This window comes from Lagenorhynchus albirostris, chromosome X (genome assembly GCF_949774975.1).
Source record: "Lagenorhynchus albirostris chromosome X, mLagAlb1.1, whole genome shotgun sequence".
Lineage (NCBI taxonomy): Eukaryota > Metazoa > Chordata > Mammalia > Artiodactyla > Delphinidae > Lagenorhynchus > Lagenorhynchus albirostris.
The window spans coordinates 132,027,025-132,099,113 of NC_083116.1; positions in this window are offsets into that span (position 1 = coordinate 132,027,025).

Sequence of the window (72,089 nt, forward strand, 5' to 3'; positions counted from 1 at the left end):
AAGCTTTTCAGACAAGCAAAAGTTAAGAGGATTCAGCACCACCAAACCAGCTTTATAACAAATGCTAAAGAAATTTCTCTAGGCGGGAAACACAAGAGAAGAAGAAGACCTACAAAAACGAACCCAAAACAATTAAGAAAATGGTAATAGGAACATACATATCAATAATAAGCTTGAATGTAAATGGATTAAATGCCCCAACCAAAAGACACAGATTGGCTGAATGGATAAAAAACAAGACCCATATATATGCTGTCTACAAGAGACCCACTTCAGACCTAGGGACACATACAGACTGAAAATGAAGGGATGGAAAAAGATATGCCATGCAAATGGAAATCAAAAGAAAGCTGGAGTAGCAATACTCGTATCAGATAAAATAGACTTTAAAATAAAGACTCTTACAAGAGATAAGGAAGGACACTACATAATGATCAAGGGATCAATCCAAGAAGATATAACAATTATAAATATTTATGCACCCAACATAGGAACGCCTCAATACATAAGGCAAATGCTAACAGCCATGAAAGGGGAAATCAACAGTAACACAAGAGTAGTAGGGGATTTTAACAACCCACTTACACCAATGGACAGATCATCCAAATAGAAAATAAATAAGGAAACACAAGCTTTAAATGACACAGTAGACCAGATAGATTTAACTGATATTTATAGAACATTCCACCTGAAAGTGGCAGAATACACTTTCTTCTCAAGTGCATATGGAACATTCTCCAGGTTAGATCACATCTTGGGTCACAAATCAAACCTCAGAAAATTTAAGAAAATTAAAATCGTATCAAACATCTTTTCTGACCACAACACTATGAGATTGGAAATCAATTACAGGAAAAAAAAATGTAAAAACCACAAATACATGGAGGCTAAGCAGTACACTACTAAATAACCAAAAGATCACTGAAGAAATCAAAGAAGAAACAAGTGACAATGAAAACACAAAGACCCAAAACCTATGGGATGCAGCAAAAGCAGTTCTAAGAGGGAAGTTTATATCAATTCAATCTCACCTCAAGAAACAAGAAAAATCTCAAATAAACAATCTAACCCTACACCTAAAGCAACTAGAGAAAGAAGAACAAAGAGAACCCAAAGTCAGTAGAAGGAAGGAAATCATAAAGATCAGAGCAGAAATAAGTGAAATAGAAACAAAGAAAACAATAGCAAAGATCAATAAAACTAAAAGCTGTTTCTTTGAGAAGATAAACAAAATTGATATACCATTAGCCAAACTCATCAAGAAAAACAGGGAGAGGATGCAAATCAGTAAAATTAGAAATGAAAAAGGAGAAATCACAACTGACACCACAGAAATACAGAGGATTATAAGAGATGACTACAAACAACTATATGCCAATAAAATGGACTACCACGAAGAAATGGACAAATTCTTGGAAAGATACAATTTTCTAAGACTGAACCAGGAAGAATTAGGAATTACAAACAGATGAATCACAAGTAATGAAATTGAAACTGTAATTAAAAATCTTCCAGCAAATAAAAGTCCAGGGCCAGATGGCTTTACAGGCTAATTCTATCAAATATTTAGAGAAGAGCTAACACCTATCCTTCCCAAACTCTTCCAAAAAATTGCAGAGGGAGGAACACTCCCAAATTCATTCTATGAAGCTACCATCACCCTGACACCAAAGCCAGAAAAAGATATCACAAAAAAAAGAAAATTATAGACCAATATCACTGATGAACATAGATGCAAAAATCCTGAACAAAATACTAGCAAGCAGAATCCAACAGCACATTAAAAGGATCATACACCATGATCAAGTGGGGTTTATCCCAGGGATGCAAGGATTCTTCAATATACGCAAATCCATCAATGTGATGCACCATATCAACAAATTAAGGAATAAAAACCATATGATCATCTCAATAGATGCAGGAAAAGCTTTTGACAAAATTCAACACTGATTTATGATAAAAACTCTCCAGAAAATGGGCATAGAGGGAACCTACCTCAACATAATAAAGGCCATATATGACAAACCCACAGCAAACATCATTCTCAATGGTGAAAAACTGAAAGCATTTCCTTTAAGATCAGGAATAAGACAAGGATGTCCACTCTCGCCACTCTTATTCACCATAGTTTTGGAAGTCCTAGCCACAGCAATCAGAGAAGAAAAGAAATAAAAGGAATACACATTGGAAGAGAAGAAGTAAAACAGTCACTCTTTGCAGATGACATGATACTATACATAGAATCCTAAAGATGCCACCAGAAAACTACTAGAAATAATCAATGAATTTGGTAAGGTTGCAGGATACAAAATTAATAAACAGAAATCTCTGGCATTTCTGTACACTAATGAAAAATCAGAAAGAGAAATTAAGGAAAAAATCCCATTTACCATCACAACAAAAAGAATAAAATACCCAGGAATAAACCTACCTAAGGAGGCAAAAGACTTGTACTCAGAAAACTATAAGACACTGATGAAAGAAATCAAAGATGACACAAACAGATGGAGAGATGTACCATGTTCTTGGACTGGAAGAATCAATAATGTGAAAATGACTATACTACCCAAAGCAATCTGCAGATTCAATGCAATCCCTATCAAACTACCAATGGCATCCTTCACAGAATTAGAAGAAAAAATATTACAGCTCGTGTGGAAACACAAAAGACCCCGAACAGCCAAAGCAATCTTGAGAAAGAAAAATGGAGCTAGTGGAATCATGCTCCCTGACTTCAGACTATACTACAAAGCTACAGTCATCAAGACAGTATGGTACTGGCACAAAAACAGAAAGATAGATCAATGGTACAGGATAGAAACCCCAGAGGTAAACCCACGCACATATGATCACCTTATCTTTGATAAAGGAGGCAACAGTATACGATGGAGAAAAGACAGCCTCTTCAATAAGTGATACTGGGAAAACTGGACAGCTATATGTAAATGAATGAAATTACAACACTCCTTAACACCGTATACAAAAATAAACTCAAAATGGATTAGAGACCTAAATGCAAGACCAGACACTATAAAACTCTTAGAGGAAAACATAGGAAAAACACTGTTTGACATAAATCACAGCAAGATCTTTTTTGAACCACCTCCTAGAGTAATGGAAATAAAAACAAAGATAAACAAATGGGACCTAATTAAACTTCAAAGGTTTTGCACAACAAAGGAAACCATAAACAAGACGAAAAGAAAACCCTCAGGATAGGGGAAAATATTTGCAAATGAAACAACGGACAAAGGATTAATCTCCAAAATATACAAGCAGCACATGGAGCTCAATATCAAAAAAGCAAACAATCCAGTTAAGAAATGGGCAGAAGACCTAAATAGACATTTCACCAAAGAAGACATACAGGTGGCCAAGAGACACATGAAAAGATGCTCAACATCACTAATTATTAGAGAAATGCAAATCAAAACTACAATGAGGCATCACCTCACACCGGTCAGAATGGCCATCATCAAAAAATCTAGAAACAATAAATGCTGGAGAGCATGTGGAGAAAAGGGAACCCTGTTGCACTGTTGGTGAGAATGTAAATTGGTGCAGCCAGTATGGAAAACAGTATGGAGGTTCCTTAAAAAACTAAAAATAGAACTACCATACAACCCAGGAATCCCACTACTGGGCATATACCCTGAGAAAACCATAATTCAAAAAGAGCCATGTACGACGATGTTCACTGCAGCTCTATTTACAATAACCAGGATGAGGAAGCAACCTAAATGTCCATCGACAGATGAATGGATAAAGAAGGTGTGGCACATGTATACAATGGAATGTTATCAGCCGTAATAGGAAACGAAATTGAGTTACCTGTAGTGAGCTGGATGGACCTAGAGTCTGTCACACAGAATGAAGTCAGAAAGAGAAAAACAAATACCGTATGCTAACACATATATATGGAATCTAAGAAAAGAAGAAAATGGTTCTGAAGAACCTAGGGGCAGGACAGGAATAAAGACGCAGACATAGAGAATGGACTTGAGGACACAGGGAGGGGGAAGGGTAATCTGGGACGAAGTGAGAGAGTGGCATGGACATAGATACACTACCAAATGTAAAACCGATAGCTAGTGGGAAGCAGCCACGTAGCACAGGGAGATCAGCTCGGTGCTCTGTGACCACCTAGATGGGAGGGATAGGGAGGGTGGGAGGGAGACGCAAGAGGGAGGGGATATGGGGACATATGTGTGCATATGACTGATTCACTTTGTTGTACATCAGAAACTAACACAGTCTTGTGAAGCAATTATACTCCAATAAAGATCTATTAAAAAAAACAGACACATCAGTTTGGAAATCTGAATTTCCTAGATGGCCATAACACGTTGCCAAGTGGTCAGGTTCAAACAACACAAATTCGTTCCGTCAAGGTTCTGGGTCTCCGAAGTCTGGAACAGCCCAGAGGCCTGCGTTCCTCCTGGAAGATCTGGGGGAGAATCCGTGTCCTGGTCTTTTCCAGCTCCTAAGGGCACCCACATTCCTGGGCTCGTGGCCTCTTCCTAAAACATCTCTCCTGCTCTCTTGGAATTTACCAGGTGACTGCAGGCAAATTTGTCCCCTGGGCTTCTCCTGCTTCCCCAGCTCTAACCATCTGGGGGATGGCTCTGTCTGTGGGGTGTGCCCTGTGACTTCTGTCAGCACCCGGGGAGGTAAGGTCCTGCCCCCCACACCTCCCGGGCCCCAGAGCCCAACCCAGGTAACAGCCATCACCGTTCTCTGTCGCCCAGCTTCCTGGAAGACCCACCCAGGGACGCTGCCTCCACAGAGGAGCTGGGTTTCTGTGTGTCTACCACACAGCAGAAGCCGTCGGCACCCAGGCCTGAAGGTACGTGCTCGGGGAGCGGCCTTGGGGACCCCCAACACCGGTGGCCGATGGTCGCCGGACAGGACTTGCGGCTCCTAGGTAAGGACGGGTTTCTCAGCTGCTTATCCTGGTGGATTCACTGCATTCACAATCTGTGGGTATAAAAGATGTTAATGTCTGAGGAAGTAGATGAGGCAAGATGGTCCCACACCCACGAGCCCACCCGGGCAATGAGCCATCACCTCAACTGTCTATTTCATCCGTTGGAAAAGCTGTGATTTAGGTACCGCCAAACGTTAACACTTTTTAATGTACCTGCACTCAGTGGTGCTTTCACGTGAGGCCAGTTCCCAGGCCTGACACACACACACCCCCCCCACAGAATTTATAACTGCGGGGCAATGACGATGCAGGGACAGAGGCTTGAAGTAACAGCACGTCTAAGACGGAAAGGACGTGCCTCCTTCCTCCACAAGAGCCCATGGAGGAATCGACATCTTTCTTCCAAATATTTTTCACCCTCGTGTTTTCTGGATGTTTTTGAGATGTGCTGGTGTAGCCATCACGGCATAAATAACAGAGGCTGATGGACGTTTGGCCAACAGAATGCATCAGGACTGACCGAGATCAAAGACCCCATCTTTCCACCTTTATCCCTATGACCCCTGACCCCCATAACTGCCCTCCCACGTGGGCGATTTTGAGACCAGCTCCGGGCAGACTTCTGCTCAGCGCCCCTCCCCATTTTGGGTTTTGTTGTTTGGTTTTGTTTTTAGCTTTGGTGAGGTATCATGGACAAATGAAAATTGTATGTATTTAAGAAAGGTGTGTGACTTGATGGTGTGCTATGTGTCCACGCTAGGAAAGCACCACCCAAACCCAGCTAATTAACACACCCATCTCCTCCCATCGTGACCTTGTGTGAGTGTGTGTGTGTAGTGCAGAGACTTGGGAGGTATTCAAACATGCAATACAGCATTATTCAGTCTGTTTCCCATGCTGCACATTCTATCTATAGAATCGATTCATCCCACAGCTGGAAGTTTGTGCCTTAGACCAACACCTCCCCATGTCCATCTCTCCCAGTCACTGGCAACCATCCTTCTCTGCTTCTGTGAGTCTGACTGTCGTAGACTCCACCTAGACGTGAAATCATGCTGGATTTGCCTTTCTCTGTCTGACTTGTTTCACTCAGCATGAAGCCCTCCCAGTTCACCCATATTGTCACAAATGCCGAGATTTCCTTCTTTTTAAGGCTGAATAATAGTCTCTTGTGTGTGTTTGGACACACACAGGGGACTGTTATATCAATACTTTTTCTTACCCATTCGTCTGTCAACAGGCACGTAGGTTGTTTCCGCATCTTGGCTCTTGTGAAGCATTATTCCAATTATTGAGACACTGTTCTTGAACCACTAGCCCTCCCCCCACAAAAAAACCCAGAATTTGCACTTCCAAAAAATTATTGCTTTGCCTGAGTCCTAGCTCAGACCCCAAAAAATGGGCGAATTCACTCAATCTGCTTATAATGTCTCAGAGGGAGAAATGAAACCGTTTTCTTCTCTGATCTGAGAGGCCAGACCCATCATTTCTTGCCTAGGTTGGCAGAGACCATCAGAGCCATATGGCCGATGCTCAGAGAACAGGAAACTCTGGCCAGGGCCCAGGAGACCCCCACCCCAAAAGATGGGAAGGAAGGACAATGGCTTCCTACGTGCATTTGCCCAAAATGCACAAACTGGGCACCCAAATGAAACCACCTTGGCATTTTGCCAGACAAGAGGAGGGCAGACAGCATCACCAGATTTTGAGTTGAGACGCCCCTTCAGGAGCTCTTGGTGCAAAATCCCCGTGGGTAGAGCTGGCACTGTGACTAGCAGAGCTGCAGAGGGGTGAGGCTTCTGGGGTCCTGCGCAGACATGCTGGACGCAGGGGCTGTCCATCAGGACCCAGTTAGACACAGAGATTACCATCCACGCGTACGCACACCCAGCAGAGCGTGAAGACCTATCTTTCTCCATCACTGTTTCCCCCGAAGCCAGTCCTCAGAAATGAATTATGTAAAAAAAAACAGATCGTGTGCATTTAAACCCCTGAGCGTTGTCTGAATCCTGAGGAGCGGTGAGGAAGGGAGCGTGTAGGTCTGAAAACTCCAGGGAGAAAAGAACAGACGGGGTGCCAACATTCTGACCCCAAGTATCAAATGCTCTCAGAACCCTGAACAGGGCCAAGTCCACCCTCCTCTGACTGTTGGATCCTGTCCCCTCACAAACCTGTAAAAGTCCTATCTCCCTGCATCTCAGATATCTGTGAAGTCGGTCCTGGGAGTGACTCGGTCTTTTATCCAGAGGACGTTGGAAGTTAACTGGATTCAGATGGCACGGAGAACAGGGTGATGACTCCATAGAAAGTGGACGGAGACCCAGCCCCTCTGTGGGGAGAGAGAATGAACACCTCTGGGTTCACTTAGGTGGGATCTTCGACATACCCCGCTAGCTGTTATTCGAATAATGTACATGCCACCCAAGTTCGAATGCTAAGCGTGGCTCCACGGGCTGTCCTGCGGGCAGACCTTCTGGACAGACGCCCGGCCACGCCGCGTCCTCCTCCGTGTACCTGGCGGGGAGGGAACCACCCGACAGAGGGAGAGGCCGCGTGTACGATGGGCAAGCACCGAAGTGCTCTTTATTATCTCAGCAAGGATAATACGCCACCCGTCTCCGAGGAATAAACCAGCGTCTGTCACGTGGATTTCCTTCACCGCCGGCGGAGCGGCAATTACGAAGTCAATCTCGTTTTTCACTTTGGAGGAACTTTGAACGTCAGGGCGCCCTCACCTCTGGACAGACACGCAGAGGACAGACAGGGTGCTGCCCTTTGCCTGTCCTGCTGTCTGGCTGACCACCGGCCACAGCTGACCCACAGACGCAGAAGATTAGCCGCTGCGCTCTGTCTCAGAAAATTGGTTTTGCTCACTGGGAGCGCCAGGCCTCGGCTCCGGGCCCATCTCTGGAAGGAGATCTTTTAATTACCCCTTCCCTCCAAAGACGGCCTCACCACTGGAGTTGTGGTTCAAGACATTAGCAACTGAATGGGAAGCCTTCTTACTGTATATCATTTTAATCTTTCATGTCCTGAGGAAGCCAGATGGCTTATTATTACAAGCTCTGCCTCGGAAGAAAAAAAAAAAAAAACCCAAACTTTCTATCCGAGGATTTGTGAGATGATGGGAAAAGAAAAAAAAAAAATCGGGGGGAAGGGTAGGAGGAGGGGGTGGCCTCCTGTCCCACCAAACGGCCTGAATTTTAATGACATGTCTTCCGTGGGCAGTAATTTCCACTTAATTACCATTCCTGGTAAATGAATAGGTAGATTAGATGGATAACTAAAATGGCACTGAAAGCTCCCAGGCATGAGATTGGTTTCTAAAATATGGACTCGCTAAGCAAAGTTGTCATTGCCTTGTGTGGAAATCTCAGGGCGTCCGAGCTCGGGGCCACCCCACAGCTGAAATTTTGAAGGTTCTCGCTGTCTGGCTGTTACAACTCGGCAATTCCAGGGTTTACGTATCAGACCACATGGCCATAAAAGTCTTCCCAATGAAAAAAATTACTTTGGTCATCATTAAAAGAATAACTACAGGGTTTTTATTTTAAGATTTTTTTTTTTTGGACGTGGACCATTTTTAAGGTCTTTATTGAATTTGTTACAATATTGCTTCTGTTTTATGTTTTTTGGCCTCAAGGCATGTGGGATCTCAGCTCCCCGACCAGGGATGGAACCCCCAGCCCCTGCATTGGAAGGCAAAGTCTTAACCACTGGACCACCAGGGAAATCCCACTACAGGGTTCTTAAGGTGCCCCGGGGTGGCAGGACTCGGCGAAAAGGCACTGTTTCCACGTGTGAGATATGGCAAAGCATTTTTCAAATACCCAGCGTGATCTAGAAAATGTCGGACCTGGAAAAGCTTCCCCTCCTTTTAATTCCAGAGTGTCTTTCTACATTCCTTTTTTAAAATGTGTACATTTATCCTTGAAAACCAAATTAAAATGAATATAGGACTTAAAGAGGAATTCATTAAAGGACCGTGACTCAAATCTCCCACCGTGGGACAGAGATGGACTCAACTGATGCCTGGAAATAACACGACCGCTAAACGTCTGCCCCAGGCAGAGAAGACATCCGTTGAGGGTGTAACTGTGCAGGCAATGCTCGGTTGTCCTCATGTGTATCCTGTGTCCCCAGCTTGCATCCTAGGAAGAAACAGTCAGTAAGAGGTACAACACCTTTAAACGTGGTGTAGCATTTATTTAAAGAAAAAAAAGAAAACAAAAAGGATATTTCCTTCCATGTGTTAGGAGGGTGGACGGCAAGACAGGAAGTTCCGGAAGGCGGATGGGGGCAACAGCAGCTAAGGCTGAGGGTCCTCCAGCACTGAAGTTTCCAGGATGGGGGAAGGGGGGACAGCAGTTATTTCATGATTGCCCTTTTCTTCATCAACTCTGTGCCCACCGGCAGGGTTGACTCCAAGTGGTGCTCTGCTGCATGGAAAACCCCCATACCCATGGCGCGCTCCTCAAACCCATCCCAATCGTTGATTGCAATTTTCCTACAAGCAACGCACTCTTTTCCTGGTGATAAGTCTGTGCATGACAGCATGTTGTAAAACTATTTCTGTTCATCTGTGAAGCATGACTAGCTGTAACTGGGCCCCCAGGAGCCCCCTATTCACCCTCCTGGGGCACACCCCCCGAGCCCAGAGTCCATACCCACACCCCATCATTCCTATTGTCTTGAGCCTGAGCTCCGGGCAAGCAGGTCCAAACTCTGGTCCTCTGAGCCCTGCTGGGCTGTGCTCTGGGACCCACGGGGATGGCGAGGGTGGCCCTGTGTGGGCTCCTCAAGCATAAGAGGAGGGTTCTGACCCAAGACCTCGCAGTGGGTGAGGTGGGACTCGTCTGCAGGCCCTGGGAGCCCCCTGCACACTGGCTTCTGTGTGGATCGGATGGGCAGCAGGACCACGTGTGCAGGTGAGGGGTTTTCTCCTGTGGCCTCGTGGGACACACGGCCCCACCCTGTGGGCAACACACACACACCCCCGCCCCGTGAGCTCCGGGCCCCTCTGTCCCAGGAGTCCTTCGCCTCTATGGATGCCCCTCCCGGGCCCCGGCCACACCCACCATCCCCTGGGCGGGCCCTTCTCTTCCTGGACCAACACCCTCTGCACTCAGGTGCGTCCCAGCACCGTCTGCAGCCCAGGTCTGGACACACGTCTCTGTGGACATACGTCCCTGAGCCAGAGTTCATCCAGGCCTCCCCTTCCTGTTCTCCTACAGCCCAATCAGGGCCCTCAGCCCTGGCTTCCCTGCGGACCCCTGCATCTCCACCCGGCCACCTGGTCTCCGTGCTGGAGTCTCTCCCCTGTGCCCACCTGTGCAGGGGTTGAGTGACAGGCTGAGCTGTGTGTGTGTGTGCACGGGGGTATGTGTGTGTGCACAGGTGTACATGCATAGATAAGTGCACGCATGTTCATTAGATGCAGCTGTGAGTGACCGTGCAGATGTCTGCACGCACACGTGTATGTGTGTAACCGTGTGAGGCTGGGTGCAGGCACATGGCTGTGTGTGCATGTTCACTGTGTGCGGCTATGGACATTTGCACGTGTGTGTGATGATGTGTGTGCATGCCCGGGGTACTTGCGTGCATGTTTATTATATGTGGTCTGAGCACGTGTGTGCATGCCTGCATTTTTGCAGGTATGTGTCGACGCGAGTGTGCGTGTGCGTGGGTGCGTGACTGCCTACACACGGTGAGTGTGTGCATGTTTATTACACGTGACTGTGAGAGAGACCATGCATACCCCTGTGCGTGCGTGTGTGCATGTGTGTGGCAGTCTGAGTGCACACGTGTGCGTGTCTGTGCACGAGTGCGTGCCCTCAGATGAGCCCTCCCACCGCTGCCCCCACTGAGCCTCTGCTGCACGTCTCCTGCGGGTCCCGTATCCTCTCCTCTCAGAACCACCGGCTTTCAGGACGAGGAGCCCACGGTCAGAGGTCACTCCCGGCCTGCAGCTGGGAAGCAAAGGAGCAGGGTCACACCCCTTTCAGTCTGGCCCCAGAGGATGTGGGACATCTGGCTCGTGAGTAATTACGGTGGGAAGACAGTTCCTGTGCCACCCGGTCCCTACGAGCCAATAGGGAGACGCATGTTCAGTTTTCCCTTCTTCTCTTTCTGGCAGTAAAGACGCTGAAATCCTCCTGTGACTTACAACTTGCCACCCCAAAGATAACCTTAAGAACTAAGTGAACTTGGTGAACGGTCACACTCACAGCCGTTGCTGTCTGCACCGGAGGGGCCCCCATCTGAGAGCTGGGCAGGGAGAGCGTGTGCTCGTCTGTGTGTGCATCTTGGTACGTGTGTGTGAGCACCTGTGTGCAGCTATGTGCACCTCTGAGTGTATGCACACGGTGCATGTTTGTGCCTCATGGGTGTGCACACGTGTGTGTCTGCAGGCACATAGGAGCCTGTGCATGTTACCATGTTTGTGCATGTGTGTGTGGATGTGCAGTGTGCACGTTTGCGTTTGAGGTGGTACGGGTATGTGTATGGAGTTCACGCCCGCGTGTGCACATGTGTGTATGCAAGTGTATCCCTGTGGATGTGCATGTGTGTGTGAACATATGTGGTTCCCTGGGTGCAGGTGGGAGAACGTGGGTGCGTGTTTACATGGGGTTGTTTGTAGGTGCGTGTGAGAGGCTCTGTGTGTGCGTGGTTGCCTGCATGTCCATGCAGTGGCGTGTATGCATGCGTGAACACGCATGTGTGTGACTGTGCCTTGTGTGGGCGTGTCTGAATATGTGCTTATACCTGCATTTGCATGTGTGTACGTGTGACCATGGGTGTGTGTCTGTGCGTGCATGTGAGAGTGTGTGTGTGTGTGTGTGTGAGTGTGAAGGGTGGCACCGTGCTGTGCCCATCTTCCTCGCCTTCTATCACCTTCTCTCCATCTCGTGCCCTAACGGGCCGAGCCCACTCTCCTGAGTCCCCGCTGAAACCCCACCTCGCTCACTTGCTCCAACCCCTGCCTCAGGGTTAGGGGACAGCGTCTTGATTACTGTTAACAGTGTGAAATGCCAAGTTGCTGTCGTTCTCCTGAAGCCCTCAAAGGGGGCCAATTGCTGATTGGAATCAGGAATCAGCCCACCGGATTCCTTCGTTTGGTGACGAGGATTCTAGCTGAGACGTACCCCCGTCGAGAGCACCCGCCCAGTGTCCGATTTCTGCAAGTGGGCACTGACCCCAGACCTGGGGAGGCCTGTCCCCAGCAGGGCAGCTGCCCACACTCCCTCCTTCCCGGCCCCGTTGCTCCTTCTCTCCCGGCTGCACTGTCAGAAACTCCCTCCCAAAGACTCACCGCCCACCTGTCAGGTGCTGCACACACAGGAGCTGGCGGGAGCGAGTTCCCTCCGGAGGGTTCAGGTCTCGTTGGCGTCCGGCTCCGAAAAGACGTCTGTTTCCCTCCTCCCGGCTCCATTCTCCCACTTCCATCCGCTGATGCCCTGGGACTCGCCTGATTCTTCTTTAAAAACATCTCGCAAATCACGTTGTCCATTTAAAGAAATTTCTGAACAGTCGTTGACGAGCGTCCAGGTCCCTGGGTCCCGTGGGCTCAGTTAGTGCCTGCGTTCGGCATGGGCCGTCAACACCAATACCGGCCGCTGCCCTCATGCCCAGGCCAGCTCAGGCCGGATAAGGTGCCTGCCACTCAGACGTCCAAAGTATCAGACTGGTAGCTCGAGGGCGCTTAGGGCAGCCCCATCTCGGCGTCCCTGACGCACAGAGATGTCACGGAACTTCCTTCTAAGAATGTTTTAGCAAATGTTGAACTAATGTTTGTTGAGTGCCTGGGCCCTGGGTGTTTAACAGGTGTATTTCTCTAAATCAAAGGTCCCAAACTCAGATGCCAGCAGGAGTAGGCAGGTAGTATAAGGATGTGAGGCCAAGGCACTGGGGAGAGGTGGGGATGGGCGAGATGGAGCTCCTGCGTTCTCTGTAAAACCACAGCCCATGTCCAGGCCGCCGTTGTCAGCAGGAACCCAGACACGGGATCGCCGCCCTTTCCAAATTAGTCTGGGAACCTCGGCACTGGGTTTTCATCAGACACGGGCCAATTTTTAAAATATTAGCAACTAATTCGAGATTTCAAATGCATTGTCTGGCCAAAAAAAAAGTGATGCGCCATCAGTTTATAACATTTTCTCTGGATCTTTGCACCCGTCCTAGGAGTCAGGAAGTATCAGACAAAAATCTAATTTTAGGTAAATTTCATAAAGTGTAAGGACTGGGCTGGGGAGGGTGGGACTTGGAATTTGAACTCAGAGGCTGGATGCGAGAAAGCTGGTTGCTCGTGAACACAGGTGTGTGTATGTGTGTGTGGTATGGGATTAATAGATACAAACTACTATACATAAAATAGATAAGCAACAAGGATTTACTGTATAACTCATGGAACTCTATTCAATATCTTATAATACCCTATCATGGAAATAATCTGAAAAATATATATATATATATTTTTTACATATATATATGTATATATATACATATATATATGCACAACTGAATCATTTGCTATACACCTGAAACTAACACAATATTGTAAATCAACTGTATTTCAATTTTTAAAAAGCCAGTGTCTCCTTCATGTACCACCCAACCCTCAAGAAACGCTCTCCATCTGAGGATCGAATTGCTTTCAAAGCTTTTGTGCTTAAGGAAGCAAGCTGAGGTCCCTGGATAATTAAGTCACGTGAAGACGTCCTCCTAAGATACAGGGCAAATGAGGCGTTACCGTGCTTTGAAAGAACAGGATCCCCCTCCACTTACGCTGCATCCAGTCCCTCACTTGCACCCATCACAGAATCAGGCCTGGGCATCTCTCCCACCAGGCTGTAAAGTTTGTTTTCTGACCCCTTGGTCCCGGGTGGCGCTGTGTGACACATCTGGACAGTGCGGCAGTCCTGAGCTAGGACTCAAGAAGCCCTGAGTTCATCTTCTGTATTTCTTCTGCTCACCCACCATGTGAGCAAGTTCTGGTGGGTCTTCTTTGGACAAAAGGCCACATGGAGCAGAGAGGAGTCACCCCAGCTGAGGCTATCCCAGGTAGGCCAACCCCTAGCCCGCCGGGTATCCCATATATGGGGAAATATCCCCTTTCAACCCACATGTCTTGTGCTGCTTATGGGGAAAATAATAATGTTGATAGGAACCCACACTTTGTAGGATCTCTCTTAGTAGGTCAACCTGCTTTACGCCAAAATCAAACCATCCACGGAGGTGACCTACCAGGCTGTCTTCCTCACATCATGGACTGAGATATTTCAGTGTGAAGAGGTAAAAGGATAAAATTAACCAATAACAAACGTGGGCGTGAACCTCGAAGTTTGGATAACCAGCAACCAACAGTCAAGTCTTCCTGGGCTCGGGGGGCATCAGACGAGAATACAGAGAAGGTTTTGGCTTCAAAGCATCTGTGTTCCAGTGGATTAAAATGTAGATGAATATTAAATCTCTCCATCGAGAAGGACTTTCCAAGAATTAAAACAATAGAAGCAATTATATGGGAAAAACTGATCACTTTGTTTACTTGCAAATTTTAAACTCTTCATGTCTAAACAATCATAAACTCTATTTAGCATTATGTTTAAAAACCATAAACAATACAATAGCATAAAAGCTGATGGAAAATATTTGTAAAATATATGAATGATAAAGGGCTTAGGTCCTTTATATATAAAAAGCTCTTACAAATCAATAAGAATGACAATTATTTACTGAATGTTTTCTGTGCACTAAAATTTTACGTATGTGATCTAGTTCAAACGTCATTAAAAAAAAAAAACAGGGGACTGGTTACAGATTAGAAAACTGAGAATTAAAGACATTAATTAAACTGCCCAGAGTCACAGAGATAGTAAGCTGTGGTTTGGAATCCAAACCCAGGTCCATCAGACTCCAAAGCTCATTGTCCTAAAGACCACTATCCTGACCCAAACACACACTAGAAACATAACCAACCATCCTAAATAATTTACAGAAGAGAGACACACATGGGGAATAAACATGAAAAAAATAAACATGAAAAAAAATCAAAGAGTGCAAGTCAAAACAATGGATGCCATTTAAAAACTGTGAAATTTGCAGAGCTCATTTTTTTCTTTTAAAATAAAATCCAGTGCTGGACTCCATATAACATCGCAGACAACACCATGCTCTGTCGGCATCAGTGTAAATCAGTACAACCTTCTGGGAAAGCCACTTGACGGTTTGAATTGGGCTTTCCACAAGTTCACGTATTAGATCCACTAATTTCACGTCTAGGTGTGTCTCTGAAAGTCAGAGTTTTATATGGCAGGGTGGATCTGGAACAATGTAACTTCCCCCAAATAAGTGCAGAGTCGACTAGATGCTGATACATCCATGTGTGCAAATACCATACGGCTACCAAAAGTCAGGTTTTTGAAAAACACTTAGTGATATTCCATGTATACAACTTCTGAGCCAATCTCACCATTCCTCCCCAAAGTGTACCAGAAAAAGGGCTGAAGGCAAAGACAGATATCTTGTTCATCGCCAGGTAGAGGGGCATCCTGGAGCTGACACTGCCTTGGTTACCAGGCCTACCTGTCCCCTCATAACTAGTAACAGAGGCCCTCTCCTGCCCCCAGGTCTCCCCGTTCAGATGAAGGTAATACAGTCTCTGGAACTGGAAGCCCCATTTATTTCCCGTTCTGTATTGGTTTGGGGCCCTGTCATCATGAAGAGTTGCTTTTATAAGGAGAAAAGATACCCCACCTCTCCCCCGCCTGATTGATGGTCACCCACATACAGTTCGGCCCGTCTCCAGGCCCAGATCAACCATCAGTCTCATTCCTCAGCCTCCAGAGGGAGGGTCATGGGGACACGGCGGGAGAATGCCCTCTCAGGGCACTGAGGACAAAGGGCAGACACGGGGATCCTGCAGATCACAAATGCAAGGACCCTCTCCATACCAGATGGGCCGCAGGAAAGCCCTCAGCCTACGGGAAGCAGACAGGGCCCTCAAGGGTGGCCCCGGGGAGCCAGGATCCCGTGAGAAGGCCTTTCTTAAGGACCGGGAGCCACAGAGGCAGGATGGTCTGAGGATGTCCCCATGCAGGGAGACGCAGGTCAAGGGCCAGCAGGTCACGGACCAGCACAGACCTCTTCACTCCGCGTGCCAAATACAATAGAAAAATGAATTTTCCCTTTGAAAACCAGCCAGGCTGGGTCTGTTAGGTAACCACATCTGTGAGCCACCTACCACGATCTCAAGAAGGACGATTTATCTGTAAATATAAAATATGCCTCGGATTTTAGCGTGTGTCTTTAAGCACTGAGCACACATGCACGTGCACACACATGAAACATATAATGTGTATATGTAACATCTATATACAATGTCATATATAACATCTACCTATAAGGTGTAAATACAATGTTTATATACAATGTCAATAAGTAACACCTACATACCATGTTATATATAATACCTATATACAATGTCTACATACAATGTCTATATGCAATGTTTACCTATATACATCTATATATAATACCTATATACAATGTCTGAATACAGTGTCTGTATACAGTATTTACACACATCTGTATGTAATATAATGTTTATTGTTTGTAATGTCTACCTACAGTGTTTATATATAATATTTCTATACAATCTCTAGATATAGTCCGTATACAATTTCTATATAAAATGTCTACATACAATGTCTGTATGCAATGTTTACCTATATACGACATCTATATATAACACCTATATATTACATCTGTATGCAATGTCTGTATATAGTATTTATATACGTCTATATATAATGTCTACATACAGTGTTTACATATAATGTTTCTCCACAATGTCTATATATATAGTCTGTATACAACTTCTATGTAAAATGTCTACATACAATGTCTATATGCAATGTTTAGCTATGTACACCTATTTATAATACCTATATAAAACGTCTACATACAATGTCTATATATAATATTTACATACATCTATATACAATGCCAGTATATAATACTTGTATATAATGTCTGCATATTGTGTTTATATATAATGTTCCTATACGATACCTATAGTCTGTGTACAATTTGTATATAAAATGTCTACAAAGTGTATATGCAATGTTTATCTATATACATCTATATATAATATCTATATATAATGTCTACATACAATGTCTATATATAGTATTTACATAGCTTGTATATAATGTCTATATATAACACATATATATAATGTCTACATACATTGTTTATATATAATGTTTCTATACAATGTCTATACCTGTAGCCTGTATACAATTTCGATATAAAATGTCTATGCATGGGCTTCCCTGGTGGCGCAGTGGTTGAGAGTCCGTCTGTCGATGCAGGGGACACGGGTTCGTGCCCCGTTCCGCGAAGATCCCACATGCCGCGGAGCGGCTGGGCCCGTGAGCCGTGGCCGCTGAGCCTGCGCGTCCGGAGCCTGTGCTCCGCAACAGGAGAGGCCACAACAGTGAGAGGCCCACGTACCGCAAAAACAAACAAACAAAAAAACTCTATGCACAATGTCTATATATTTGTATGCATATACACGTAATTTTATATATACACTTAAACACACACACACTCACACACACACACACACACACACACAATGATTGGAATGCAACTTGACCAGAACAAATTGTCCACAAAAGGAAAATGAATGGGCAGGTTAAGCTGAAATGACGCCTCACAAGTCAGGTCACCATGGAAAACGCAGGTGTTTGGCCTCCATCTGCATATTCAGACCCAGCCAGACAAGCAGCTGAATTTCCTGAACATTTTTCCACCAGATGTTTCCCTTCCTGTCCCTGCAATTGTAGCCTTTCCTCCGTGAGCCTGTCATGACCAGGAGGGAGGCCCTCTCTTTATTCTACTTTATTCTAAATAAATGACGGGATTTATCCTGTACCTCTGCTCCGCACCACATAACTGATGGTCTGAGCGATGGCGCCAAGTATCATCTGTTACCAGCCTTGAAATACAACACCCAACGTCAACGGATGTGTCTGAGCACAATATCATTGGAGCGGCTCCATTTCAGAAAAGTTTCGTCCCCGAATCCCCTCAAAAGAAAAAGAAAAAAAAAAAAAAACCACAGGAGGAAAACACACGTTGTCGGTCTCCATCTCCATGTCACTTTGTCTGCTGGGCTCTTTTGCATTTCAAGACATTTCTACTCACCTTGACTTCCCGGTTCAAAAAGAAACAATAAGTTTAATCTTCTCACTTGACAATGAGGTATGGTTCGGGAGAAAAACACTTTTCAGAGGTTATCATTAAAAAGTCTTCTCCCTGCCCATTCCCCCCTTCTGCCCACTCCGGTTTCTCCCCACTCTTTATACAATAAGCAATGCACTGAGGCTCTCTCCGGAGGCCACAAGAGTCACTGCCGCGTCATGCCAGATGCCATGGGAGCCAAGCCTTTGGCCGAGACCGGCACGTCCGAGCCCTGTGGGGAGGTTTGACCCCATTCCCCTGGACGAGCAGTCCCCCGCTGCTGTATGCATCTTAGAGGCCGGGGACCATGGGCCCTCGCCGCCCACCCGGCCCAGCCCCAGCCCTACCCAGATGACCTCTTCCTGGTGAGCACATTTGCCGAGCACGGCCTCTTAAGCAGCTGGTTTCCATTAGAATTCCTCCTTCTTTTTTTGCTTTTTCTTTGCAGTTAGCTACGTATTAGCATCCGTCCAGGCAGTGGCGGGTATTGGGATGTTGACTACAGGGCAAGGACCCTGCAAAACACTCGGGGTACCTGGGATGGAAGGAGGGGCCTCCACCCACATCCCAAGGGTGAGTCCCTTTTTCTCCCTATAGCTCAGGATTTGCTGAGTGGAAAGCGCCAACCCATCAAAGCAATGGAAGGGGAGGAAATCTTTCTCCTCCATCCATTTTACATTTATGTGAGGGGCGTGGGAGACCTTGCCAATAGACTGACAAAAGACAGACTGGCAAGAGAAAAACAGAATTTACACACACACACACACACACACACACACACACACACACTCAGCGATGAGCATCTCAAAGCGATGGTTATAACATAGGCACATCTAGCGTCTCCACAAAGAACATTAGATTTGTGAAGACAAAACGAAGGAGAAGAGTTCAGGCTTCCACAGGTGGGGAGCTTTGGGGAAGCAAACAAGTGGGGGAAACTGATGGAGTGAGGTGTGTTAAAAAAATCCCACTGAGTATATGTGAAGATCTAATTGGCTTTGTCGGGCGACCTATGAATCAGGCGGCACCCCATCCAGGAAGGAGACGGGCTCTCCAACAGGATGTACAAAGTGGGGGTTTTTATCGAAAGGAGGGTTGGGTGCAGGAGCTGAGAGCAAAAGAAAAGAAAGGGTTGTTTGTAAGCCAGGACCCCTTCTTTTGCGGGGAAGGGATTGGCAGGGAGCTTTATCACCCAAATCACCTCCGTCAGGTGGACCAGGAAATTTCAGAACAAGCGTTTCTGAGATCAAGTTTCTGAGAGGGGTTGAAACCGCAATCCAGTCTTGCTTTGCTGCCCTGGGGGCAAAGGGCTCCGTAAAGGGCTGTGGTTCCTTTTTAATAGGTGTGTTTGCGCAGGCCCATCTCCCTGCCGATGCCCCAACCTCTTCGTGGCCATAAAGCTTCCCCAGAGAGGAGGTTCCTGGCGGTCCTCATTCTGCAGCGGCGTCTGTATTTAGTCTGATGAGGGAGGCTCTGGGAAGTGGTCTTTATGAACGTGCTTCTCCGTCGCCTCCAGCTCAGAACAAATCCTGATGCCAAATGGCAGTGTCTGGGCGCATATTCTGCCCGTACAGCTAATGTGCTCATTCCCACAGGAAGCTCAGAACTACCCAACCTGACCGAGTTGGAGCAAAGGCTCTCCTGGAGACGTTTACATTTCTTGCTATTGTTATGGTCATGGATTAAGGTGAGAACGGGATTTTTAAAGAGGCACATGAAAAGATGCTCAACATTGCTAATTATTAGAGAAAAGCGCATCAAAACTACAATGAGGTATCACCTCACACCAGTCAGAATGGCCATCCTCAAAACATCTACAAACAACAAATGCTGGAGAGGGTGTGGAGAGAAGGGAACCCTCTTGCACTGTTGGTGGGAATGTAAATTGGTACAGCCACTATGGAGAACAGTATGGAGGTTCCTTAAAAAACTAAGAATAGAACTACCCAGCAATCCCACTACTGAGCATATACCCGGAGAAAACCATAATTCAAAAAGACACGTGTACCCCAATGTTCACTGCAGCAGTGTTTACAATAGCCAGGACGTGGAACCAACCCAAACGTCCATCGACAGATGAATGGGTAAAGAAGATGTGGAACATATATAATGGAATATTACTCAGCCATAAAAAGGAATGAAATTGGGTCATTTGTAGAGATGTGGATGCAACTAGAGTCTGTCATACAGAGTGAAGTAAGTCAGAAAGAGAAAAACAAACATTGTATATTAACGTATATATGTGGAATCTAGAAAAATGGTACAGATGAACCTATTTGCAGGGCAGGAATAGAAATGCAGACATAGGGAACGGATGTGTGGACACGGCAGGGGGAGGGAGGGACGGGGAGGGTGGGATGAATTGGGAGATAAGGTTTGACATAAATACACTACCATGTGTAAAATAGATAGCTAGTGGGAACCTGCAGTATAGCACAGGGAGCTCAGCTCAGTGCTCTGTGATGACCTAGGTGGGTGGGATGGGGGGTGGGAGGGAGGTCCAAGAGGGAGGGGATATATGTATACGTATAGCTGAATCACTTCATTGTACAGCAGAAACTAACACAACATTGTAAAGCAATTATATGTCAATAAAATTTCAAAATTTAAAAAATATTGGGGAAAAAATAGTGTGAACTTGTACACACGTATTCATAGCAGCCCCATTTACGATAGCTGCAAGGTGGAAACAACCCAATTGTCCATCCGTGGATGGATGGATACACGGAATGGAGTCCATCCACACAGTAGAATATGACTCAGCTGTGAAAAGGAGTGAAGCTCTGACACAGGATACAGCGTGGATGGACCTTGAATACACGATGCTCAGTGAGAGAAGCAGACACAGAAGGACACACAGTGTGTGATTCCATTTATAGGAAACGTCCAGAACATGCAAATCCATAAAGACAGAAAGTAAATTGGTGGTTGACAAGGGCTGAGACGAGGGGCTCATGAGAAGTGACATGGAGTGGTTTACAACAAATTTAAAACAATACGTTCCTATTTGAAATTTGTTAACTTTATTTAAGTTTAATAAACTTCCCCAACCACAAAACGATCCCAGCAGTAGTCACCCCACCTGCAAACTGTCTGCTTCTCCTTGTGAAAGTCTAAGGAAGGACCACCGTTCAGGACCCCTGACCTTCAGAGCTGCCGTGCCTTCCCTACCTCAAGAGCCTGAAAACAATCGCTCTGCTCACTTGTTTACTTTTTGTCTCCGACACTGTGTGGGCTCCTTGTACGTGTCCACTTCATGGGGCCACGGGGGGTGAGGGTACCAGATATCTGGTTAAACTGATTCTGGGTGTGTCTGGGAGGGAGGGTGTTTTTGGATGAGATGAGCCTGTGAATCAGTGGACTGAAGAAAGCCGATGGCCCTCCAATGTGGTGGGCCTCATCTAACCAGTTGAAGGCCTGATCGAAGTAAAGCCTGAGAAAAAGAGAATTTCCTCCCATAGCCTTGGAGTTGGGACATCAGCTTTTTCCTGCTCTTTGACTCAAACCGAAAAACCAGCTCCTCCTAGGTCTTGAGTCTGCAGGCCTTCAGACTGGAAGTTACACCATCAACTTTCCTGGGTCTCCAGTTTGCTGACTGCAGGTCTTGGGACTTGTCAGCCTCTGTAATAGCTGACCTGATTCTTTATAATTAATAGCGCCCTCTCTCTCTCTCTCTCTCTCTCCACACACACACACACACACACACCCCACCAGTTCTTTTTCTTTTGAGAACCCTGACTGACACAGACCGTTTCAAAAGTGGAAAGAAAATTGTCACGCTGTGTTCTCTCTGTCCACTCGGGTGCACCCAGGAAGTCCTGGCCATTGTCACAAAGTCACCACCATGATGACCACTGGCCCTCCCTTTGCCACTGTCCACTGCTTTGTGAGATCAACAGTAAGAACAAATATTGGTGTGTGCCAATAGCTATCTTCTTCCCTTCTGGAAGGAAATATATATACATAAATCGTCTTCAAAATATGAAAGAGCTTCCTCATTACTTCACTGCAGAGAACATTTTGTAACCATCCACTTATGGTTCCAAAGCCTCAAGACCCATGACAAGTGACCTCTTTCCTGATCTGCACATCTGGGGTCCAGGAATGATAATAAAAACCAAGTGAAATGGACCAAAAAAAAATAGGTATCCATCTCAGATTAGTTCTTCAAATTTCCCCGAAGACAGAATGCCATTGGTGGACCATTGAAAATCCCTGTTCTGTAAGGAAGAGGGGACATTCCCACGTGTATTCAATTGTAACATCAGAAACCCCAGGGTTCGTTAGATGACAAAGTCCCATCAGGGTCCCCAAGCATTGGCCAGTGGACTGTCCCTCACCACCCAGGCTGGCCAAACGCTCTATTTAGAGAAGATTTACCACCTTTTCCACAAAACCCCTCTTTGGGGCTGGCCTTGGGCAAAGCAGAGAGGCTCCATGAACTACTTTCTAACCTCCCCCTTTGGGTCACCATTGGACCCTCTGTCCCAAATCTAAGCCCCTCAATGAGCCGCTTACACCCATGTCTTATTTCAGCACACACTCCTCTCTGTGATGTGGCATCAGTGGAGGTGCCAATGCATTATCTTTCCCAGGCGTCCACGTAAGACATTTCCTACCTGTGAAGGGAAACAATCTTACTCCACTAAAGGGGTCCAGAGATGTAAGAGTGAAGGAGTCACCTTCCCAGAACTTTGGGAAGCGCTTTAAGCAGATGCTTGTTGGTCCAGTGGTATCATTTATCGCCCTAGCCAAGACATAGACCAGGTTCTCACAATTTCATGCAGGTTATGTTAATGTGAGGTAAATAGTGGGGCCTGAGACCGCATTCCCACCATGTATCACATAGGTTATGTTAAAATGAAGTAATAGTGGGACTTCAGACGGAGTCCCCAACGTACTATATACCAAAGATGTTCTAGATCAGTGTTCTCAACTTTTCCTTCAGTATCATCTCCCTAAAGATACTTCTCAACTTTTTTTCCTAATCGTCCTGCATAAAATTGTAACATCACAGATATGCTGTATATCGATTTCTGAATTCTCTCTTTATCTGGACTTTATACACAAAAAGAGTAAGACATGTGCACCACACCTCCAAGACCCCATCTCTGCCCCTGAGAGGTGATATTATCCCCTTTGAGAAGCATGTTCACGATCATTTAAAGCCCCTCCTGGGAAACGTTAAACCAGAAGCCAGTTGGAGACAATGGAAAAGAATTCTTTGTGACCTGGCAAGGCAGGAAAGAATCTTATGTAAGACCCCCCAAACACTAACCATATGATAAAAAAAAAAAAAAATGATGAGTTTGATTCCATCAGAATGAAGGAATTTTGCTCAGCGAACGACACTATAATCCAACTTAGCAGAGTTGACATTCGGGGAGGCAGTGCTTACAAAGTTTAAAACCACAGAGTGTTGCTTCTAGAACATATAGAATTTTCTCGCTCTCCAACAAGAAAGAGAAAACCCAATGAGGGACAATGGGTATAAGAAGTTGGGAGTTAACAAAATAAAAATGGTTACATAATATATGAGAGATACTCCAATGTGACAATAACCAGAGATGAGGTTTTTATCCTCTGGGTTTTGCAGATGGCCACCTTCTCTCTGTGTCCTTACCTGGTGAAGGGGTCAGGGGAGCTCTCTGGGGGTCTCTTTTATAAGGACTATAATCCCATTCCCGGGGGCTTCACCCTCATGACCTCGTCACCTCCCAAAGGCTCTACCTCCGCATACCATCCCACTGGGGGATAGGGCTTCAACTGACGAATTTTGGGGACACAAACGTTCAGTCCCTAGCACACCTCTCACAAACTAACAGAGGGTGTGACGAGGAGTGGTCATCTCCAGGACACTCATTAGTAGTGGACACGGAGCTTAACGAAGAAAAGCTTGCCGTGACCTCACGTCCAGAGGTTGTGCTTCAGATGCCAGGGAGGGGCCCGGGCACGCGCCATTTTGGAAGGCTCGGTGGGTTGTGATCCCAGTGTGTTGGGGACAATTCATTACAGGTCGAGGCTGACTTGACCTAGAAAGAACTGTGGACAAGTCAAGAAAGAAAGGGATAAACATCAACAGTCTTGGTGTGACAAAGGTCAACCTGCCCCACGCGGGACGGAAAGTCTTCTCAATAAACGGTGCACATATCGCTGATTCACTTCCTTGTACGGCAGAAACTAACACAACAATGTAAAGCAACTCTACTCCAATAAAAAAGTAAAAAAAAATAAACAGTGCAGAGTAGACTGGATATCCATGTTGGGGGAAATATGTCTGCAGCCCTTTGTTTCACAACAGAAACATAAATTAATTCCAAGCAACATGAAAAATAAAACAATAATGCTTCAAGAGGACATCCCAGGAGGAGATCTTCCTGACCTCAGGACGTGCAGACCTTCTCTTCCTTTCCTTTTCATTTTTTGGCTGCGATGCACGGCTTGTGGGATCTTAGTTCCCTGACCAGGGATTGAACCCAGGCCCCAGCACTGAGAGTGCTGAATCCTAACCACGGGACGAGGGAATTTCCAGGCAGACATTTTCTAGGATGCGAAATGAACTGACCTAAAAGAAAATGGTTAACACATGGGATACATTAAAATTAAGAACCTCTGGAGACTTCCCTGGTGGTTCAGTGGCTAAGACTCCATGCTTCCACTGCAGGGGCACAGGTTCGATCCCTGGTCAGGGAACTAAGATCATGCATGCCGCATGGTGCAGCCCAAACAAAAAAGGTTAAGAAACTCTGTTCTTCAAAATGCACATTAAGAGGGTGAAAGGGTACCAAAAGCCAGAAAGGGCAATATGAAAAAAAAAAGTCAATCTTATTTACAAACATGTAGTAAAAATTCTAAATAAAAATAGTATACACATAGCTGATTCACTTTGCTGTACAGCAGAAACTGACACAACATTGTAAAGCAACTATAGGCCAATTTTTAAAAATTGTAGCAAATCCAATCAACTATACTTCAATAAAACTTTTTAAAATCCTATATATATATATTTAAAAAAAAAAACAGTGAAAAGGCAACCTGTGATTCAGAAGATATTGGCCAAACCCTCAGATCTGGAATATGTAAAGGACTCCCACGAATCATCAAGAAAGAGACAAATGAGTGAGAAACAGATGAAAAGACTAGAACTGGCCCTTCACCAAGGGGGATGTGGGAAAGCCCAGGATGCCATTGGTGATAAAAGCATGATGATGCCAGGGGTCGATGACATTCTTCTACAATGTTGATGGGGTGTCAACGGGCACAACTACTTTGCAAAACTGTCTGGTATCACTTATTATAATGTACAGAGCACTATGGAATATTATGCAGCCATGAAAAGGAGTGAAACCTCTGACACGGGCTACAACGTGGATAAACGTTGAACACACGATGCTCAGTGAGAGAAGCAGACACAGAAGGTCAAACAGTGTGTGATTCCACTTATAGGAAACGTCCAGAACATGCCAAGTCCACAGAGACAGAAAGTGGGTTCATGTTACCAGGGGCTGGGGCAGGGAGATGGGGAGTGACAGCTCATGGGGACAGGGTCTCACTGGGGATGAGAATGCTCTGCAACCAGACAGAGGTGGTTGCACAACATTGTGAATGTGCTAAATGCTGTAGAATGGTGAGTTTTGCCTCCACATTTTTAAGAAAATGAAACTTTGCACAGTGAATGGCTCAACACTTCCACTCCTAGGTGTGTTCCCAACAGAATAAGCACACAGGTATATGTTTACCGAGAAATGTGACAAAGAAGGTTGACGGCCACACAGCTCCTGCTGCTCCAAGATGGAAACAGCCCCAAGGTCCTTGAACTGCAGGATGAGAATGTAAACAGTGACATCCTCGTAGGTGGACGTCTACACAGCATGACGTGTCGTACAACACGGGCAAATCCCCACACGCCTCGATCCCAAGAAGAGACAGACATAAAAGTGTGTTCCCATTGACATGAAGTGGTTTTTTTTAATATAAATTTATTTACCTATTTATTTATTTTTGGCTGCGTTGGGTCTTCGTTGCTGTGCGTGGGCTTTCTCTAGTTGCGGTGAGCGGGAGCTACTCCTCATAGGGGTGCGCGGGCTTCTCATTGCGGTGGCTTCTCTTGTTGCAGAGCACTGGCTCTAGGCGTGCGGGCTTCAGGAGTTGTGGTACGCGGGCTCAGGAGTTGTGGCACGTGGGCTCAGCAGTCGTGGCTCACGGGCTGTAGAGCGCAGGCTCAGTAGTTGTGGCACACGGGCTTAGGTGCTCTGCAGCACATGGGATCTTCCTGGACCAGGGCTTGAACCCGTGTCCCCTGCATTGGTAGGCGGATTCTTAACCACTGTGCCACCAGGGAAGTCCTGACAGGAAGTTTGTAATCAGCCCAAACTCATCTAAACTGGAAAAGACCAAGTGGCCATTACCCCTGGGAGGGGAGGTAGTGGAGGGGACGGCAGAGGGGCTTCTCTGGCTGCTGGGGCTGAATTCCTAATCTTGGTCGGTTTGCACGGGGCATCCAGGTGGTGAAAATTCATACAGCTGTGCACTTATCACTGCTGTACTTTACTGTCTGTATTTTTAAAATTGAAGTACAGTTGGTGTACAATATTACATAAGTTACGGGTGTACAACGTAGGCATCCACAATTTTTAAAGGCTGTTCCATTTATAGTCGTAATAAAATACCGGCTACATTCCACTGTGCTGTACAATACGTGCTTGTAGCTTATTTTATACTTTGTATAAATATATCCGTGTAGCTTATTTTATACCTTGTAGCTGATTTTATATCTTACCCCTATATTTTACACCTTGATGAAGACTTTGCTTTTTTTAAAAAAAAGTTCACGATCAATACCCTGAAGGGTAGAAATCTATAGCCCAGGGTCGAAGGAAAGGATGAACAGACCTGGAGAACGTAATGAATGTTAGCTCCCCGCCGGTAATATCCAGGAAATTGGCCGTTCGTCATAATTAATGGATTATTAGTGGGCATTCAGGCACCCCAGTAATCAGAGGGCACGTCGTGATTTTGTCTAATTGAACAGTGAGCCTGGGGAGGGGGTCCCGATCTCCCCTTCCCGGCCCCTGGCTTCCTCCTGGGGGGGCCGGGAAACGAAGGGTGCCTTCTGCCCCACGGCGACTTACGTTTGGGGAAGAGATGAAATTTCAGCAGAGACAGGGAAACACTGAAGTGAAAAATCAGCCCCAAAATAATTAGAAACAGGATAAAGTAAGGAGGTCTGACCACAAATCAAATATACAGGCATCAGTTAAAGTCAAAACCTGAAGCAAGAAGGGGCCAGCGGGGAAAGTCAGAGGCGGAGATGGACTGGGGACCCTCCCAGCACCTGCCAACCCAGCGTCCAAGCCCTGTCAGCCCTCACTCCCCACTCGCTTCATCCATAGCACAGGGGTCCAGTGTTCCTTCTAAGGGGGTCTTTAATTTCTAGGTTTAAACTAAAAACAAATAGCACAAAACTCTGAGAAGGACAGGGTGGCGGGGCCCTGGTGAGAACACGGCAAAGATGGGAACCATAAATCCACCTGACAGGTGAATGGATGAAGAAAATGTCTCTTTAGGTGCGATGGGATACGATTCAGCCTTGAAAGGGGAGGGAAATCCTGCCACTTGGAACAACCCGGATGGACCTTGAGGATATGACGCTCAGTGAGAGAAGCCAGACACAGAAGGACACACAGCGTGTGATTCCACTCATAGGAGGTCCCTAGAGGAGTCCGATTCCATAGCGACAGACAGTAGGAGGGTGGGGGCCGGGGCCTGGGGGAGGGGAATGGGGAGTGAGTGTTTCATGGGGACAGAGTCTTGGTTTGGGAAGATGGAAAGGTTCTACAGATCTGCTGTATCACACGCTACCTACAGGTTACAGTACTATTTATGCAATTAAACTCCTTTAAGAGGGGAGATACACCTTCTGACTGCAATCAAAGAAAAAAAAATTTTTTTTTAAATAGAAAAATGCACCTCCGGGGCGGGAGCCCAGGTGAGGCTCTCGCTGGGCTCCCCCCACAGGGGCTGGTTGTTCTGAGCAGCCCGGACCGAGGGTGGAGGGTGTGAGCCGGCCAGGGACCGCAGGGCTGAGCCACCTCTGGGCCGTCCACGGAGCACAGCGTTCTGGGTTCATGTGTAGGGTCACTGTGTTCAGTGGTTAACAAGTGTTTTGAGCAGCGCCCACCACCATCCCATATTGTGAGGATCTGATGCCCTTCCGGGGTGGGTAAGGGCAGGGCTTTGGGGCCTTGGGGTGATGGAGACACAGACAGCTGGGATGCTGTGGGCGCCTGGAGTGAGTTGAATGGTGGCCCCCTGAAAGATATGTCCACCTCAATCCTGGGAACGGGACCTTATTTGGAAATGGGGTCTCTGCAGATGTGATGCAGTGAAGGGTCTGAGATGAGGTCCTCCTGGATGAAGTGGCCCTACATCCAATGACAGGGTCCTTCTAAGAGACAGAAGAGGAGAAGACCCGTGAAGACGGAGGCAGAGACGAGAGGGATGCGGCCAGGGATGCCTGGAGCTCCCAGAAGCTGGAAGAGGCAGAAAGGACCCTCCCCTGGAGCCTCTGGAGGGAGCTCAGCCCTGGGACACCTTGACCTCAGATGTCTGGTCCCCAGGGCTGGGGGAGGATGCATATGGGACATTTCACGCCTCCCCTTTTGTGGCCATGGGTGACGGCTGCCCCAGGACACTCACCCAGCACCTCGGTTTGAAATTTCTCAATCCCCCCCACTTTTCCTCCTCAAGTCTGATAATAGGGCTCCTGTTGGCAGGAACGCTGTCTCGTGCAACTTCCCTGGGGACCCCAGAAATAACTAAGGGAGGGGCTTTGTTGCCCGGGAGCCCAGTGTTAGGTTTGCAGCTGGTTCCCTTCACCCTGCCAGGAGTCACCCAGATCACAGTTATACCTGATGGCAAGAGACAGATCCTGACCCAAAGGATGAAGACAAACCATCCAAAAGGATGAGAATCACGTGTTCCAGGGCATTGAGCCGCCACGGGGAGGCCGACAGAGGCGAGTGTCTCAATGCCGCCATCTGCTACCACCGAGTATTTAGCCGTGTGCAACCATCACCCTCAAAACCACAGGAGGAGGGCTGTCCTCAGGCATTTCGAGGAAAACCTACAGCCAAATCTACATGAACTCCATTCCCACATCATGCAGCAAATGCACACATTGGGCTGAAAATTAGGGCAGAACTGTTAAACATGGGAGAATACCTCTCCCCTTGGAGCAGAATAGGAACTTGGAACTAGAATCAGGTACTTTCCTTGTCTTTCCCTGAGGTATCTGACCCAACTCATCCCTCAGATGGATTCCTGGCCATTGTCACCCAGAACAAGAAATTGCCTGAAGTTGCTTATTTTTTTTACCAGCTGTTCTCGGGGGACAGGGGATCATGTCTGTCCTTCAATCGCCCAAGTGTTCGCATGATTTTCTCGCTGCCACAATGTCTTCTTCAAACATTAACATTTCATTCTTTTTCTTACGTAGTTTTATTTTTAAATTTTCCTCCGAGACGTGGCCCTGTTATAAGTTGGCAGTGGAAGAGTTCAGAGGGTACCATGGATTCACCTGTGTGACTCACCTAATCTTAGAAATAACCATCTGATCCCATCTTGTCTCCTCTATGGTGGCCAACATGTCAGCGGAGCCCCAAATCCTAGTGACAAATTTGCTCTCCGGGAGGTGCCCAGGGACACACCCTGTGCTTGAGAATCCCTCCAAGGTCAAGAGATAGACAAGAAAAAGCCGGGGAGGGGGCAGGGGGGAGGGTCTGGGTCCTATGTCTCAGGACACCGTCCCTGGGGACAGGAGTGCAGGACCAGAGACTAGGCAGTGTTCTCAGCAGCCCAGGTGCTCAGGGCCCAAACCCTGAGGCCACAGTCATCGCACTGTCCCCTCTACCAGCCCACAGGGACCCCACGAAAGTGGGTAGAAATGCAGCAGGTGCTCATTTGTCCCGAGAAGTTACCTGGATACATTTGGAAACACCCGCTCTTTATGCCACTTCTGTACTTGCTTTTGCAGGGCACCCCCCTCAATGGGCCCTGAGACCTACGAGGACCGAGGCACCGGTTCCTCGGGTTTTGCAGCAGGTCCCAGGACCACGTCCGCTCCTGCACGGCACCCCCCGAGGTGGCCACACTCCCACCCCACACAAGAGCACCTGATCCAGGTCAGGCCCCTCCCCATGGTGAGCGCCACGGCTGTGCCTTCTCAGAGCTCGTGTTCGCAGGAAGGATCAAATGGTACATGGGTACCAGATGCCACGGTAATGGGGAGTAGAGATTCCTGCAGGGAAATACCTGGGGGGAGACAGGCTGGGGGTCTTGGGATGGCGGTTGGGGAATGGCCCCTCTGCAGAGCTGACATTTAGAAAGAGCTGATACCAGGAGAAAGCAATCCAGACACAGGAGCAGTACGTGCAAAGGTCCTGGGGTGGGTGTGGACATCAATGCTGAACAGAGTCAGGGGGACCATGGGCCTCTTAAAGGGCCTTGTGTAGCATCTTGTAGGGCAGCAGCGCCCGAAGTTTTTCCCGACTGTGCTGAAGGATCATAGTTACCCTCCATCGACTCTGCCCGGGCAGATGGAGCCCATGGATTTGTGCTGAAAGTCAACTCTTCTAACCAACAGCCAGGTGGTCTTGCCCAGACCTCGTCCCAGTTCTTAGGGCCTGCACATCCTTCTCTTTCCCCTGCATCCACGATGCTTCCCTGACCCGTTTTGCTTCATAAAATCGAAGTAAAAAATTAACGCTCTGAGCCCCCGCCTGCACGGAGCTCATCCCCAAGGGGGGCTGCGTGAAGAACCCGAAGTTGCGGGTGTGTCCTGTGTCCTTCTTTCCTTGTGGTCCCCAGATCTCCCCGCTGCAGTGCTCTGTCATGGCCTTGACGAGACTTTTTTTTTTTTTTTAAAGAGTCAGCTCCAACTACCTGGAACACTGAGGCTGGTTCCCTTTTGTGAACCTAGTTCTTTTTTTTTAAGATGTTGGGGGTAGGAGTTTTTAGTAATTTATTTATTTATTTTTGCTGTGTTGGGTCTTCGCTTCTGTGCATGGGCTTTCTCTAGGTGTGGCAAGCGGGGGTCACTCTTCATGGCGGTGCACGGGTCTCACTATCGCGACCTCTCTTGTCGCGGAGCACAGGCTGCAGACGCGCAGGCTCAGTAGCTGTGGCGCACGGGCTTAGTTGCTCCACGGCATGTGGGACCTGCCCGGACCAGGGCTCGAACCCGTGTCCCCTGCATTAGCAGGCGGATTCGCAACCACTGCGCCACCAGGGAAGCCGCTTGCGGAGCCTTTTGAAGCCTCGCCTGGGACAGGCTGTTCATTTCCTGCGCTTCTCCCTGAAATAACTCAACCCTCTGCAACACCCAAAGCAATCGGGGCGGCTCGAGGATTAATCACCACACAAATTTCTTCTTTGGAGTCAAGGTTAATTTTAAATTATCACAAGGCAGAAGAGGCTTTAATTACTGAGAAGCATGGGGCCCCGGCACCCCCGGGAGTGGCCACCACATCCCGAGGAGACGCACGGGATTTCCAAGCAGGTTGGAATAAAATATGAAACCGAGCTATATTTATAACAATGGGCAAATCAAACCCCGCGTTTAATTTTCACCGTGCATTTTTTTGGGGGTGGGGGGCATGGAAATCCAGTTCGGGGCATTCTCCTCCAGCTTCCAAATGAATGAGCGCCTCGGGGAAAATCTTCTACCTGCCTGACACCCCTGCAGAGTTTCCTAAGGAATTTGCTCACCTTGTGACAGTCACGGGTCGATCCCAGCTGGCGGGCAGGTGGCCCGGCTGGCGGGGCAGGAGAGGTGGGGGCAGGGCGCCTCACGGCCTGGATTCCGAAGCATCCCAGTGGTGCTGCTTCTGCGGCCCCTTCCTCTCCTCTTTGTCTTCAACCCCGCGCCCGCCCGGAAATCACCGGAAAAGCTTCGACCACCACCACTCAGTAAACAAAAACGTTTCGGTGCAGGGGCATCAAGTGACAAGGCTGTGATTCACTGCATCTCGTTCTAAAGCCGGGTCTGGAGTGAATGCTAATCCTTCATTATGTAGGATGCATTGGGTTTTCTTTCCTTTTTTTTTTTCTTACCCTTTCTGCCCTCTTTTCTTACTAAAATGACAGTCAGGCTGTGAAGCCTAATAATTGTCCGTGAGTGGGTCTGGCTGATTGTCCGTCTTGATTTTGCCTCTGAGGCAGGCTCCTTACTCCGCGGGGGTCAGGGGTCTCCTGCTAAATCATGCATACCCACAATCCCTCATGAATTACGCGGCTGACAAGCCGGCGCTAATGATTAAACCAAGCTGCATTGAACTCCGGCACTAAATTGCTATTACTTGCGTGATGGATTACACTTCTAATGAGCTGATTATTGCCACAAGTGACCTTGTGGGCTGAGAGAGTGTTTCAATAGGGCCAACATCTCTGACACACCCGGTGTCACCGCGGCACCGACGTGTCCACGTCTGTGCACACGTGGGTGTGAGTACATGTGTGCACGCGTGTAGGCATGTGTGTGCATGCGTGCGGGCACCTGTGCTTTATCTCTTTTTTATCCTGGATTTGTTCCTCAGTTTTTCCACTGCTCATTGGAGCAGACACCCTAATGGGACCCGCCATCTGAGGTGCGCCCCCTCATTAGGGAGTTTTAAAAGACATGAAATTAAAATGTCCAATGACTAGTACGTGCGCAGCGTAAACCGGGGGGTCCCGTGCGTGTCCTCACACTCCACAGCAGGGTAAGAAAAAGGACCTGGGGAGGAATAGATGTTCTCCAGGAAGCTGCGCACACGTTCTCCAGGTGGGAAATGCATGTGAAACGGGCATCAGTTTGAAGCAAAGCCCTAAAACTTCCTCTGAAGTTTAACTCTCCTGGAAAAGCCCATAATGACCAATGGGCTCAGGGCATGGGCACAAAGAGGTGAATGAGGTGATAGTGTGGATGGAAGCCCATCACCCTCAGCGAGGGATGGGTGGTCCCCACGAGGGCTTCGATGCAGTTCAGAGGAGGTGGGAGTTCGTGAAAAGCCACCCGGTGTCCCCAGGGTCTGTGTTTCTGCCGAGCTCAGGGTGTGCCCCTGTCGACTTAAAAAAAATGCACAATGCAAGAGGCATGAGTTAAGTCTTATTTGGGGCAAAATGAGGAGTACAGCCTGGTGAGACAGCATTTCAGACAGCTCTCAGAAACCGCTCCAAAGAGGTAGGGGGGAAGGTCAGTATGTATGGGACTTCGGTGAAGGGGGAGTGCATGCAGTCAAGCACATACTTTTGCAGAAGGTTTCTGCTAGTCTCGTGCAGCAGACGTCACCAGAAAGGATTTTAGTGCTTTTCTAGATACAAGGAGATGCAAGCATTGGGCTCATAAAATCATCTCCTGAAAATCTCTAACTATCTGAAGGCCTGTTCCGCCAGTTTTTCCCAGAGCACAGAGTTCCTCATTCCTGGTCTCCACCCTGAGCTCCTTTCCGGGGGTGTTGAAGGTCAGCAGCTGCAGCGGCTCTTGATTTAATCCTTGTAGAGGTAGACGGCAAGGGCCAATCTGTAGCTGACACCCTCCACGGGACGGCCAGGTCAGCCTGGCAGGGGGAGCGGCCCACGGGATGCCCAGATCTCAGGAATTGTTGGTCCCACCACGTGGCTGGCTGAGGGTGCATCCCAACCGAGAGAGACCTTGGGCCCTACTGAGGGGGAACAGGTGCTTCTGGGGACGGGGATGCAATGACCATCTTCTGGTTCAAACAAGCCAACCACCAAGACAAGAACAGGTCTCCGCGGCACGTGCTGCTGGCCACTGTGGGGGCTGCAGTTGCTGCGCCATCTTGAACCAGCTTCTGCCACTTCCCCAAGTCGAGGCTCCGAGATCCCACTGAAAGCAGGGTGTCACAGGAGAAGCTGAGAGTCCAGGCTTCATTTGGGCCACCATTCTAGAATTCTCCATGCACTCCAGAGGGCAGTTTCCTCTTCAGCAGGACACAGCTGTGTGCTTCCTGGGGCGGCCATAATAAAGTGCCGTAAACCGGGAGGCCCAAATTATCCCATATCCACCCCCATCCCGGGGACCAGGACTGTGGTCAAGGTGTCCCAAATTATCCCATATCCATCCCCCATCCCAGGGACCAGGACTGAGGTCAAGGTGGCCCAAATTATCCCATATCCACCCCCATCCCGGGGACCAGGACTGAGGTCAAGGTGTCCCAAATTATCCCATATCCATCCCCATCCCGGGGACCAGGACTGAGGTCAAGGTGGCCCAAATTATCCCATATCCATCCCCATCCCGGGGACCAGGACTGAGGTCAAGGTGTCCCAAATTATCCCATATCCACCCCCATCCCGGGGACCAGGACTGAGGTCAAGGTGTCCCAAATCATCCCATATCCACCCCCCATCCCGGGGACCAGGACTGAGGTCAAGGTGTCCCAGGGCCGCGCTCCCTCCAGAGGCTCCTGGGGAGGGTCCTTCCCACCTCTTCCAGCTTCTGGAGGCTCCGGGCATCCCTGGGCTTGTGGCCGCATCCTTCCAGTCTCTGCCTCTGTCTTCCCTGGGCTTCTCCTCTGTCTGTGTCTATCCTCTTTGCGTCTTAGAAGGACCCTGGCATTGGATGCAGGGCCAGCCTCATCCAGGAGGACCTCATCTCAGACCCTTCACTGCATCACATCTGCAAAGACCCTGTTTCCAAACAAGGTCCCGTTCCCAGGTTCTTGGTCTTTTATGGGCTGAATTTTGCCCCCCACCTAATTCACATGTTGAAGTCCTGGCCTCCTGGGCCCTCATAATGTGACTATTTGGAGACAGCAGTCTTTAAAGAGGTGATAAAGCTACAAAGAGTCCTGATCCCATAGGACTGGTGTCCTTATAAGACGAGGAGATCAGGGCACAGACACACACAGAGGGACGACCCTGTGAGGACACGGGGAGGAGACGGCCGTCTACACGCCCAGGGGAGAGGCCTTGGGGGGAACCGGCCCTGCTGACACCTGGGATCTCAGATTCCAGCCTCCAGGACTGGGAGACATAAATGTCTGCTGCTTAAGATAAAAACGCATAATCCAACTCTATATTGTCTACAAGGGACTCATCTGAGATCCAAAGACAGAAATAGGTTGAAAGTGAAAGGATGGGAAAAGATATCCCTGCAAATCATAACCGAAAGAGAGCAGGGGTGGCTGTACTGATATCAGACAAAACAGACTTTGTCTTTAGAAGAGTTTTAGATTTACAGAAAAATTATATATATATAATTGTGCGTAACTATATTTATAAGTACTCTATGATTTTATAATATTAGAATCATTAAAATTGTCATTTTGGAATTATTATATTATTTTAATCAATTTTATTTATATATTCTCTAGAACTATATAAGTACATGTATAATTATTTAAATGTATACATATGATGTATAATTCTCTAAATATATAAAGTTATATTACATAAACATATGAATGTATAATCATATAAATATATAAATTTATATTATAATTTATATAATTATAGGATTATATAATCACATTACATAATTATATAATGTATAAATATATCATTATATTATGTAAATATACAATCATATATATACTATATGTAACTATATTATATAATATATAAATATAAAATAGATTAAATTATCTTATATATAAATTATATGTATATAAAATTTCACACACACAGTATGTATGTAGAGCCTGACTCCCATTTGTATGACAATGTACATATTGGAACACATAGAGAAAGGACATCTACCCAGCATCAATAACGGTTGTGACCACGGAATGAGATTATTGGCGATTTTTTCATTTACTTCCCTGTGCCTCTGGGCAATTTCTCGATGCCCCATGGTGACCGTAGGGTCGTTAGCTGTTGTCTCCAAAGCACTTACAGAAGGAAGAGCCCGGGGATGGGGAACAGAACTGGTGCAGGGTCAGGCGCCGGGCAGGCGGTGGGAAGGATGTCTGAGGTGACACTGCCCTCTGAGTTGGGTGGCCCTGCCATCTGCTCCATGTCTAGGGGGTGAACGAAACCCCAGGATGCAGCCAGCATGGTCTGCACACCCCGTCTGCACAGCTGACGCGATTCCATTTCCAGGGGTGGCCCCTCCCTGCCCCTCCCTCCCCTTCAGGAGACGTGGAAGTCCCCTCCCAGGTCCCTGGGGTCTGGCCAAGCCTCCCTTTGGGTTCAGGGGTGCCTCATTCAGCCCTGCCTGGGCTTTGCTTGTCTTGTCCTACCTGGCGTACCTGGGGCAGCGCCTGAGACCTCCCTCATGCCCACCTGGCTGCAGGGTCCCCGTGGGGCCTGATAACTCTGCTGTAATGGGGACTGGACCCCACTGCTCTACCTGCAAAGCGTCCAGGTAAGGGGAAGGGCCCACGGTCAACCTCATGCATCCCCGTCTGCAACCTCAGCATCCAACTCCCCACCTCCCAAGCCACCCCGTGACCAGGGACGGCCCCTGTTCCTACACCCGTCAGAATCAAGTATCAAGAACTGGCCAAGTCTCAGGTCCGTCATCTGTAAAACAGTGAAAATCACGATTAATTGTGAGAGTAAAATGCACGCATGTACACAGCAATGCCATGCAATCTGGAAAGACCTTGACAAATATAAGGGATTATCTCATGCTTTTTTTTTTTTACAAAACAGAGAAATTGCATTTTTTGAGATTGTTTCTCCTACAGAGGAAGCATTTTGTCCAGAACATTTTAACCCTGCTCTGAAATAGGTTCTGTCAGCTGGAGCCTGCTTGGGGCCTGGGCCGCCCCATGGCCGGGGTGTAGGGGGTCAGTGGAGGTCTCCAGTGAGCATCCTGAGGTGTGGTCCCTGGAGAGGGTGAATTGCCAGCCAGGTAAGGGCTGATGTCGATCACCCAGATGGACCCCCAGCAAAGACATTCAGGAGGTCTCAGGAGAGGGTCCCCCGGTCCAGCCTCGATGGACGGCAGCCCCCAGAAGAAAGCACTCCGGTCCTCATCTTGACTTTGGACTTCCGGTCTGCAGACCTGTGCGAGGAGAAACTTCTGCTGCTCTAAAGTCACCCAGCCTGTGGCCATTTGTCACGGCCACCTCCGGAGGCCAATACAGAGCTCACGACTACCTTATTTCCTCCCACTTCCTGCGTGAACCTGCACTCCTCACCTGCCCAGCACACCTGGCCTCCCGAAACCATGTCCCTTCCCCACCCACCTGCAGGTGTTTCCTTCAAGGTCCAGAACCAGTCTCACTGTCGTGGACTGAATACGTGTGCGTGCCTCCAAACTCACATGTGGAAGCCCTGACCCGCAGTGGGCTGATATGAGGAGGTGGGGCCTTTGGGGGGTGATTAGGGCTAAAGGAGGGTGGGATTTTCATCTTTCATGGTGGGATCAGTGCCCTTAGACACCAGAGCTCTCTCTCTCTGTCTCTGTCTCTCCGCCCTCCCCCGCCCGATGTGAGAAGGGGAACCCCAAACTTTCACCTCCAGCAACAGGACAAATGAGACCCTGCAGACAGGCAAGAACGTCCTCTCCCAAACTCTCACGGTGCCGACCGCAGATGCGCTATGTAACTTGGGGGCTGGTGCGTCGCTTTGCCGAATCCCATTTAAGCCCTGAAGCCATATGCCAGCTCCAGGCCTCCTTGGAAAGCACGACACGCGTGGCGTAGATTTCCACGGGAGCGTAAACCCACAGGCCCCGGGCGCGGGTGGGGAGAGCCAGAACAGGAGAACAGGAGCCAGAACAGGAGTTGTGCGTCGGCTTTGCTCTGTAATTTAAGAAAGAAGAGGAAGAAGCCAAACGGAATCTGTGTGATTCTGCTGGTGACACCACAGGCGAGCTCTTTGGAAAAGCAAACCCGGGGTTTCAGTTCACAGATGCTCCGTGGAGACCCTCTCTCTCCGAGGAAACTGCTCTCTCTGGGAACACGGAAGGTCCGGATTCAGCACATCGCTGTCCCGTTCAGCAGAAAAGCAAATGTCCCTTGATAAGGTGCCTTTAGGAACATAATTCCATTTCACGGTGGCTGGGAAAAGCTGAAGGAATCTGTAGGCTCCCCGCTCCCACCACGTGGCTGGAGACCACATTCTTGGACACACGCCCCTTGTCATCCCTGGATAAACAGTCTCTGACACATTTTCAATATGATTACATTAGAACAAGTGGGTCGTGATTGATAACCTAATATCCAGGCCACGCAAGCCATCCATCACGGGAAGTATATTAATTATTCAATGTAGCTCTCTAATGCAAGAATCAATGTTGAAATGAAGAAAAGGAACTCCAAACTCCCGGCAGACCCCAATGACACAATACACAAGGAATACTAAATAATCACTCTGTAATCAGTGGCTTAATAAAATCCATTCATTTCTCTGTCAAAGGCATAGCACCGCTTCATTTTACAAAAGGATAATTGAATATATTTGTAAGGTTTTTTTTCTTTTGGACACAATTACATGCGTGGTTTAAAGCGGTCCTTAAGTCTGAAACATACAACCGATATTTACATGTTAGCAGTTGGGATGTACTGTTAAGGGTGGATGTGATAGGGACCCTCATAGATTAAGGGGAGATGTAATAGGGACCCTCATACAGGGAATCGGACACAAGGTGGTGAGTTCTTGAAGGGAGAACAGGACCTGGGTGGGTTTCAGCTCAGAGACTCATGAACTCCTGTGAACTCAAGAACCCGGCGGGGCCTGACCCTGCCGGGAACACGGTTCAGACCCTCACTCCTGGTTTGAATAAGCCGCCTTTGCTGGTAGGGCTGGATGGACGTAGCTCCCACGGGAACCTCACCACATACAAAGTTAGGTTACAAAGTTTCACCTTTTGCTGTTCACTGTAATTCTTTTTCTTTTAATTTAAGGCAGCAGAAATGTGGAGAAAGAGAGTGCCTTCCACGGGTATTTCTGATGCGCCCTTTGTACTGCCATATTCGACGGGGGCCAGTTCCAAACCCAGGGAGGGGAGGTGGAGGCCTCAGGCCCCAGGCAGGCGGCAAAGGAAATGCGTGTGTGGGCGGGACTGACGTTGATGGTAAACATGCACTTAGCATCTGCCGGGCGACCTTTTAGGAAAGAAGTGTTCTTTAACTTTGTCGAGATGATGCCTCCAAGTTTGATCCCGGGAGAAACTCCACACTTTAGAAATCTGAAGAACCAAATGCATTTTCCACATCCCGTTCAGTTACACCTGGGAATCAATATAGGACCACGAATACATAAGATACTTGGCCAAGTGCCCAAGTTTTTGGGACACAGCCTGTGGTTCTGGGTTCAAGGGAGTTATCACAGGGCTCTGAGGAGTCCTGGTAGCAGGAAGTCTGGAGTTGTTGCTACCTGAATGGTTGATTCAGCTCCTCAGTGGAATCGTTAAGGAAGAGGTTCTCACCTCAGCTTGGTGGCATTTGTGTTTGGGTGCCCCCCCCCTTGTGGCACAAAGTGGCTGCCACTGTTCCGGACATCACATTCTTCTACCATAGCACCAATGGCAGGAAGAGAACGTCCCTGCTCTCACATCTACCCACTTCAATTAGGAAAACCCTTCCCAGAATCTGGCTCAGGCATCCCTGCTAAATCCACCAGCTGGAAGTGTAGCTGCCAGGGAGCTGAGAAGGGGAGGGTGGGCGCCTGGTGTTTTCTGTTATGAGAGGTGGGTGAGCCAGGAAGGCTTTGGACAGGTGGACAGGGTACCCTCCTGAGGGCATTTCTGTTCCCCAGGAGACGATGCACCTAGAGGTTGGGAAGACTCCAGAGGAGGGTCCTTCCTGCCTCTTACTGCTTCTGGGGGCTCCGGGTGTCCCTGGGCTCGTGGCTGCAACCCTCCCGTTTCTGCCTCCATCTTCATGAGGCTTCTCCTCTGTGTCTGTGTCTCTGGTCTTCTGTCTCTTAGAAGGACCCTGTCATTGGATGTAGGGACACCCTCATCCAGGAGGACCTCATCTCAGACCCTTCACTGCATTATATCTGCAAAGCCCTCTTTCAAAATAAGGTCCCTTTGCCAGGTGGACATGAATTTGGGGCTGGCGGGGGGTGGGGGGGAGACTCATCAACCAACACTGACTCCCTGGGCCTCGCCGTGAAGGGCGGGGCTGGAAGGGAAAGCGTGGGGCGGAGTCTCCCTGTTTCCGTGCAGGGGCCGTCCTAGCAGATGTTATCCACGAGCTGCAGGGGCACACTGGTCATTGCCCTCTTTCTCTCCAGGTCCAGACAAGACTTAAATTCTCAGAGACCAGGCGGGCGTCGGGAGAGGCAGGTAACAGCCCCTGCACCGGGGTTGCAGGTGAAGGTGCTCAGGAAGGTCTGAAGCCACATCCGAATCGGTAAACCTCACTTTGGTCTGGGATAATGACATGATCTCAGCCCAAAAGCACAACGGGCTTTCTCTGTCCCCAAATGCCAGTGTTCCTCTAAATTGTGTCAGCTGCCACCCTTCCCAGCAGAACAGGACAGACCAGCGGTCAGAGCACCTGCGGGCAGCTTAGGTGGTGCCCGGTGAGCTGGGTGAAGGTCGCAGGGCCTGTCTTCGCCCTCAGCTCTGTCCTGGCCTGAGAGACCAAGGGAGACAGAGTCAGGAAGTGTGGACACTCCTCCCAGGCACATGGGGATGCAGGACCCTCACCCCACATCCTCTCTGGTGCTGTGGGCTCCTAAGGGTGCATTATGAATTATGCATTTCCCTGTCTCTCGTCTGTCCCCTGGATGCGAATCCCGTGAAACAGGGGCTGGTCTGACCCACTCACGGCCGACTCCCAGCCGCTGAGACCCCAGTGGCACCTAATAGATACAAGGGAATTCCCTGTCTCCCCTTTTCATGGCTGAGTACTACTCCACTGTATAGATGGGCCTCACCGAGTCCATCATTCACCTGTCGGTGGACATTTGGGCTCTATCCACCTTGGGTCTCTCCCCTGAGACTCCCCGACCTTCTGGGTGCGAGGCGTGCTTCCCCACCAGAGAAGGGAGCTGTTCACAGCATCCCTAAAGCTACAAAATGAGTGATGAGATTTTAAGAGTTTTTTCTTTCTGCAACCCTGTGTTGGGAAGACCCATGAAAGCAAAGGGAACAAACCAAAGCAAGGCAGTCTTTCCTTCCTGGGCTGCCTGCTCACTAATGGCCGAGCGGCGTTTATTTAGCTGCCTTTCGCCCACACATCTGGCGAATATTCGAGGACACTGAAGGAAGTGGTCCTGCCTTCCGAGATTCACCATGCAGGGTTTGGGTAGGTGAAGCCTTGTTAACAGGATGGTCCTGCCTGAATGTGATGCAGGACCCTCTCCAGGGGACAGCTCCGTGAGTGCCCTCATTTTCCAAAGTCCTGGGGTTCAGACGAGGGGGACCCCTTTCTGAGCGATGCTGGAGAGAACTCATGGAAAAGGTTAGCATTAGAGTTGGGTGTCAGACATATCTGATTTTCCTAGGGTTTAGGCTTGAAAACAACCTTATTAGCTTCATCCTCGTGCCTCCGGGGAAGCGGGGGCTGCCTCGGAGATGCGGTGTGTCGGAATAATCCGAAGCAAAGGAGGCTCAGCCGGCACTGAGGCTGCAACACAGGCAAAGCCATCTTTGTTTTGGCTTCCGCTTTCCTCCCCATTAATAAACAGGAAACCACCAAAATAGCTCATAAGGGGGTCTCCAGAGGAACCACCGAAATCCCCAAACCAGGAGACATACAACCCTTGCTCCTCAGTAATGTGGGAGCCGTCCACCCCCAAGCAGAGGTCGGATACATGGGTCGACCAGCTCTCTCCACGCCCAGAGCTCACACCTGGGTCCTGACCTTCCCTGTTTTACCCTCAAAAGTGTCCCAATCTGGGTCAGAAAATATGACACAATCCAGCCAGTGGTTTAGTTCTCCATGCTTGGGAAAAAACAAAACAAAAAACAAAAAGCAACCTCTCAAAACACCCTGTTTCTAATAATCAGTAATGGATGCATTTCAACATGCCATTGGGAAAAGGGTGTTTAAGACAATTTACAACAAAACTGTCAAATCCTTCTCAGAAAGACCCCTGGAATACAGAGGCAGGGGATGCAGCATATATATTCGGGCCAAGAAAGGCTTGTTTTTGTCTTCATGTTAGGCAAAGTTTAAAATAATAATAATAGTAATAATAATAATAGAGAAGGACACTTTATAATGGCAAGTGTGCTTGGGGTTTTTGTTTGTTTGTTTGTTTTCAATTCACTGCTGATGTCAGTTGATTAAATCGCGGTTCAGGAGGTCAGGGTAGCTGCCACCCAATTATCTATTCACTGATTAACCCGAAACACACCAGGTGTCCGCTAGGTATGTGAATAGCTTAGGGAAAACATGTCCAGTCATTTAAACATTGTAAATCTATGCAGTGTGGATACAAACCAGACATTCACTGCTCAGGGGCAAGGCTGGTTTTGTTTCAGGCACTGGTTTCAAGAGAGAGGGCAGGAAATAGGTCTCTCATTATATTCTTTAGCAGACTGTTGCCTTCCCCAAACGCAAACCTGTTTCACGGAGGGGAGCTGCTGACACGACTCCCCGCGTGCGGGAAGCGGCATTGTCTGGAAGGAGAGGGGCTGAAATCCAGAAACCAATGTGCTCACTACCTCAAGTCCCATCAACGGCATTGAAAAATTATCCGCCCAACCTTTCAGGAACGTCTCTTCCGTGTTAATGCTGGGCTTTTCTTTTTTTCAGCTTTTTTCTTTTCCTTAAAATCATACAGACTCTCCGAGCTCTCTGTAAGCGCTGGGCTTTGAGCGTGGAAAGACATCTTGGCCAGATGTGGCATCTTTTACTTTCTCTTAAAAATCTAACCGTAGAGATGAACGTATTTGCAAAGCAGAAATAGAGTCACAGTAGAGAAAAAAATTATAGTTATCAAGGGGGGAAGTGGGGGGGGGTGGTATGAACTGGGAGATTGGGATGGACATCTATACACTACTATGGATAAACTAGATAACTAATGAGAACCCACTGTATCGCACAGAGAACTCTACTCAGTGCTCTGTGTTGACCTACATGGGAAGGAAATCCAAAAAGAGGGGACATTTGTATACATATGACTGATTCACTTTGTTGTACAGCAAGAAACTAACACAACATTTTAAAGCAACTATACTCCAATAAAAATTAATAAAAAATAAATCTAACCTTTCTAGGGACTTCCCTGGCGGTCCAGTGGTTAGGACTCAGTGCTTCCACTGCAGGGGACGAGGGTTCGATCCCTGGTTAGGGAACTAAGATCCCACATGCCACACAGCACAGCCAAAAATATTAAAAAAATAAAAATCAATCAATCTATATATATATATATATATATATATATATATATATATAAACCTTTCTACATGGTTCACCGCATATATCAAGGAAAACAAAGAACCTAGGATACTAGGTGCCAATTTAACGAGTTTCCTCATTCCTTGGACAGTAAATGTTTACAGACTCTCCCCCGGGTGGAACAAGGGCACCCTCCGGAGGCTGGTGGTACAATGGGGGACAGATGTACAATGTATTTAGTATCTCTGTGCCCTTCTGGAGTATTCAACTACCGCAGAGTCCGTTTCCTTTTTTTTTCTTTTTTTTAATTTTTACTGGAGTAGAGTTGCTTTACACTGTTGTGTTAGTTTCTGCTGTGCAGCAAAGTGAATCCATTAGACATGTGCATGTATCCCCTCTTTTTTTAGATTCTTTCCCATATAGGTGATTACAGAGTATTGAGTAGAGTTCCCTGTGCTATACAGAAGGTCCTTGTTAGTTATCTAGTTTATATACAGTACTGTGTATGTCAATCCCAATCTCCCAATTTATCCCTCCCCCGCTTACCCCCTGGTAACCATAAGTTTCTTTTCTACATCTGTGAATCTACTTTTGTTTTATAAATAAGTTCATTTGTACCATTTTCTTTAGATTCCTCACCCCGGCTGGAAAGTTAGTGAACAGCATCTGCTGAAATTAAAGCTATTCGTTCTATCCCACTTCTCCCGCCAACATGGAAAACGCCTCTCTGACTTCCTTTGCCTGCCTGTGGACCAAGTAAAATTCCAAAACTTGTCATAGTCCTGGGATGCTTTCTGGCTAAACTCCCTCCTTGACCGAATCCTGGTGTCCCAACCCCACTCAGAGAACTCGGTTCCACCTGTGACATCACATCCACCTATGGGCTTAGGTGTTCTCGTCCCGGCAGGGGGCCACACGTGAAGTCTCAGCCTCGGATGACCCATGGCCAGGTTCCCGGGGGAAGCATCCCTGGGACCACAGGTGGATCCTCAAGACCCTTTCCAAGCATCTTATAACAGCGCCATGGTTTCTGCTCCTTTAGGTGGCCAGGCGGTGTGGACAGGTGAGCCAGCCTTGAAGGTTTCCCTTACATGAAACATAAACTGGGACTTCCCTGATGGTCCAGTGGTTAAGACTTCGCCTTGCAGTGCAGGGGGTGAGGGCTCGATCCCTGGTTGGGGAGCTGAAATCCCACATGCCTCGCAGCCAAAAAACCGAAACATGAAACAGAAGCAATGTTGCAACAAATTCAAAAAAGGCTTTAAAAATGGTCCACATCAAAAAAATTCTTAAAAAAATGAAAAGAAACATAAACCAACAAAACGAATGAGGCTGTCCTGGTCCCCGAGGGGCCTGACTTGGGCCAGCTCTCATTGAATGCCACAGGGAGGCCTCCTTCCGGTTGAGAACCAGTTCATCTGTAATCGTGGTAACATGGAAATTGTTCGTGAATTTCATAAAATCCACTTCGTCATTTTAACCAAAGTGAACGGTTCAGTTCAGTGGGGCTTGATTTAGCATAGTCACGATGCTGTGCAACCATCACTTCTCTCTGGTTCCACAACCTTCTCATCCCCCCAAGGAGACCCCGTCCCCATAAGCAGTCACTTCCTATCCCCCTCCCCCAGCCCCTGACACAATGAACCCATTTTCTGTCTGTGGATTTGCGTGTTCTGGACGTTTCCTATCCATGGAATCACACTGTGTGTCCTTCTGTGTCTGCTTCTCTTACTGAGCATCACGTGTTCAAGGTCAATCCACGCTGTAGCCTGTGTCAGGGCTTCGCTCCTTTTCACGGCTGAGTCATATTCCACTGTGTGCATGGACCCCGTGCTGTGTATCCATCCATCCATCCATCCATCCATTCATTGACAGATATTTGGTTTGCTTCCCCCTTCTGACTGTTGTGAATAGCACTGCCATGAACACAGGCGTAGAAACTATTGTTTGGGTTCCTTTTTCAATTCTTTTTGATCCATATATATGCACACCCAGGGGTGGGATTACTGGGTCTTACGGAAATTCTATGCTTAACTCTGACAAACCCCTGGGCTCCATTTGATGGCTTGGGCCAGGGTCTAACAGCCTCCCATAGAGACTGGTGTGTGGCCAGGGCAGAAAGGAGGAGTGGGGAGCAGGTTGCAGGAGGGAACCCCTGACCCCGTGCACACACACACACACACACACACACACACACACACACACACACAGAGCAAGAGGGGGCAGCAGGCGTGGCCCAAAGTTCCTAACAAGATTTTCAGCAAACAAGGAAGCCCAGCAGCTCTTTCCAGCTCCCACCAACACACACGTATTCATTTCACAAAATTCATCCTGGAGGTAAATTCCCAAGGCCCGGGGGGTCGGGGGGGCTGGCTCTCTCTGCCAGATTTCACGGAGAGCAAAAATTATGAGGACCAGCGCTGTATGCTGCGTCTTGAATTTCTGGCCAAGGAAAGGGGGCCTGGACCACCCACAGAGGAGGCCGCCAGGTTCCAAAGCATCCCCTCCAGCTTTGCTTAGACACGCGCCCCCCCCCCCCGGCTTTCCCACGGGCCCCTGTCCGTGGCACGGCTTGTTTCTCATGGCCTGACTGTCCGTCCAGGCTCAGCACTCCCACCACCGGTGGCAGCATCAAGACCCCAGGACCCTCCTCCACTGACAGTGAAGGTGGAGAAGAAAAGCCGCCCTGTGACTTCCCGGGCCATGGCAGCCAGAAACGGATCGTGGCAAGTCCGCCCGCAGGTCCGAGGCCTGCGGACTATTTGCTTTGCAAACCCTCCTTCACTCACCAGAATGAAAGCGTTTGGTGCGACAGGACGGAGTGCATCTAATTTTTAGTCCTGGGTTCAAATAACTACATAATAATAATTAATATTATTAGTAAATAACGCAGTGGGGGACAGGGTCATCGGCCTTAGAATTTTGAGTGGGACAGCTCTCAGTTTCCCTGCCATGTACACGTGCACACATTTTCTCTCCACACACACACATTTCCCCACCAAACACACACACACACATTTCCCTGCCATACCCACACCCACACACACACACACACACACAGAGTCTGGTATTTCTGTCAATCTCATGGAGCTCCAATGAGACTGTGAGAAATGTGAAAACTTACGTGATCATACCTGACAGCTCTTGCCAGCTGGGCAGCTGAGCCCTGGAACGGATCTCTCTCTCCCGATCCAAGATTGAATTTGGACTGAAACACAGGGCTCATTTAAGCAGCAATTAAAGGGCCTTATAGACTGGAGGAGAATGAAATGATTAATGCAAAGAGTCTTGTTTAATGGGGATATTAAGTAAACTGCTGGTTAAAATGCCCATATATCATCCGTGGGCCCCTAATTGGCTTCCTGTTCCGCCGGCATGTGGCATTTTCAGGAGGAATTACGTTCCTTTAGTACGACCGTGGCAAACGCAATAAATCAACCCCGTGGATTTTAGCTAATTTTGATGGAGCCTAAATTGAAGCCATAGCATATGAGAGGGCTTGCAATTAAAGTTCATTACAACTTCCAAGATGCAGAAAGCAGGATGCCGAGAAGGTACCCCAACCCCTGGACGGCCGTCCGAGGAAGGCGAGGTGCTGAGCACCAGGCCCCTGTGCTGCCCCCAAACCCTCCTTCCACAAGGGCTGCTCCCCCCTCCGGGACCCTCAGGACCAAGCGCAGCCTCATCCCACCATGGGTTCAGCACACGCCAGCCTTCACTCTGTCGTAACCCAGGGGTGCCCTGTGTTCACTAGCACAGAGAAAATTGCAGCTGAAGAATGAAAAGGGAAAGTTCTCTATACAGTTACAAGCTGAACTGTGCCCCCAAATCCACTTGTGGTGGTCCTGACCCCCAGGACCTCAGGATGAGGCTGTATTCGGAGATAGGGTCTCTAAAGAGGGAACGAAGGTAAAAAGAGGTCACTAGGGTGGGTCTTGAGCCCATAGGACTGGTGTCCTTATTAGAGGAGGAGATCAGGACACAGACACGCACAGAGGGACAACCCTTTGAGGACACAGGGAGGAGATGGCCATCTACAGGCCCTGGAGAGAGGCCTCAAGAGGAACCAGCCCTGCTGACACCTGGATCTCAGATTCCAGCCCCCACGACTGGGAGACAATAGATGTCTGATATTTAAGGCACCCGTCTGTGCTACTTGTTACAGCAGCTCTAGCTGACTAATACACATGCCTAAAGGTTTTAACTTTCCTTAAGACTTTCAGACTCTTTAGAAATCCTGATGTACATTCAAAATAGACATTTTTGTCTAGATATTAGCAATGCTCTACTTCTCAGACCTTTTTGTCATAGAGAAGGGCTATTCTCCGTTTCTTCTGAACTGATGAGTTTTCTTTCTTGTCCCCTGCAGGAAGGTCCTTTCTGACGCTGAGTCTACAATTCAAAGTCAAGGTCAAGGGCGAAGGCTGTGACACAAAGGAAAATCAGAAAAAAAGGGCCAGGAGAGCATCAGTGGAATCCTTTTCTTCTGGGGGGAGTCTCTGCAAGGGGCCTCCCATGATGATTTCTTGGGCAAGTATTAGGTAATTCTGGAAATTGTGTGAATACCTATAGCTATCACAGTAGGCATTCCCACAGTCCTTAAAAGTCCTATGGAATATGGGGCTCCTGCCAGGAGTCAGCATTGAGCCAGAGTCAGGGTGACACCTGAGGGTCCAGGTATCCACCTGCTTTGGGGAACTCACAACGCAGATGTCAAGCAGGTTAAAACCAGTAACGACTGAGTCGTCACCCAGCATCACAGCGATTCCTCCGTAAACACAACGACCTGCTTTATCCTCCACCTTGAACCAGGGAGAAATCAACATCTCTAAGCAAAAGAGCATTCTGACTTCTTCCGTGAGTGGATCCGGCAGTACCAGGCGGGAGACCCACAAGGTGGGATCCTGAGAGCCATCGTGGAGATACCGAGTGTCCAAAATACGCCGGCTAGGAGCAAGACAGCAGCTTTGAGAGGCAAGAGGACTGAGCCAGGAAGGGTCCAGAGCCTGCAGTAGGACCTCAGAGGCAGGCAGAGCAGTTTGACTTCATGCTGGAGTCAAAGGGAGCCAGTGAAGGTTCTTGAGCTGGTGAGGACAGCCACCGAGAAAGGCTCTGTAATATGCAACACAGGACCTGCATCTGTGGAAGGCAGGGAAAGATTCAGTCATCTGTTTATTCAACAAATGCCCATTGGAAGCTAAACACAGAGTCATCCTTCCAGGGGCAGGGGGCACACAGAACAAAGCAATAGGGATTTGGGGGTCATGCAGAGATGACTCGAAACGGAAAAATAAAGCTTGCTCAGAGAGAGAAGAGAGACGGCAGGGGTCAGTGCTTTGTTGTCTTAAAGAGGGTGGTCAGAAGGCCTTTCTGATGGGGTGGGTTTGGAACACAGACCTGAAAGCAGGAGGATGTGGGAAGTGTGCTCAGAGCAGCCAGAACCACCAGTGAAAAGCCCGCAGGGTAGCAACTGCCAGCCCAGAGCAGGGCGAGCCAGGAGCGTGGAAGGGCCAGGAGGTGAGGCTCGGAGAAGCCGCGGGACGGCAGAGCCCGCAGGGTACGTAGGTCATCTTAGCCTGGACGGCTGGGCGAGAGCCTGCGAGCACTGATGGGAGCAGGGAGCCTGGAGGGGAAGCCAAAGCTGTCGCCGGGGGACCAGGCGTTGCTCGAGGCACCATCTCTCGCATGCAGGCACGGCTCCGGCCACAAAGACTCTTTTCTCAATTGTCTTCAAAATGCACGTTATAGGGTTGGGAGGAAATGAATGGTATGGCTGCGTGGGCGTGTGGGACATCGCCGGAGATTATGAGTGGCATAAGCCATGTTCTCCTGGATTTGTGGGTTTGGGTTTTCCCCAGAACGCCTCTGTGCTCCGCACACAGGGAGGCCTGTGTGGATCTGAGGACGCACGTCCCCAAGGGCTCTCCCTTTGCGGGCAGAGGGGGGAGGCTGGGCTCTCCGAAGACCCGATTCATCAAGAAAATAGACAAGGATTCAAACCGGGCTTATTTCAGGAACCTTCCCAGCCACAGCACCTGGCTCTGTTTCAGCAGCGTGGTGGAGGCCAGGGCAGGGGGCGGGCGGAGCCCTGCCGGTTACACCGGAGACACATCAGAGGGAAAGCGTAAAGCCAAGCAGCTTCTGGGCGGTATGTCTGCTCTGGCAGGATCACTCGCCAGGGTGTGAGCAAGGGAGAGAAGTAGCGCCTTCTCCTCACTTCCCTGGGGAAGGGGTGACTGGCCACCCCCTGCACACTCCAGGCAGAGAGCACAAGTGCACACAGTCCTGTGCACAGAACACTCTAAAACAGACATGCACGTGCACACGCTCCTGTACACGGCACACTGACGAACATACATGTCACACACTCATGCAAACAACACACACCAACACAAACACACAGACACCTGTGCACACAACATAGATTTGCACACACAAGTCATGCATACATGAACACAGGTGTATACACTCATGCACACAACACGCAGTCACACATACATGCACATGACATGCACACAACCAAGCACATACATACACACACTTGCCTCCAAGTGCAAACACACACATGTACAAACACGTGTGCACATTCTACCCGTGCACTCACACACATGCACCCAACAACACTTGGGCACACACTCACCTGCAGACACACACACACATGCTCATTCACACTGGTACACACTCACGCTTGTGCCCAAACCAACTGACACACACACACGCATATGCACACACTTATAACAGTTACATCCTCCCGGGACCCCACCCAGCTGTGTCTCTGCCTCACCCAACTTACCGCCCCTCACACCAGCAGGCTTTGATCTGCCTTCATGTCGACGGTACCCCCTTCACACCCGGCCCCAGAGCCCCGGAGGGGACCCTCTCCCTCCAAGGGCAGCCATGGAGCTGCTCCCCACCAGGGGACTGAACGTCCATCCTGCCTGTAGGGCAAACACTGAGCTGCAGAGCCAGGGGGAGAACTGGGTCGAAATCATAATAACACAGCATACTTGACTTTTGCTGTACAGATATCTCTGAGGCTTCTGTCCGTTTTTTCGACCCACAGTAGACCCACACATAGACAAGTGGAGCAAACAGTACATGTTTCCTCCCACAGGGAAAGACCTTGTGGACACTGGAGAAACCACAACAGAGAACGATTTCCACACCTGACCTGTGGTGCATCAGCCTGGCCTGAAGGACCCCGTCATCCCTTCCCGGATCCAGAACCCTGCCTGGCACTTGGGAGAGGAGAATGAGTGACACTGCCAATGTGCTACACGAGCTGAGCATGTATGACGGGCCAGCCCAGGCTAGCCCTTCATGTCCTTTACTTTGTTTAATCACCCAGAAACACCTTGAGGCAGGGTTACTCCTATCAGTTTATTTTTGGTTGGGGAGACTAAGCCACAGAGAGGTTGAGGAACTTGCTGGAGGATGCACAGCTTTAGGCAGAGGCTCCATGAGAGATCTTTGGGGACACTACTCTGTCCACCACATGGCGGTTGGGACATGGACGTCTCTGGGGATGTCATTCTGTCCACCACATGGTGTATTTATCTGATATATAATTTTTTAATCTATCAGAATGTATCTAACACGGCAGTCTTTTTTGCCAGCCAGATGTTCACTCATTAGGCAGGTGTATTTTGAGCACCTATTATGTGACTGCAGAAATTGTAGGCACTGAAAATACCAAGATTGAGGGTCCCTGAAGGCAGAGTCCCAGTCTGACACAGGAGGAGACCTCTGTGTGAAATCCAACAGGAAGTGCTCTGTTTGGAGCATGGGGCAGAGCTTCGTGAAGGATTGGGCTTCAGAACTGGGTGTTGAGGGATGCGTAGGAGTTTACCAGATGGACAAATAAGGGGAGATACCCCAGGCAAAGGAAACCATCGGGAAAGGAATCTGGCAGTGTTCAAACATGGTAGTCTCCAGATCTTTAAGCCTCCTTGGAGCACAGATTAGGCATCTGTGGTGGAAGGAAGCCTAAAACAGGCCCCGAGATTCCCACTGTGTGGTTATAAGTCCTCCATAATCCCGTCTTCTCTCCTTGAGTGCGGGTGGAACTAGTGGTGCTGCTGGATGTCACTCCCTGGATTGGGTTATATTCTACTGCAAAGTTGATGGGACTTGACCTTACATGACCCCATCTTGGCACCTGGAGAGAGGTTCCTCTCCTGGCTCTGGAAGTCAGCTGCCACATGGTGAGAGGGCCCTGCTGTGGCATCCCTAGGCGCTGAGAGAGGCCCCTGGCCCACAGCCAATAAGTAAAGAGGACCGAGGTCCTAAAGTCACAAGGAACTGAATTTTCCCAACAACCTGAATGAGCCTGGCAAAGGACTCAGGGCTTCCGATGAGAAACGCAGCCAGCTGACCTTGAATTTGTGTAGAATTAAAACACATGACACGATACAAGAGAAAATGAGAGAAGACAAAGAGTTCAGATGTTCAATGTCATTGCATTGTGGTAAAAAGTAGTCACCTACATGAGACTTGAAGTTACTCGCGCATGTGGCAACGTCTAGGGCAACTCCAAAATGTAGAAAAAGAAGAGTGAACTGGCAAACACGTAGATGTGGGAAATGGTACAAGAAAAATACAAAATCAAGACAAAAGAAGGAAAATAGAAGAAGGGTAAAAGTAGAACAGGTAAGCAAGGAAAACCAGAGTAAGAAAATAGATTTAAAGCCAAACAGACTGATAATTCCATGAAATGTAAATGCACTAAGTTCCTCAAGTACAGAGATTATGCAACTAGATGTCTAAAACATACTCTGCTAACAAGAGATGTACCTTTAGTATAAGATACAGAAGGACTGAGGGTTAAAAGAAGAAAAAAGATACCTGTCAAGCAACACTAACCAAAAACAGACGGGTCTAGCTATACAGTTGTTGGGCAAAATAGACTTTAAGAGGCATCCCTGGAGATAAAGAAGGGCATTTCATAGTGATATAAAGGTCAGTCCACCAGGAAAATACAACAATTCTAAATGTCTCTGCTCAGAATGACAAATCTTCAAAATATAGAAAGCAAAAATTGACTGGAAGGAAAAGGAGAAATAGAGAAGTCCATAATAATAATGGGGGGTTTTAACACACCTCTCGCACTGATAGAAAAAAATGATTGCAAATTCAGCGAGTTCAAATTCAAACACAAGTTTGAACAGGACAATTAATACACTTGCCCTAAATAACATAGCAGAACACTTCCACCATCAAGTGCAGAATACTCATTTGTTTCAAGCGGATCATATTCCAAAAGTGATCATATTCTGGGTCATAAAGCAAGACTCACCAAATAACAAAGGACTGGAATCATAAGGAGTATGGTCTCTGACCACAGTAGAAGGAAGCTAGAAGTCAAATTTTTAATGACGTTTAGACAACTGCCCAAATGTTTTGGAAATTAATTGATATACTTCTAAAGAACTCATGAGTCAAAAAAGAGATCACAATGATAATCAGAAAATAATTTGAACAGAATGGTAGTGATAACACCATGTATCGAAATGTCTGGTTCACAGCTAAAGCTGGGTTTGGTGGGAAATTTCTGGCCTTAAATTTATATTTTAGAAAGGAAGAGAAGCTGAAAACCCATGTCTAAGAACTCATCTTAACAGGCTGGAAAAAAGAAAAACAAAACTGAAAGGAAGCAGAAGAAAGGTAACAATAAATAAATAGTAGAAATTAATGAAATAAAAAATAAGAATTTGATAGAACCAACAAAGCCAAAAACTGGTTATATGAAAAGACTAATAAAATTGATAAAACCCAGGCAAGACTAATTTAAAAAAAAAGAGAAGGCACAAACCAGCAGAATCAGGAATTTTTTAAAGGGAGGAAGCATGGCTATAAATATGGAAAATAACCTTATGCTACTGAATTTGAAAATATAGAGTGGAAAAACTCAAGACTGACAACAGAAATTTTGATTAGTTCTATATCTATTGTGGAAGTTGAATCCATGTTTTTAAAATCTTCCCACAAAAAATCCTCAAACCCCAGAGAATTCTGCCAAACGTTTAAGGATCTTAAGCAAACTCTTCCAGAAAATAGAAAAAAAAAAAAACCAGAAAACCAAAAAAAAAAAAAAGGAAGACTCCTCAGCTCGTTTGGGGAGAACAGCATTACCTTGGTACCAGAATCTTTCAAAACCATCATATGGTCACAAGGCAACACCTTGAAGCCAGACACCAACAGCACAGGGAGGGCAGAAACCTAGGAGGTGGGGTCCCCAGTTGCCCCGCTGAGCAGCACACAAAGGCAGCAGCTACTCCATCCAGAAATCCTTACAGAGAGAAAAGTAAACCCACACATAACTACTCTTTGTCAGCGTCTGCACTTGCCCCTAAATCTCATCCTGACTCCACCAGGAAGCCAATACAGAAAAGCTCAAAATGGTTCCTTCGGCCAAAATCGCTTAACAGTAAGAATTAAAGATTCAATTCAATGAATATGTGTGGAGTGTCCGGTGGGTCCCTGGCACTCTGTGGGCACAGGAAACGCCGTCATGGGGAAGACAGGGGTCACTGCACACTCATGGGGCTCACTGTCCAACATGGAGGAAGGGGGAGACCAGTAACTGCCCCTAAGAACCCCTAACTGCACACGGCCCTTGTCCACATGGTGGATAGGAAGCTCGGATGAAGTTGTGGTCCATCCTCACAAAGTACACATATTCAGCGTATGGTGCTGGATGTACGCAGAAATCTCAGTGTGGGCTGTGGTCCATCCTCACAGTGAACACATATTCAGTGTATTGTGCTAGACAACAGAACGCAGCACCCAGACATCCTACAAGGACGGCTTCACTGCCCAGCTGCTTGGAGGGCGTTTAGCAGGCATCCTCCAGCTACGTGCTCTTTCTGGCTCAGCCTCCACTGCAGAGAGTTGCCTGGTCAGAAGTCACACCCTCCCAAGGACTGAGCCAGGTGGGGGCAAGTGTTTGAGCTACATCAGTCCAATACGGGAGAACTCTGATGGACAACACATACCCAGAGCTCCCTGCACGACACTCAACATTTTCCTCTGCTGGACCTGCTCCCAGCCCTTTCCTGCAGGGATGCCGAACCCTAATTAACACCTTGCACCTTAAACTCCCAAATCTCAGCATCTGCTACTGGAGAACCCAGCCTACAACAGTTATAACTGTCAGCTCTGGCTTTGTCCCATCTTTCCTGACCTGCTTTTCCCTCTGCCCCAATTTGTTCACCTATTTTTTTAAAAATTATTATTTTCACCATTCTGTTACATTATATCTAGTGCATATAGGTCAATGTAAATTGTTTTTAAAATAATAGGGATGTAAATTTTAAAGGAGAAATAGTTTGCCAGGGATGTTGGTACCTCAGAGGATCTTGTGTTTCATCTTCCTGTGATGGGAATAAGCATTCCCTGATTAATTTGCTTTTAAAAATCTGAGACTTTACAGCGAACACTTTCTTACGATGAGACTCACCTAGAGCACCTACTGGGAAAAGAGGTGTTTTATTTTATTTTCCCTGAAGCTCTGCTAAAAAGTTGAAGACAGTTGCTAGAGTGCCATGATGCTCATTCTTATCTGATCCTAGGACTGCTTGACAAAAGCCACCCCCCATTGGCCCCATGTCTAGGGGGCCTCACAAAATGCCTTATTGCTTTGAGAGGTGGATTTAGAATTCCTTGAAAATGGAACTGGTCATCAGAGTCTAAAAACACCAGACTCATCTTTCCACCAAGGCTCGACTCCATCTTTCCAGGAGAATTGGACCTTTGGGATACGGAAGGTTCTAAAAACCCAACCCGGTTGAGCACAAGGATTTTAAGGTTTTGACTCAAATCACAAGTGAAACCCAAATCCCATTTCGGGTGGTAATAACGAGCCAGGAGACCCTCTCAGGGAGGCGGACCATTCTAATTAATATGGACAGAGAGAAAAACAATGAGCAAGGGTGATCCTTGGCCACTGCGGGGTCCTGCAGTGCGGTTAATGCAGGGTGAAGACGGGGCTCCTGACCTGAGTAAACGGACGGGCTCCACAGGGCCACCGTTGTCACATTTCATAACATTTGTGGTTTGCGAACAGCTGCACTTCGTCAGAGAGGACGGCAGCGGCAGTGAGAGGGAGGGACGTGGGACCCGGGGTCTGTGAGCAGGACGTCGAGCAGGGGTCCCGACGTGCCTTATTCTATGTCACCGTCGCTGCTGCTCTGCTGCCGCTCTTGCTGTGGCCACTGTGCTTGCTGCTGTCCTTGGCGCCGCCGCTGCTGTCCTTGGCGCCGAGGCTGCTGTCGTTGGCGTCGAGGCTGCCACGGTTGCCGTGACGGTTGTGGTTTTGGTCGCTGCGGCTGTGGCTACGAGTGAGGACGGTCGCTCAGAGCTGCTGTGGGTCTGGGCTGTGCAGTGAGCCCAGGTTCCCGTGCCGGGGTCCCCACCACTGCTGCTTCCCTAGATGTGGGGAGAAACTGACTTTTGCTGAGACGGACCACACAGCGCGTACAAGGGTGCCCCGCACACACCCTGAGCCCCAGAACCTGTGAATGGGACCTCATTAGGAAACAGGAACTCTGCAGAGGTGATGCAGTGAAGGGTCTGAGATGAGGTCCTCCTGGGGGAGGGTGGCCCTACATCCAATGACAGGGTCCTTCTAAGACGCAGAAGAGGAGGGACCCAGACACAGAGAAGAAGCCCCGTGAAGACAGAGGCAGAGACGGGAGGGATGCGGCCACAAGCCCAGGGACGCCTGGAGCCCCCAGAAGCTGGAAGAGGCGGGAAGGACCCTCCCCTGGAGCCTCTGGAGGGGGGGGGGCGCAGCCCTGGGACACCTTGACCTCAGACATCTGGTCTCCAGGACTGGGGGAGGATGCAAATCCACAGTTTAAGCCATCCAGTTTGGGGTACTCGGTTAAGGCAGCCCCAGGACACTCCTACTGAGATAGACACTGGGAGCCCCTATCCAGGTGGTCAGTGCAGCCCCCTGTCAAGACAGTCTTCTCCTTTTGCAAACTGTGGTCCCATGGTTTCCACGACCAGGATGTCATTGTAGGGCAGAAGCAGCCATAGACCATACGTCAGTGAAGGGGCATGGCTGCGCTCCCATAAAAGTTTACCCTGAAATTTGAATTTCATATGATTTTCACGGGTCAGAAAATGTTTTTCTCTAGACTAGTGTTCAGCCATCGAAAGATATTAAACCCATGTTACGTGACTGCATGTATATGAAATGCTCAGAACGAGCAATGTGATAAAGGCAGGAAATAGATTAGCAGTTGTTTAGGGTTGAGGTTTTGGAGGGCAGGAGGGCGGTAACTAAAGGGTACAGGTTTCTCTTTGAGGTTCTGAAGTTGACTGCCATGATGCCTGCATAACCCTGTAGGTTGTAGCTCAGGAGAGCTGCTTCAAACAGTGTAAAACTATTCTCAGCCCACGGGTGGGCCACGCTAAAGCAGGTGACGGACATCATTTGCCACCCTGCTGCAGGACACAGGAGGTGTTCTCAGGGTCGCTGTCGTGGTCTGTAGTGGTGTTTACTGCCGTCTGTACACATTCCCGAGCCCTAACCCGTGAACGGCAGACCTGGGTTTTTGTTAGAAAGAAAGAGGAGGGTGGATTCCATCTCAGTGGAAAAGGTCCCATTAGAAGAGAGTTTGTAGTCAATGTGCTGTGTTGGCCCATCTTGGTCATCTCCACAGCAGTTTTGTATTTCTACAGCTGCCCACCCCATAAGCCGGTAACCTAACTGTCCAAAGTTAAACACAAAGAGCCAGGGAAGGAAATAACTTTAGACATTTGTCACTCAGGCCCCTGGATTTGCAGCTGGAGAAGGCAGGCTTCGCAGAAGTGGTACAGCTGGCTCAGGAACGTGTAGCTTCAGGAGGTTGTGCAGGGGCTGGGGCAAAGATGCTGGGCTCCGCTGCCTGGACCACAGGACCCCTGTGAAGGCAGTGGCCACCTCCCCTGGAGTTGGCTTTGCAGGATGCTTCCCCACACAGGGGATGGTTTTGTGAGTGTTTTCTCCTCTGCAGCCTTCAGCTGTGCCAACTATACACGACACAGGGCAGAAAGAACAAGAAACATCACACATAAAACACCTGATTCAAGACAGCACCCTTCCAGAGGCCAGCCAAGTCCTAACATTGAAATGTTAAAGTAACTGCTTAGACATATCGTGATGACATCATTTCGATATTCATCTCAAGCCGCTGCTTCTGGAATGGTCCTGAAAATGGTCAGCAGAAGTGGGGGGGGAAGCACCCCCTGAACGACAGCTCTCGTTGACCCAGTTCAGTAGTCAACGATCAGCGTCATCCTCAAAATGTGCATCCTCCTCGTCAATCGCTGGGTCTGCTCAAGTGCTTTTTCTTGGGGAGCTGTGATATTTTTCTTGACACCAATATATCAAGTGTGTGCTCAGGCCCACAGCCAACCAGTATTCAAGTGCCCTAGAGCTTCCAACACAGAGATGGGCAAGAAATCAGAAAGAGGAGGCAGCCTCAGCCCTGGGTCTTCCCTGATTCCTGAAATCAGACTTGAATCAGCACCCAGATTCAAACTGGGACCACCAGCCAACGTTTTCAGAAACGCTGTGGACAGCAGCCCCCTGCTGTAAGGGAAACCCAGCTGTATGGGCTCCCAGGTGTTCCTGAACCTCCGTGGTTCAACGTCTTCCATCTCGCGAAATGAAATTGTACAGGAACAGGGTCCAAACTCCACTTTTCCCGCCTGCTCCTTCCCCACTGCATCTTCTCTCTCCTGGAATGTTGTCTACGTCCTCCTTAGATCCTCTAGGGATTGTGGGTTTCTGCTAGCCAGTCCAGGAAGATGTGCTTTTTGGGCCATTTGTTCCCTAGGACAGGGGGCAGGTGTCCATCCCCTGAGGTATCATAGACGCTGTTTGAAATTCTGAATTCTGGATGGTCCAGGATTTCTCACCCCAGAACACCCTCTCTACACCTCCACCACCAAAAGTGTACATCTTTCATATCATTTTTATTATAGCATTTACTTTTCATTTATTGTTTCTACTTATTTCTAATGACCATGTGTACCTTCTGAAGAATCAGGCATCATTAATGAGGGGGTGGGCGTTTTGTAAGGAAAATGCCCAAGATGGAACTCTACAAAAATAAAATAAAACCGTAGTTGTGATCAACGAGAACCAGGCGACCTCCCTGCCACCCCACCCCCTGCCACCTCCCCATGAGCCCAGAGGAGACACGGTCGGCACCCCCAAGCAAGGGCTGCTCCTCAAAGCTCCTGTCCCTGGGGGGAATTGGCGGGCCCCTTGATGTAATTAATCGTGAGCACGCTCTCATGGTGGAGGAGGTGTGCAAATCACCACACTGGGTGTCTGGGTGTGGCCCGGACACATGCATCTGAGGTCCACACTGATGGGCAGCAGCCTCCAGTGCCATAAACAGCCCAGGCGTCACTCCCCGGAACTCATCTCCTCCTCCTGGAAAAGGATTAAAAGAGCAGGTACAGAAATAAACACCTCCTGCCACACAAGTGCTCACTTTTGACAGGCAAACCTCCTTCAGCTAAGAGGGGAGAGGGCACGGGGGCCGGGCTGAGCTGAGTGAGGGGACTTACTCATCCGTATGTGATGGGGGTCTGTGGTTCCCTTTAGGGAAGGGGGTCCTGAGGACAGGCAGCTGGCAAACACAGGCTCACGTGTGTACAGACACACACAATCATATACACACACAGACACACACAGAGACATGCACACATACATACACTTGCAGAAACACACACGCATGCTCAGATCACACTCATACACACAGACATGTGCATACACTCACATACACACAGGCACACAGAAATGCACATACAGAGACACACATCCACATGCATACATACAGAGACAGGCACAAGCACACACACACAGGCACACGCAGACGCACACACATACATGCACAAACATACACAGGTCACACTGATACACACAGAGACATGCACGCACACTCATACACACACAGGCACACAGAAATGCACGTACATTGAGACACGTACACACACACACACACACACACACACACACTCGCATCAGTGGGAGGAACGTGATGTCCTTTCAACGAACACCTGACATGAAGTTTGTAGGCAAAAGAATGTCAGTGGCATGTGGCAGGGGGTTGGGGGTGGTGGCGGCCGAGCAGAACTGGAGGCTTCACTCCATCCCACGGTTTTCTCAGCCCGCGCTGCAGTCACTGCCGTGGAAGGGGCTCCCCACCCAATTTCCACCTCCGGGAAATGAGGGTCACAGTGGGGGGATGCGGCACGGGGATAGGGGCCAGGAGGCAAGGATGCGCTCCGGGGCAGGGGCCTCTCGGGGCAAGTCCCCGAGCACCCACACACCCCGGCCCCGCGCCCCGCCCCAGCCTGTCCGTGCGCGTCCATCGCCAGCATAATGTGTCATAATTTGGCCGCGGATCCTGACAGCCCGGCTGACTCGGGCATTAAATCATCGCCCTGAGGGATTCTCACTGTGCCAATTTCTGCTGGTGGGGCTGTCATCTCCTCCCACACAGTACCTATCATTTTTGACATGATTGGATCAAAATTAGTCAGTACATTTAGATGTAAATTAGAGACATCCAAGAATAATGATGAGCGGAGAGATTCAGCCCCGTGTAATAGACACAGCGACAGCTTCCTTCTGCGCGCGCCTAGCCCGGCCTTATTAACACCCTGATAACAAAAGTAGAGTATCAAAAAGTCAGGAAACTTTTTTGAGGGGCATATTTAACTAAGCCTTAAATCCCAAATAAGTCTATAATGTTAGCTCATCCCGCAGTTAGAACTACCAAACGGCTCCCCGAACACACGGAGATGTGACCGGCCTCTCGCGGAGCCGGCATCAGCCCCGAGCCTGGTACCTTCGTGCACGGCGGGTCTCTCTCTCCCATTTTCCCCAGATGCCAGCATCACGTGGAATTCTCCTCCCGGGAAGAGCATGGAAACCCGGGTGCTGTGTCCCCGCCCAGGTGCCGGTGAGGACAGAGCTGAGCGGGTGGCCACCGCTGGGCTCCGGCCCCCTGAGCTGGACGGACACCTCTGTCTGGCCCCAGCCCCTTCTGGAATTACCACACGGCCCCGCCCGGAATGCCACACATCCCTGTGGGTGCTTTCCTCAAACACCCCTTCCCAGGGCTGTGTGCAGCATCCCCTAAAGGTGTCTGCAGAGCATCTCCAGGAGTGGAAGGGGCTTCCCCCGCCCAGGCTAGCCGCCAGACTCCAGATCCTGGTCCCTAGTCTTGGGGCACAAAGGGACCCCAAAGCAGTGCACCCCCATCAAGCCGTACAAGCCTTTGGGGGCCAGGAGCTGGTTAATAACAACTGCATATAAGAATTAAGTGATACTACTTTGCCTGTAACTGGAGATGATACATAGGTAGATAGATAGATAGATGTTAGATAAATAGATAGATGTTAGATAAATAGATAGATAATAGACAGATAAATGATAGATAAATAGATCATAGATAAATAGAAGATAATAGATAAATAGATAATAGACAGATGATAGATAGATAAATAGATGATAGAGAGAGATGATAGATAGAGACAGAGGATAGATGCATGTAGATAGATATAGACATACATGAGGGAATTAAGGGGATCCAAACACAGTGGCTTTACATACTTCATCAGAAGCCCTCGATAAAGCTGACGTGCACGTCCAGCGGGGAAAGGAGACCCGATTTTCTGCAGACAGTGGGAACCAAGGAATGCTCAGACAGCTCATCTGGGGGGAGCCAGCCCTCCTCAGTGGACACAGCAGGGTAACAAAGGACACACTCATTTGTCCACATTTCAGCTTTACCGTGGGGTCAGCCGGGCTGGAATCAAATGGGGTGATTAGTGCTTATTTAGCCTGTCACCTGTGTTTGGAGCAGCGCCCTGACGTGTGGAATTGTAATCAAACACCGCACGTCTGGGTGGGTGCCCAGGAGTGAGCACCAGGCAAGCCACTCGGGGAAGAGGAAACCGCCCTGAGTGACAGGCTGGACAGGTCTCCGTGCTGGGGTCCCCAGGACCAGGTGCAAGCCGGCCCCCGGCGCCCAGGGTGGCAGGGAAAGTGCGTGTGTGTCCTCGCAACCCCTCCCCGGGGGCAAGAACACAAGCAAATAATCAGTGTTTTCGGTGGAGCGATTCCAAGCCTCCTGTACACTAGCAGACAGCCCACGACGCCTGGGTTGTCAAGCAAAACGAAGGATTCCTGAAATAAAGCAAACACTGGCGGGGGCGTTTCTAACCTCTGGACCCCGAAGCAACAGCCCCTTTCTTGCTTCTTGCCCCTCCTACTCAAAGCCCCATCGTACTTGGAACGGGGGCGCTTGGCTGTCACCATCTGCCTCAGAAACTGGAGAGCTCGCAGTCCCAGGGGGCATCCAGAAGCATGTTCCCATGGGCACCACACAGAGACTGCACAGATTTCCAAAACACAGAGCTACAAATGCGATGGAGTTTACACCCCCCGTGCTGCAATGATGCAGAGTCTTTATAACCTTATAAGTTAAAATCGCCTTTGATATTTTTTCAAAATCCAATGAAATGTCACAGCAACTCTGAGCTCCCCTGTAAGAACGTCAGCGACTAGTTCTAAGCCTCCACCCAGTACAGCATTCATCTCCTTTGCGGATTTTGCTGTAAAGCCAGAAAGAGAGGGAAGGAAGATACCTGGTGTGGCAAAGACCAGGGACATCCATGCGACAAGAAAACTTCTGGCTCTGGGTTTGCAAATCAACCTCACACCATTTTGTCTTCTTAGATTAAAAACATTGAAATCCTCCTAATGCAAGGGTACCTTGGACGGGACACCTGGCAGGTAAAGGAGTCACACTACACCCTAAGAAACCTCATTTCTTTCTCAAATGCGACGTGACTTTTTCCCCTCCACGCCGTAGGGCCACATCTGCTGACAAAACAGAGTGGAAACCAAACGCACTTTTCCTTTCCAGGAGGCACTCCGCGTTTCCTGCTACCAGCATCTACCAGTGCAAACACAAACATCAGGATGGGCGTAAGAGAACACGTTGGGGGTGGGGGGGGGCGAGGGGTGACGCTGGCCGTCCTGTGTCAGCTCACGACATCACGGGCTATTGACAGGACCCAAAATCCAACGCGATAATTGAGCTCGCTGGGCGGCTGTCACTTGCCCAGCTCTGTCACCGGCACGGAGATGTGACGCCTTCTGGAAAGGGTCCCATAGCACCAAGTCTTCAAGTGCTTTCCGCAGCGGGGTGACAGAGCCCCAGCCCCACCCTGTTCTTCTGATGAAAGGTGCCATGTACGACCAGGACCAATGGGTGTTGACCAGGGGATGATGCCCTCAGATGTTTCAGGAAGACAGACTCAGAAACACCGGGCTTCGGGCTTATTAAGGAAGCTTGTCGCCCAGCCTGGCTTCACAGCTCCGTAACTTCTCTAATTACTGTCACGTAATGATTACACATAATTGGGGAGGGGTGCAGAGGGTCCCTCCACATCCGTACCCACCCAAACTCTCAGAATGGGACCTTATTTGGAAATAGGGTCTTTGCAGATGGGATTAGTTGAGACGTGGGCACAGTGGACTGAGGTGGACCCTTAATCCAGTAACTGGTATCCTGGGAGGAAGAGGGAAATTTGGACACTAACATAGAGGATGTTGGGGTGAAAGATCAGTGTGTACAAGTCAAAGACACCGAGGACCACCGCAGCCCCTGAAGCCAGAAGAGAGACCTGGGACAGAGTCTCCCCTGGCTCCTCCAGAGGGAACCAGCTGTGCCCAGCCCTCCAGCCCGGACCTCTGGGTTCCGAACAGAGAGAGAGAATGAATTGCTGCGGCTCAGCCCGGGGTGGGACTTTGGTGTAGCAGCCGTAGGAAACTAACAATATAATAGATTACTGCATTATATAACGTATTAATTATATTAATACAAAGTATTGATGTTATCTATGTTGATCATTAATTGACTGATACTCGTACAAAACTACAACAATGATTTCTCAACGCTGGTTTCCCCAAAGTGTATTTTTTCTCTCTTTTCCTTCGCAATCTCCCTCCTTCGAGTTATTCTCAAGCACAGGATGGGGCTTGTGTCTTTGCCACATCTGAGCCGTTTTCAGCTCCAAATTCTGGTTCCAGGGAGAACCGCTGGCCTCAGCCATTCCCATGATGAACAGCGCCATCGGGCACAGATGGGGACATGTAGGTAACCGTGGGGCAGGCGTGACCAACGAAATAATCTTCGGATGCCTCTCAGCCAGGGAGAACAAAAGGCTGAAGCCAGACTTGGAGACACCCACGCACAGCCTCGTTCCCTCCCACAGTCCTCTCATCCCAAACGCCAGGGCATGGTGAGACCCCCTCAGGACAGCTGAGCTGAGGGGAGGGCGGCCGGCTGCTTTGGCCAGACCAGACGCCTCATGTTCTGGATCCCTGGTTTCAAATCTGTAAAATGATCCAGGGTTTCTCAGCCTCAACACTACTGGCATCTGGGGCTGGATGACTCTCTGATGCGGGGCGTCCTGGGACCTGCGGGCTGTGGGGCAGCTTCCCTGGTCTCCACCCATCACATGCCAGGAGCTCCCCTCACCACCGTGGTCACAACCAAACCTGCCCCCAGACATTGTCAGATGTGCCCTGGGGGACAGAGAGGACTTCCCATTTCCAGTGTTCCGAGAATCTGGAAGGGCTGGTTCTTCACTCCAAGAACATTTGGCTCCCACTCTGTTAATGCATTTGGATTTCTTTTAAATTTATATCTATACCCACAGAGTCCTCTGCTGGCTGAACCCCTGGACTAAATTCTTCAACACAAAAAGAGAACTTTTTTTTTCCCTCATAGGTCTTTGCACCAAAACCGAGCATGTCTGACGTAGGTTGCAGGATGCCAGGTGCAAATTCTGCTGCCCGCCACACCCCCGCTTGGGACCTGCAGCGGGCACCCCAGAGAACTGCCCTCTTGGGCTCCTGGGGTCAGAAGCAGCAGGAGGCTGGCAGAAAGCGCAGGGAGGAAGAATTATGGGTAAACGCAGAGGCCGACAGGTGGCCTTCCAGCCCAAAGAACAAACCAGAGCAGAATAAAAAATTATTGGCTCAAGTCTTCAAAGCATGAGGGACTCAGGTCAGCTACCCAGAGGAACCTCACTGTTACCAAACACTGGATAAGAAAGGACTGTCAGGGAAGAGGCGACATCCATGTGTGCTCAGTGCCGACGGGATTGGATGACACACCCGGCGTGGATACTGTTTCCCCATCTTGCACTCACCAGCTCCATTTCCTCATCTGGAAAATGGAGCTGAAAATAGCATCTCCTGAGTGTCCCACTGAGTTTGAAGGTGATGATTTATGGAAGAGACCAAAGGGACTCAATGGACCAGAGGAAGCTTTGCATTATCGCCAAGATGTTCTTGGGTTCATGGGAGTGATTCGAGCTCTGGGCACCTGCACCTGAAAGCACAGGGTTAGTGCTGGTTGCACAGCACATCATGTGCAGCTCCTTGGAGGGCAGATGCCAAGGAGAACACACTCTTGGTTACCGTGCACCTACCCTACTTAGGGTGCACTCCCAGCATCGAAATCAGGGCTGTTACCCCAGTCATTCTGCCAACACATTTGCAGAAGTGATGGATGGAGTGCATACAGGAGTGCACGGTGTGTTGTTACCTATCGTGCTGGAGACGCATTTAAGATAATCTCCCGAGGTCCCGAGGACCCGCGTTCTATGATAGACTTCAAAGGAGCGCGTGGGTGGAGCCAGCTTCCTTCTCACCTTAAGTCCCATGGGAAGCATGCCCTGTTTGAGGAGCTTCCCCCAACCAGCCAGAACAAAGATGGCACCCTCTCCTCTTCCATTGCTTCTTCGTTGTAGGTATCAGAATGATCTATTTTCTATTTCTCTCAGGATGCTCTCTAAATATCGTGTTAAAATGGAAGGGAAGCTGCCAAGAGGAGCCAGACGACCCAGCAGGACCTCAAAGGAGGTGAGCAAGAATCCATTTGGGACCCTGAGCCATTAAGGCAGTTTCTCGGAGATCTAGGTGGGGACGGGTCTACTTTGCTCAAACATGAGGCCCAACTCCTACCACATGGTCTGGTAGGGAGAGCCCTGTGGCAAATTTCACTGAATTTTAAGGAACGCCCTGCACCTGGTAAGTATTTGGTAGCTTTTCCTTTATGGATAAAGTGACTGACCACCAGTAGAACAGCTCTTGAACTGGGTGGTTTTTAAATATTTTGAGGTGGAGGAACACTTTGATCAAGTGACATTTACTTGGAAGTAGGAAAACAGAGGAGATTAACGCAGAACTAAGGAGAGGGGCCAGAACGCTACCTGCTGGAACTTCATGGTTCTGAAGGACATCTAGGCTACTTCGGGAAGAGTTTGAAAACCCCCAATACCCATGTAAGGACTTGTTGACTTTAGTAATTTCGTAGAATGATTTCACCCTTCCAAAACAAAAAGTATCAAAATTTAAAAATCATATTCTTTGAGAGCAACCAGCACTGTTGGGGCAGAAAGGATTTTCTCATCAGTCAGAGACATAGTCGCCCTAACGTTTTTAGCCAATGCAAAGTAACCGAGTTGCGTAAAATCGGCGCAGTTCTGTCCGCACAATTCAAAGAAAAAAGTGGAATCCCGAGGCTGGCTTTGTTCATCCGTCCAACCAAGCTGGATAGCTCTGAGCCCAGCGTGGCCTCTGTCTGCCATCTTCCTGTGCCTGTAGCCATGCCATGTGGACAAACGCGGGAGATGTCACGAAGGACCAGCTGTACTTGGGGCATCGTTGACTGGCCATGGGCTCACTTTAATTCCCACTAGAGTCCATGGCGATTGAATGAAGCAGACGGTCCATACCATAACCCCATGGTCTTCAAAGAGCAACAAGAAGACGATGGTCAACCCACTGGAATGAACCGTATGCTCTCCAAACACATTCCCTTCATGTGCACTTTTAATTGACTAGTTGGCTTCTCCCTCTGATCCCAGGTGTGCACAAGAGTTCTCCCACCTCGCCTCACCCACCCCCTCAATCTCTCGTCACCCTCAAGCAGAGAGGGGTCCCAGCGGTTCCTACAGCCTGGAAGTTCTTGGACCTGAGCTGAAAGTCTGTGAGAGGGGGCTCAGCCATGCAAGTGTCGTCTGACCTGTCCAGGGGGTCGGCAGGGGTGGGGTCATCGGGCCAGAGACTCACAGTCGTGAAGGACAACAAACCTGAACTTCTGACAGTGTCTGCAAAAGACGCCACACAAAACATGCCAGAGACACATTGGCAAGACAAACGACATTCGATTACCACTGTGGGACCAGACCCCCAACTGCACCACAAATGAAGCATCCTGTGAACCCGGAAAACGCCGTGAGAGCAGCACACGTGTGCTGCGTTGCACTTTCACGTGAACGGGGCTGATTTTTGTTAACAGTCACCATGCAAGTGTAAACACTTAAAACATGTCACAGTCCTTACAGACTTGGAGTCTGGTACGTTCTCTTCCCTTCACTGTAAAGTGTGACAGTGACGGGCTTAGTGTGAGAGTCGATATGTCAAAACCGTGGCAGGCGTGAGGTAAGCACTCGCTGGGTGTTTATTACCAATACCCGTTCATTTAAAATGTCTGCTGTAAACGAGATGAGCTACCGTCACGTTCATGTCTTGTCTACACGTGGTCTTTGACAGTCCTTCAACGCACATCCACGAACATCATTTATTGTCGCTTGAGTATCAGTTGTGGGAGTGATGCTTCATCTTACAGCCTCTGACCGAATGGATTTTGAGTCACCCTCGCTGGTCCAAAGGCAGGCTGAGGTCCACCTGAGCCTCCAGCAGAACGAGAGTCCCTCAGACCTCGGTCTCAGAGCCCTGTGACTCGGCACTGCTTACTCCCCACTAAGTGGTCCCATGCCTTTACCCCCAGATTGCCATCGGGTTGGGAGACACATGGTACTTGGAGGTTTTCTAGACCCCACCACTGGGACATGTGACAGGTGCTCACGAAACAAGTGTCAATGAACTGAACGGCTGACACATTGCACCAAGTAGCCACTTATTTCAAAATTGTGTCTTCTGTTATTTTCTCTGTTTCACTTTCTGACTTTACACCATGCAGAAGCCCCTGAGAGGAGCCTGGCCAAGATTTGACTTTACGGTGCGTCCTATTTGTTTTCTGACTCCTAACAAAACGTTGGCAGTGCCCTTGGGGACAATTTGGGTTGAAGGAAGGCGAGTCTAACAAAAATGTCGAAGACAGCAAGGACCTGATTAGTACTGGGCTGGGGTAGACACAACAATGTCCCCAAAGGGGTCCATACCCTGATCCCCATGTGGTGGACAGAATAATGTCCTCATAGACATCCACGCCCTGACCCCCAGAACCTATGACTGTGTTACCTTATAAGGCAAAAGAGACCTTGCGCACGTGATTAAGGAGCCTGGATTGTCCAGATGGGCCCTAGACACCATCCGTCTCCGGTCCTCCTAAGGGGGAAGCAGTGGGGATTTTGAATTGAGAAGGGCCCTGAGGATGGACGCAGAGGTCGGCATCATGGGCTTTGAAGATGGACAAAGGGGCCCCCAACCGAAGAACCTGGGCACCAGGAGACACTGGGAACAGTCGTAGAAACCTTTGCCTCCCTTGGACCCTCCAGAAGTGTCCAGCACTGTGGACAGCTTGATTCTAGTTTCATGGGACGCATGTCAGATTTCTGGCCTCCAGAACCGTCAATGAGTCACTGTGTATTGGTTTAAGGTACCCGGTTTTGATACCGACCCGGGTTCTTGGCTTCCTTAATCGATAGAAATTGACTAGGAGGTCAGACAAGAAATTCACGCCAGGCTTTATTGGGGCCCCTGCTGCAGCGGGGGGTGGGGGGAGTGAGAACAAATAACAAGTTCCCTTGTTTGCTCGCTCCCTGGGCGGGGTGGGGGGCAAGCTTGTTCCTTAAGTGGGCTGAGGGTATGGGTGTGTCCAGGGGTCGGGCTGGAGGGGAGGCTTAGGTGGGCTGCCCACCCCTTAGGTGGTGTTGAGTGCAGGGGGCATGCGCAGGACCCTGCTTTCGCTCCGGGCTCTTCAGAAGTGGCAGGTGCGCTTTTTGGTCTCTTTGTATCTTATTGTTCATCATTTGCCCCAACTGCGCATGCACGCGGTTATTTTTAGCCCCTTACAGTTTCTTTGTGTGTTGCTGGTCAAGGAGAGGTGTGTCCATGTGCAAGCCCTGCAGCAAAGGGCCCGGGGTCCCAGCCTGTCTCCGTTTGAGGGGCTTTGTGACAGCAGCCATGAGAATCTTACACGTACAAGCATGTGCAATGGGCAGGTACAAGGCAGGAGCGGGACCTCGATCAAACCTGGGGGTAACCCCCCAACTAGGCTCCCGCGGCATCACGCCTGTGTGTGCTTCAGGAAACGGAGCCACGGGGAAGGTAGACGTCCTGCTGGGTCCAGCTGTCTGCAACGGGAACCCGGGTCGTTAACCCTGTCTTCCCACCCACTCACCGCTGGTTACCTCTCTGAACGGGAATCCCACTCCAAGTCTCTGCTGAACTAAAAAGATTTAATTTCCCGAATGCAAAAATACTTCCCTGTGGAATTTCCAGAGGCCCTCAGACAGTCACAGGCCCCCGCGAGAACTGGGGTGCGCCACCTACCCGCACAACAGAGCAAGAAGAGGGGCACTCACAGCCCACCTGCCTGGGCCAAGTCACCTGTGACCACAATTAATTTCACAGCCCACGGGGCTCAGCGCCGCATTGGTGGGAAACCACGGCCGGGAGAAGGCTTCGATCTCTCATGTTCTCCTGTCTTGGGTGAGTCAATACAACACACTCTAAAGTCTCATCACTTTTGTTATGCTCTATTTCTCCTTTGAAGTCACATTCTCTGAAAGTGACTAACTGCCTACGTTTTCCAGGCAAATCATGGGTGTTTCTCGTGAACTGTACTCATGGCAACCAACTTAATGTTCCCCAGATGAAATGAGGACATTGTCATCTTTGTATTTTCATTATTTTTTATTGAAGTAAAGTTGATTTATAATATAAGTTACAGGTGTGCAACATAGGGATTCACAATTCTTATGGGTTATACTCCCTTTAAACTGATTATAAAAGATTGGCTACATTCCCTGTGCTGTACAACGTATCCTTGTAGCTTATTTATTTTATACATAATAGTTTGTACCTCTTAATCCCCTTCCCTTATATTCCCCCTCCCCTTATCTTGCACCTCTCCCTTCCCTCTCCCCACTAGTAACCACGAGTTTCTTCTCTGTATCTGTGAGTCTGCTTCTTGTTTTGTTATATACACTAGTTTCTTGCACTTTTTAGATTGCACATATAAGTGATAACATACAGTATTTGTCTTTCTCTGTCTGACTTATTTCACTAAGTATCACGCCCTCCAAGCCCATCCGTGTTGCTGCAAATGGCATTATTCCCTTCTTTTTTATGGCTGGGTAGTATTCCGCTGTGTATAAATGTACCACATCTTCTTTATCCATCCCTCTGTCCATGGACATTTAGGTTGTTTCCATGTCTTGGCTATTGTGACTAGCGCTGCTATGAACACTGGGGTGCATGTATCTTTTCTAATTAGAGCTTTTTCTGGATATATGCCCAGGAGTGGGATTGCCGGACCATAGGGTTGTACTTTGATTCTTAAAGAGTGTCTTTTCTTCTCCACCCCCTCTCCCACCACTTCTAACCCAGACTTTTGTTTCTTCTTTCCTCCTCCTTTCCAAATACGACCTGTGCTTCAAGGAGCAATTCTGTCATGTGCCAATTTTACCATTTTAGTGCCAATTCCTTTCCATCTGAGCAGCTTATATTTAGCAAGACACGCACATCTGCCCGATGCAACACTGGTACCACTTTTGCCACCGTCTACGATGCGTAATGCCCTTCACCCTGACTTCTGGTGGGTCAGAGGTATCATGGGCTGAATGGTGTCCCCTCACCAAAAAATTCGTATGTCAAAGTCCTGACCCCCGGTACCTCAGAATGTGGGCTTGTTGGGACCTAGTGTCATCACAGGTGTAATCAGTTATGATGAGGTCTTACTGGACCCGGATGGCCCCTAATCCAAGGTGACTGGTGTTCTTACAGAGGCAAAATTTGGAAAAGGACACGGACACACACACAGGGAGACGCTCCCAGCTCACTATTCCTTCTCCTGAACTCTGGTCTTGATTGGTGACATTGTCGATGTCACCGTCCCTCCAGCTGCCCTGGCCAGGATTCCAGGATAGGTGAATGGATAGATGGCTATAAGGATGGATAATGGATGGGCAGATGAGGGATGGGTGGATGGATGGGTGGATGGATGGAGAGATGAATTAGATGGGTGAGCAGATAGATGATAAATAGATGGGTAGATGGGTGGCTGGGTGGGTGGGTGGAGAGGGACCACCATGACGCTCCCTGGAACTTCGCATGGTGCAGGGTCACCACCTGGTGAGTGTGGTACTCCTCACTCCTGCAGGAGATCAGGGGCCATGCTCTTCCCATGAGCTAGTGAGTCCCAGCACCCTGTAAATAATCAACATTTTTTTTTTCGGTACACAGGCCTCTCACTGTTGTGGCCTCTCCCGTTGCGGAGCACAGGCTCTGAACGCGCAGGCTCAGCGGCCATGGCTCATGGGCCCAGCCGCTCCACGGCATGTGGGATCCTCCCGGACCGGGGCACAAATCCGTGTCCCCTGCATCAGCAGGTGGGCTCTCAACCACTGCGCCACCAGAGAAGCCCAATAATCAACATTTTTGAATGAGCAACTGAATCAATGATTTAATGTTCTCCTCTGATTTAACTGGTTTGAGTCTCAGAAGGATTGTAGGAAGAAGCACAGTTAACTGGTTTCCTATGCATTCTGCAAACCACGAAGAGAAAGTTCTCCTCCACACTGTTACCTCAGGGCAGGGAGCCCAGAGTTCTCACCTGGATTCCAAGGAGAACTTGTGCCCTTAAATCAAAGTTTGACCCAGGGTGGTCAAGCTATCTAGTCACTCCAGGTGGCAGGTGTGCAGGAAAGGAGTCAGGTGTGCAGGAGAGGGGGGCAGATCCTCACTCCCAGCCCCTGGGACAAGATGGGCACCTGCTTTCCGAACCCGCTTCTCAAGTGGCTCCACGCACTTGGAGACTTGGAGCCCAGATGAGCTCAAGGTGAGCTCAGGTCAGCAATTGATGGACTTGGGGCGCAGGGGAGGTGGGTGCAGGAGTCAAACATGGCCATGACCAGAGTCACCCAGAGGCCACGCCAGACACAGATTCTGGAGTCCTGGGCTGGGGGGGGGCCCAGAGGTGGCAGGCGCAACAAGCGGGCCAGGTGGGTTTGATGTCCCCACCCGTGTGCAGACTGGCCTGTGGGACCCACGGGTCTGGGCATGCTGTCCCCCTTCCCGGGAGGAGAGAAGGTGACCTCAGGGTGGGCACCCCAAACTGATGGGACCCCTCGCCCCAGGCACATATGCCGTCCACTCCAGAAGGAGCTGTGGGCTCCGTAGCAACGGGTAAGGAAACCCAGTGGGTAGGAACCCTTTGCTTGAACACAGAGGGGTAGCCAGAGCCTGGGGAAGCAGGAAGGTTCTGTAATAGAGGGAACGTCACTCAGCCTTAATAAAAAAGGAAAAACTCCTGCCATTTGCGCAACGTGGATGGACCCAGGGGGCACTGAGCTCGGTGAGACAAGTCGGCCAGAGAAGACAG